Here is a 72,089-nt window from a genome sequence, read left to right as displayed (position 1 = left end):
CCAACATGGACGTTGAAAACAATATCGTTGTATTGAACAAGCATGACTTATTTTTATAGTATAAATTACGTAGGTAATTCTTTTCTTCAATATTCTCAAGTTCCTAGGATGAAAATCGTACTAGTAAATAAAGAGCATAACTCGTAATTATTTAAAATTATTAAATTATAATTGTAAATCATATGGTATTGAGATGAAGCATAAGCTAATTTGTTACTTAATCCAAAAATATCATTTACTTTATATTATAAATTTATATTAGGCATCATTCTTTTATAATTTCTACTTACGTTACATTCTGAACACATGTTTAATTTTTTTGTGCATAACATGTTTAATTTTTAATGTTTTTAACTTTTTGTACTATATTAATTTTTTTCTATGTATGAATTTATTTTTATCTTTGTGTTTTTAAAGAAAAAATAAGTAAATATCATGTTTTGTGTTTTACATGTTTTTTTAATCATTAAAATAGGATTATATTAAAAAGAAAAGAGAAAAAACAGTAGAACCTAAACCCTTGAAAGCACAGAAAGCAGACTAAGGGCCGAGCCTCGTTAAAACCTCCGCAAGAGGAAAAAGAGTACTCGTCTAAAAAGAAAAAGTGTTAGAAACTGAGTTGGGAGAATCTCAGAAACTTCGGCCGTACCATCGCTCCTAGATAATCCCGGCTTCCCAACACAAGAGAGAACAAGAAGAATTGAAGAAAGCGCAAGGGAAAAAACAAAACCCAAACAAGCATCACCGATGTCTGTCATAGAAGGATCCTCGGCCGGTAATACGCCGTCACCGAGGCCCTCCTCCAGCCATCGATCAACAAAGAAAGAGAGGCCAATCAGCCGGTGATACGCCGTCGCTGAAGACCCGTCCTCCCCAAAACAATAATCTCGTACTGTTGCGCCACAAAAAGCAACCTGGAAGATGCTGTTTTCAAGGTCCAAGCTCTGCAGCAGCCACAAAAACCAGGTGACGCGAGGTGTGAGAGTCTCAGCCGGTAAGACGCCGTCGCTGAGCTCCCTCACCCCATCATCGGAACCAGACACACACCAAACGTACCAAAGGTCGGGAAAGGCAGTCAAATCGGCCGGTGAGATGCCGTCGCCGAAGACTCGTCCTTCCCAAAACCTTCCATCAAAGAGGCCCAACGTCCCGGCGCCTAACTCCATCCAGCAGTCCACGAGCAGCCACCCCAAATACGCCCCCCAACTGTTTGAAGAAAGTTCGCAGTAAGAACCAATCATCTCAACAAACTCATGAACGCACTAAGAAAGAGGAAGCAACCCACGAACATCACTTCCCACATTCCTTATCATTACCCTGATGAGTAAGCTCCTGGCAGAAACCCGCCCACCAACTGCTCGAAGAAACCCCGCAGCAAAACTAATTCGATATAAGCCACCCGGACAAAACAAAAGCTTCCCCCAATCCTCTCTTGAAACCATCCAACAGAGAAAACAGTAAAGACGACGTCTTTCCAGAAATTTCTTGAGAGCCGCATCTGGAACAAAGTAATCCTTCCGCAGAGTAAGAAAGCTAACTCTCGGGGCAACCATCAGAGAATTCTGTGAAATCCAATTTCCAGCACACCGAAAAATTGTAAAAAATTCCAAAGAACACTCCAAGAACCACCATAAAAGAAACCAAACAAACATTAATTCTTTATACGTAAATGACTATGCGTATGCATGTCGAGACGAACCGCTTTTTGAATTTCAGCATTTTCATGTGGCCACCATCCCTCCTCTCTTTGATGGTTTGCCATAATGTCCGCCGCTGCGTTACCTTCACGGTAAATATGAGAGATTTGTAAGCGGAAAGTAGTGAGGATTGACTCAACTAGAAACACCTCTAAGTTGACTTGCAATAGAACAAGGACATCCTAGCAGTGATAAGTTGACCCAGTGTCATCTCTCAAGGAAGATCTTAAAGGGCAATTAGTTATGTCACGCGAAAACAGTAAACTAAGGATGATTAAACTAAAACATGGAAAGTAAATTAACGCGAATTAAACTTAACTAGGCAAAAAGGAATTATTAACTAATGCTTGTAATTTAAACTTAACTAAAAACTTAATCTTAAAATTATCTAGGCATGAAACTATTAAACCCTAGGCAAGAATTAAACGCATAAAAGTAAAAGAACTTGGAAATTAAATACTAACTATGAATTTAAATACTTGTAATTTAAAAGCTTCTAATCTAATGAGCATAAAACTAAATTGCATAATTTAAAGTGCATAATTTAAATTGCAGAATTTAAAGAAAGCAACTAAAAATAAATAAATAAACTTAATTAAAGAAATACCGTAAATCGTCTCGAGAAGTAATCTGTCACGTAATTACAACTCTAAACGGGAACTAATCTAAAACATGAATTTAAAGAACTATAAACTAAACTAACTAGAACAGAAATCGAAACTAGAACTATGAAAGCAATAAACCTAAACTTTGGCTGCCTAGCGGAAACTAAAGATTAGGGCAAGGGGAATGTATATTTTACAATGAAAAGTATGGCCCTATTTATAGACTTCAAATCCCTATGGATCACCATGGAAGTTGCCATGCAAAGCCGGACTCTAAAAGGAATAGAATCGTGCAAAGGAAGGTAAGTCCAGCTGTGACGCGCGCTACAAGTCATCTCCATTCTGGCCGAATTCGGGGCTCTCGCCAGCGGAATGGCTTCCGCTCTGGCTTTGATTCCTCTGGCGCTTCGACTCCTCTGGCGCTTCGAATCCTCTGGCTTTCTCTCCTCTGCTCTGACTTTTGACTTCTCTGGCCTGACTTCTCTGGCCTGAGTGGATTTCGCTGGCGACTTCTGGAGCGCACTCCTCTGCTTTGAAGCGGGCTTCTCTACTCCCAAAATCTCCAAAATCGCACTCTTCCTTCTATAAGACCTAAATCTTCTGAAAAGCATAAAACAAACCATAAAACGCACCAATTTCCAGAAGATTTAACTTAAAATATGCGCATGTAAACCCCCAAAATTAGAACAATTAGGCATAAATCAACCCCCCCATACTTAGCCTTTTGCTTGTCCTCAAGCAAAATCCGTATGAATCATAGGAAGAGATTGATTTCAACGATGCTAATTTCCATCCAACATTCTCAAAGTCAATTCAAAATTTTACAATCAATACACATCTCTCGATCATGCAAGTAATTCAAAGTTTAGGAGGCAACAAAACAGTAATGTAAGTAATTCGATCAGACCCAATTCTCCTCTAGAAGTGAATTCCCTAATGTGATCGCCTTTATAATCAATATCACCATTTTTCACACTTTGTGTGCTTGAGATTTTCGACAGTTGAGCCATAATTCGTGAAATAAAAACCATTTGGATGTACTCCAAAGTTTTTTCACGTGGTTTCCCATGCTCATAGTTAGACTAGAGGAGCAGAGACTCAGAGCTATCACATTTCAGAACATGCCAGATGTTTCAGAGCTGGCAATTTTGAAGTTGGCAATTCGTCCAACATTTTTCACATTTCACAGATAAGATACGATCGTAGGCAATCACAATGACAACACTCCTTCTAGCATCTACCGGACAAATCACGTTTTACTTACTTACAAAAGTGTTGCAACAAAACTCTTAATTCTTTGCACAATCAAGAAACACATATCAACAGTAAAACCAAGAATAACCACCATTCATCCACAAACCCGAAATTCGCATCGAAAACCATCTACTCTTCCACAAATTCATAAAAATTAGCAAGATTCGAGACTAAAAACTAAGCATAGAAAGACTAATCTCGCCCAATTGAAAGCATAAGCACAATAAAACACCCCCCCCCACACTTAAAGCATGCCATGTCCTCAGGGCACAAAAGAAATAAGAATAGAGGAGAAAACGTCCCTGATTATCGGCATTGAGAAATTGAAGCATCGTGCGAGGTGGTGAAGAGGGGAATTCGCTGTCTGTGGCAAAGTGAAGAGTGGCCACGCTGAATCCGGTCAGCGCTGGCGGAGCAGCGCAGAGGAGTGCAGCGCGGAGAAGTATAGCGCTGGCAGAGTAGCAGCGGTGGTGGCAGCAGCACTGGCGGCATATTGAGAATTGCAGCGCTGAAAACAAGACATGCACACCAAGCATCATATATAGTATCCGCAAAGCAGCCAAAAGCTTAGGAAAACACAAAAACAAAAACGGAAAACAAAGAACAAGAAAAACGAAAACAAAAACCAAACCACGGTGGGTTGCCTCCCATCAAGCGCTAGTTTTAAAGTCGTCAGCCCGACGTAGAGGATCCCTTAACCAAAATCGCTATGAAACGTCAGCTGAATTAGTCCTCGTGAAAGCACATCATCCTTCAGTTCAGCTGTGGGTCCTCTTAATGAGCAAGCAGAGCTCATTGCATTCATCATTCTCTCGAACCAAGAGCTATGTCGAGATCTCTCCTCTTTCTTCTCCTCCAATAGTGGTGCACTCTGCACTCGTAGCACGTTATCATCCTTGCACGGCAGCACATCAGCCCGTTCTTCCTCAACGGTTGCATCCTCTTTCACGGTAGTTGGTACCTTATGAACGGCATTGACGTCGAGTGGAAGCTTGGCCAAAAATTGATCTTCAATGGCCTCCTCATCCTGCAAATTATCAAGAAAATTTTGTATAATTTTGTCTTCTTCCGGGCTGGTGCACATCAGTTTCTCCTTAGCAACATTCTGGCAAGTACTCTGCAGAGCTGGCGGAATAGTCATAGCTGGAGTAGTCAGCGCTGGCGGAGGAATTTCTACTCTGGCGTCCAACTTCAGAGCTGGCGGAAGAATTTCTACTCTGGCGTCCAACTTCAAAGCTGGCAGAAGAGTCAGGGCTGGAGCGCTTGGCAGAGCTGGCGAAAGACAGTTAGCTCTGAAAATTTCTACTTCTTCCTCCTGGTCAGCAATCTCCACAAGAGAACAGATATGCATTGAAGAGTTAGAAATAATAGGCTTTTTATTAAAAACGGAGAATGTTACCGATCTACCAGACCCGGCCATGCTCAAAGTTCCAGAACCCACATCAATGCGCGTCTGGGTAGTAGCCATAAAAGGCCGACCAAGTAGAACAAGTTGCCCATTCTTTCCTATAATGCCATGCCCTGCCTCGAGCACCACGAAATCGGCTAGCACCGTGATTCCTCTCACCATGACTTCAACATCTTTTAAAATACCACGAGTGCTACAATATGCCCCATCAGCTAGTTGAAGTCTTATTTTCGTGCTTTTAAGCTCCTCATCCTTCCTGCCCAATTTCTGAAAAATAGCATACGGCATCAAATTGACTGCCGCCCCCAAGTCTAACATGCCTGTGAATTCTCCAGCTCGACCCAAACCAATACCAATAATGAAACTCCCTGGATCTTCTTTCTTTGGCAATAGTTGGGTTGGATCAACAATTGATGGTGGCAGAGGCGGGCTGGGCTTCGGTGGTTGATATGGCGTACTTGATTTGTGAAGTTTCTGCTCTGGCCTTACCAACTCCGGCACTCTCCTCTGCTCTGTCATCCTTCTCCTCTGCTCTGGCTGTCGAGCCAGAGCTGGCAGCCTAGTCTGTTCTGGCATCCTTGCCAGAGCTAGCGCTTGATGAGTTTGGCTCTGCTGCTGCTGTAGCTGGTCCAGCGCACCCGACAGTTGCCCTACGGTTGTCTCGAGGCGTTTGATAGTGGCAGCTTGAGACTCCATACTTTGCTTGGTCATCTCAAAGTTTTGCTTACTAACCTCCATAAAAGCCTGCATAGTCTCCTCCAGGGACTGTTTTTGCGGAGGTATTGGCGGTTGTGGAGCATTCTGGAATTGTTGAGCAGGCTGGAAATTCCTTTGGTGTTGACCTCTCCATCCACCATTGCTTTGATTACAATTTATGCTCTGCGCAGGGACAGGTGCAGCTTCCATATGGCTCATCTTGAGCTGCTGTACTTCGCGCATGATTGACGCTAATTGCTTTTGCAGCTCGTACTGGTTCGTCACAGCGCTGGCCTCAACTCTCTTTCCACGGACTGATTTCTGCTGGGAGCTCTCGGCTAAGGTTTTGAATATCTCCTTTAGCTCTGCTGCAGTTTTCCGAGCTATGTTACCTCCTGCAGTGCTGTCCACCATAAATTGGGCAGTTTGCACTAACCCATCGTAGAAAAATTGCATCAACATCACGTTGGGAAATTGATGTTGTGGGCACTGGCGGAGGAGTTCTTGGAATCTATCCCATGCTTCATGTAGGGGCTCGTCCACTCCTTGGGTGAATTCCATGATTTGCGTCCTTAGCTCCTGAGTCTTGTGGCTGGGATAGTATTTTAGCATGAATTTCTCACAAGCTTCTCCCCAAGTGGTGATAGAGTTGGGCGGCAGAGTTAGCATCCATGTTCTCGCCCGATCTTTAAGTGCATAGGGGAAGCACTTGAGCTTAAGTTGGTCCTCCGTGAGCTTCAGCAATGGAATGGTTTGAACTTGTGTGCAAAACTCACGGATGAATTGTAGGGCATCTTCACTCGGCATCCCATGGAACAGAGGTAGAAGACTTGAATCATTCGGCTTTAGATTGTAATCTCTGACGGCGGGTGGAAGCACAATAGCCGAAGTGTTGGTGTCTCCGATGACGGGCCGGGTGAAATCTCCCATGTACTCCATGTTCTGAGCCATACACAATACTTAACACACGGATTAAACGCACCGGAGGGAGACAGTAACCAAAAACAAGAAAAAGAAAAATAAAGCAAGTAAAAACGGAAAGAAAAGTGACACAACTAAAAAGCCTAAAACCTTCCCCGGCAACGGCGCCAAAATTTGACTCAACTAGAAACACCTCTAAGTTGACTTGCAATAGAACAAGGACATCCTAGCAGTGATAAGTTGACCCAGTGTCATCTCTCGAGGAAGATCTTAAAGGGCAATTAGTTATGTCACGCGAAAACAGTAAACTAAGGATGATTAAACTAAAACATGGAAAGTAAATTAACGCGAATTAAACTTAACTAGGCAAAAAGGAATTATTAACTAATGCTTGTAATTTAAACTTAACTAAAAACTTAATCTTAAAATTATCTAGGCATGAAACTATTAAACCCTAGGCAAGAGATAAACGCATAAAAGTAAAAGAACTTGGAAATTAAATACTAACTATGAATTTAAATACTTGTAATTTAAAAGCTTCTAATCTAATGAGCATAAAACTAAATTGCATAATTTAAAGTGCATAATTTAAATTGCAGAATTTAAAGAAAGCAACTAAAAACAAATAAATAAACTTAATTAAAGAAATATCGTAAATCGTCTCGAGAAGTAATCTGTCACGTAATTACAACTCTAAACGGGAACTAATCTAAAACATGAATTTCAAGAACTATAAACTAAACTAACTAGAACAGAAATCGAAACTAGAACTATGAAAGCAATAAACCTAAACTTTGGCTGCCTAGCGGAAACTAAAGATTAGGGCAAGGGGAATGTATATTTTACAATGAAAAGTATGGCCCTATTTATAGACTTCAAATCCCTATGGATCACCATGGAAGTTGCCATGCAAAGCCGGACTCTAAAAGGAATAGAATCGTGCAAAGGAAGGTAAGTCCAGCTGTGACGCGCGCTACAAGTCATCTCCATTCTGGCCAAATTCGGGGCTCTCGCCAGCGGAATGGCTTCCGCTCTGGCTTTGATTCCTCTGGCGCTTCGAATCCTCTGGCTTTCTCTTCTCTGCTCTGACTTTTGACTTCTCTGGCCTGACTTCTCTGGCCTGAGTGGATTTCGCTGGCGACTTCTGGAGCGCACTCCTCTGCTTTGAAGCGGGCTTCTCTACTCCCAAAATCTCCAAAATCGCACTCTTCCTTCTATAAGACCTAAATCTTCTGAAAAGCATAAAACAAACCATAAAACGCACCAATTTCCAGAAGATTTAACTTAAAATATGCGCATGTAAACTCCCAAAATTAGAACAATTAGGCATAAATCAAGGATGTTAAGGATAGAGTGCCAAGAAGCTGCAAATCTCCAAGGAACATCTTTCGAACGCGTGTTAAAAAGATGAACAACATAGGTCGAGTCCGATTCTATCCAAAGATGGTGCCATCCGCGCAAATTGGCAATTTGAATGGCGGTAATGACAGCCAGGAGTTCCGCCTCATAAGCATAACCAATGTCTCCTTTCACGTGGAAACAGCCTCTAACCCAACTCCAATTGTCTCTAAAAACTCCGCCAGCAGCAATGCGACCCGGAGCCCCTATTGTCGAGCTGTCGGTATTAACTTTCATCCAAGGAGCCGCAGGAGGCCACCAATGCACGAAAATAAATTCCGGGGGGGGCAGTTCTAGGAGAGACGCCAATCTTCCTTAACATGATATAATCAGACCACGAATTACTCATGTGACCAATATTATGGCAGTTCATGTCCATCTCCTTGAAACAAACTTTAACCATCTGGAGAACTCGCCTATAACCAAAAGTTTTGTCATAAAAAACACAACTGTTACATTGTCCCCAAATTTCCCAAAGAACTGTAATGACACCAGCTTTCTAGAGACAATTAAGTTGCGAGCTAAGTTTAAGATTCCAAGCTGCCACCAAAAAGTTATGTATATCAATCTCATGGATAGCTTGTTCAAAGTTGAACCAACTGAGCAACTCTTGCCAGACCAAATTAACTGCCGAGCAAGACCAAAACATATGAGAAATATTTTTGGCCGCTTTAAAGCACAACGGGCAGTGGTTCGGCATTTGAAAACCTTGTCGAATCAAGCGGTCGTGAGTAGGCAATCTGTTATGAATTATTCTCCAGGAAAGAAGAGACCTCCATATCGGAATATAAGATTCCCACAACCATTTTCCCCAGTAGACACGCGGAAATTTATGACATTCTTTGGCAAAAGCAATCGCCGAGGAAACATTACCAGTCATAGAATGCTTCCATAATCTCAAATCAGTTTCCTCTCCAATAGGAATAAGAAGAATGTCACAAACGACGTGTGGGTACAAATTGATGAAGTCTTGAGTGAAATGCCAAACTTCATCGTAAAAGTAGTCTGAAACCGGATAATGCAGGTAATTCCACATGAAATGAGGGACATGACACTTATCAATCAGACGATATCCAAGCCAGTCGTCGGTCCAAAAATTCGTGGAGCTTCCATCACCAATGAAAGAGTAAGAATTCTCAACAAGCTCTCCAACTTCCTTTCTAATACCCATCCATAACGTGGAAGGAGTCGTAAGACTTTTCGCACGGCAGAAACGATTAAGGTATCGGCCTTTGATCAAATCAAAACCAAAATCTTTCCCGCGAATAATTTTCCAAGCAATTTTCATGAGAAAACATTTATTCATGATTGAGAAAGAGCGAACTCCCAGCCCGCCCTCCTCTTTAATCGAGCAAACACGAGACCAAGCAACCGGGCAGGAGGGATTTTTGCGAGTGTCACCAGTCCAGATGAAGTTACGACACTTCGAATCCAACTCATGAAGAAGCTGTCGCGGCCAACGGTAAACCATCATAGAATGCGTTAAAGAGCTTTGAATCACCGATTTAACCAAACAAAGACGTCCAGCCATAGAGAGTTGGAGCCCTTTCCATCTAGAAAACTTATTCAAAATCTTATCATGGATAGAACGAAGATGAGCAGCGCGAGCTTTTCCCTTAAAAATCGGCACTCCAAGATAAGTAAAAGGAAAAGTTCCCATCGAGAATGGAAGAATTCTAGTGATCGAACGACGCAAGGAAGTCGGGACCTTATTGGAGAAGAAAATCTGAGATTTTTCAGGGTTGAAACTTTGACCCAAAATCCTCCCATAATAATCCAAGATATTAAGAAGGGTCTGAGCATTTCTGTCATTGGCCGGGCAGAAAACCAAGATGTCATCGGCATACAACAGATGAGTGGGGAAGGAGGAGTCCCGGCTCAAATTCATCGTAGAAAGATGACCCGAATTGACACAATTAAGAAAAAGAGTGCTCAGAACATCCTCTGCAATCCCGAATAAAATCGGGGAAAGCGGATCTCCTTGTCGAACACCACGAGAACAACTAAAGTAGCCACACAGCTTACCATTATAGAGAATGGAGACTCTTGCAGAGTTAAGGATGACTTCAATCCATTTAATGAACCGATGGTCGTAGCCAGCCACTCTAAGAACATTCAGGAGAAAAGTCCAGCTAATAGTATCAAAGGCTTTTCTAATGTCGATTTTACAAGCCATATTAATGCCACTACCAGTTCTGTGCATGCAGTTCACGCCCTCCGATCCCAACATTATACAATCATGGATTGATCGCCCGCTAATAAAACCAAATTGGTTAGGCGTTACATAGAGATGGGCGACTGAGCTGAGTCGGGTGGCCAACACCTTCGAAACAATTTTAAACAAAAAATTCGACAGTACAATCGGACGAAGGTCCGTCACAGAAACCACCGCTTCCTTTTTAGGAATAAGAACCATAGTACTAGAGTTGCATCCCGTCGGTAAGTAAGAACAAATGAAGAAAGTACGAACTGCTCGACAAATATCAGTTCTAATAATATTCCAACAGCTCTGATGGAAACGACCAGAAAACCCGTCCGGCCCTGGCGAACTTTGAGCGTCCATATTAAAAACCGCAGCCGCGATCTCTTCATCTTCCGGAATTTTCGAAAGCAAAGCATTATGTTGCTCCGACACCATCCTATCAATCACCGCCTCAATCGCAGTGATGTCATCAGTATTATCACCGCTATCAGCGAAAAGGTTGGTAAAATAATCAACAATGTGGCTGCCAATCATCCTGATCATAAACTAAATCACCATTAATCAACAAATGTGAAATAACCTTCGGCTTCCGCTTATACTTAAGCATAGTATGGAAAAACGCAGTATTCCTATCACCATCCTTTAGCCAAGTAGCTCTACTCTTTTGCTGCATGAAAGAATTTTTCGCTGAGAGGGCGGTATTGATGGTCGCTTTCACCTTAACTTCTTTCTCAAATAACTCCTCAGTATAACCATCAATAGCAATTTGAGCCTGAATATCCATAAGATCATGTTGGGTCTCCATAATTTTTTTATCAACATCCCCAAAAGTAGTCTTATTCTAAATCTTAAGCGCGTTTCTGAGGCGTTTAATTTTAGCCATAACCGTATAAATAGGGCAACGACAATCAACCGTATCAATCCACGAATTTTCCACAACATTCAAAAAATCTGGATGTAAAGTCCACATATCAAAGAAACGGAAGAAACGCCGACCACTATAAGAAGAAGTACAATGAAACACCAAGGGCGAATGATCCGAAGTTAAACGCGGCAAGGCCTGCGTATAGACGTGCTGCCACAAATCAGAGAAATCCATAGAGAATAAAGCTCTATCCAACGTCGATTCCACATGAGAAGGCATGAAACGACGGCCGGACCAAGTATATTTGAGCCCCATCGTAGGAGATTCAATGAGCTCAGAAGCATCAATGAAATCACAAAAATTCTGGCAAGCAGCATAATTAGGTCTGCACCGACTAGAACGTTCGTGGGAGCCTTTAACAGCATTAAAATCGCCAATAATGATCATATGTCTAGAAATATATCTCAACAAATCAGTCCAAAGATGACGTCTAAGCAAATAGTCATTAGAGCCATGAACCACTGCAATTCTGAACTGCTGATTAGCCTAGCAACAGTCCACAATAACAACCTGCTCAGAAGAATAAACTACCGAAGCACTAAGATCAGGATGTGAGAAGATCCAAATATTAGAGCTCATATTCACTCTAGAATTTTGAAATCGAGGCACCATATTAATAGATTTCCAAAAACCGACATTGGTCCTAGAGAAATCGGACTTAAATAAGACCCAAAAATAAAGGAGAAAAAGAGCTACAATGCTCTCATAATAGTCTAGAATGTAACAATGACGAAGGAAAATATATTGGTTCATTATATAACTCTCTTTTTAAAATATATTTTTTTGTATTAATTTTTATATAATTTTAGATGAATCGTTAGTTATATATATTAAAAATATAATTTTAAATAGTATGACTTTATTTATTTTTGTGTATGGATAGATGTATTTATTTATTATGATGTGCATTACTCTATAATAATAATAAGTAATGCTAATTTTATCAAATAAATTTTACTCCCTTCGTCCATGAAAGAACTTCCTAGGAGGGAGTGACACGAGTTTTAAGAAAAAATATTGTTGAGTGTATTGAGAGTGGATAAAAGGTAGTTGAGTGTATTGGGAGTAGGGATGGCAATCTACCCGCAGGTAGTGGATATCCGCGAAAACCCGAACCCATTAGGGTGGGTTTGGATACCATTTGATATTCACGGATAGTTTCGTGGGTGCAATTCACTATCCATTTAGTTCGTGGGTATGAGTTTGGATACTTACTATCCATACCCACGAAACCCGTTTACCCGCGAAAAATACCCGCCAATTACCCGTCAAATATCCACAAAAAATTCTATAAAATATGGGCTTTAAATACATATTTTGAGATTATGGGCTAGTATTTTATATTTTAAAATAGGCCCAAACAATAAGGCCCAAAGTCTAATATTGAGCACCGCAGTCGTCTCAAACCAAAGCTATTAGAAGCATTAATGTGTACTCAAAATTGGCTACGAAATCAACTTGAAGGTATGTAAATTTATAAGTATAATTAATCTTTTATTTCATATATCTAATGTAAATAATTGCTTATTTCATAGGTCAAGGAAAGAATGGAAGCTTTTGGACTTGTCTTGAAGATGAAGAAGAAGAGTTCAATGAAGAGGGTTCTATTTTTACTGTCGAGCAATTATAGACATTGTTCTTTGTTGGATTTTATATTTTAGTTGATGAATTTAAACATTGTTATTTGTGAATTTGAATTTAAACATTGTTCTTTGTGGATTTGAACTATGCTATTTGTGTTGATTTTTTTTTTCTATTAAATTTGTTGTAAATTTATATTTAAATTTTATTTCGTGGGTATCCGGCGGATAGTGGGTATCCGGCGGATAGCGGGTATCCGTCGGATAGTGGGTGACGGATACCCGTCGGATAGTGGGTTTCGCGGATACCCGACGGGTAGCGGGTATCCACGGATAGCGGGTTTGGATACCATTTGATATCCATGGATAGTTTCATGGGTAGCAACCACTATCCATTTAGTTCGTGGGTATGTGTATGAATAGTCACTATCCGTACCCGTCGTACCCGATTGCCATCCCTAATTGGGAGTGGTGAAAATGTGTTATAATTAATATTGAGAGTTGTGAAAAGTAAAAAGTAAGAGGATTATAAGTGGTGGGGTATAATCCAAAAATAGGTAGGAAGTTCTTTTGTGGACGTCCCAAAAAGGAAATATGGGAAGCACTTTCGTGGACAGATGGTGGACGGAGGGAGTAATTATTTAATAATTATAATTAAAGTATTTAAAATTGAAACAATATACTCACATGACCATTTTGAAGATGCAAACACAATATTTGACCACTAATTGGAAAAACACAAATCATGGCCATTTTTTACGTTTTCGGGCTGTTTTGCCCTTAAATAGGGTGGACCGAATTCGGGTCGAATTTGGGTTTGCGCGCAGGTTAGACACATATGGCACTATTAGTGCCATTAGTGCCATATACTCAGTGTTGCACATATGGTACTTATGGCCATATTAGTGGCATTAGTGCCATACGAATGGCACTTATGGCCATATTAGTGTCATTAGTGTCATTTTAAACACTTTTCCGTAGGCTTTAAATTATCATTTAGGATTTAAATTATACATTTAGGGTTCAGACTCTCCATTTAATGTGTTGCACGAATGGTACTTATGGTCAGAATAGTGTCATTAGTGTCGTATACTCTCTTATGTAGTGTTGCACGAATGGTACTTATGACCATATTGTGGCCAAATATTGTGTTTTCTTTTTCAAAATGGCTATATCACAAGCACTCTATTAAAAATTTATGTTTTCAAATTTGAGTTTTTATTGAATAATTGATGTTGATATTTTATATTGAAAATACATTTAACATTTACTTATATTTTGATTCTCTTTAATGCTTATATTTATTTATTTAAACATGTAGTTTGGTTTTGATGCTCGCCGTGCATCGCACATACGGGCATACTATTTCTCATAAAAGAACAGTGTCGTGAAACAGCAGTATACTTCGACAGTTACGTCAACTTTGTTGAACTCCAAATACAGTTACAGCCATAAAACTAAGATACATAATCCATTTCTGAAACATATAATCTGAGAACAAATATACAAATAAATGATTTAATAGAATGCAATATCATCAGTGTCTGAGAATACAAAAGAGATAATCTTAAGATTATCCAGAGTACAAAAGATGAATAACGCCCAAACTGGACTGACTTCCAATATTACAGCCCAGATAATAAATGGAAACTCATGTTACATTAATCAAATAAATATTAAAGTTCAGTACATAATTGGGGAAAATTTTCAAATTCATTGGTAACCATAAAACTTCTGAACTCCAGCATTTCTGCAACCCATTTGACTCACTACCACCAGCCAAAAAAAGAGCCCAAAAATTTATGTACTTCCTAAGTCTTTGCCTGTATAACTGAAAATGAATTCATGTTTTGTTTACTAAGCTACGAGCTGATCGAGTTGCATCTGCTCGAGCCATGTCCCTATAACAGAATGATCAGAAGAGTCAACTTGAGGATTTGTTTTCAAACACTCACCGGATGGCGCAGCACCAGAAGTGGAAGCTGCAGGTTTCACCATCATCTCGGGTGGTGATTCTTTCACAAGAGATTGCACCCATGTCACGTCGGGTTCTTCTCCATCATTCTTAGGTTCAGCCAAAGATCTTCTAAGAAAACCTTGATCATCTGCGCCAACAGACCAATCAACTTTCTCAACAGGGGAACCCCACTTTGCCCAAGAACCAACAGGCGACCCAACAGGGGGTGCACGGCTGGGAACAAGTTCTCTGGAGCCAAGGTTGTGCAGCATCTGTTGCTGCTGCTGCTTCTTACGCTGAGCGAATGCTGAGAGACGATTGCTCAACGGGGATGCAGTCTCCAAGCTTCTTGGTGACATCCTTGGGGATGAGACACCGAAAGAAGCCTGCAAGAAATGGTGTTCAACATTTCTAGGCGAAAACATGTTAGTATTAATTGGTGATAAAAGGCTTTGCGGCTGTTGAAACTGATTAAGAACAGCTGATTTGTGCGTCGGAGAAAAAACGCCAGAAGCCACTGCCTGATCTGCAAATCTAGGTGATGACGAAAACTCAGCTGAAAATAGCTCTTCTAGATTGGAAGGAGTCAGTGATGACTTGGATCTACCAGAACGATTCAACATGGAAGAATTGGGGTGTGACTGAGAGAATGATGCCATGTCATTCAAAGCCTGTTGCTGGGCATCAAAGTCGCGAAGCATATTTAGATCAGGTGGAATATCACGAGCGCTGAGTGACGATCGGAGGCGACTTGACTGGAAGTTGCTGCCAGGAAGATGGAGAGTTGGAACATTTGGTTGAGGCCAAGCTGCAGAGTTATGAGGCATGCCGTTTGCCGTAGGCGACAGCGCATGGTTAAATGCAGGAGGAGACATGACAGAGTGTGAAGTGGGTGAACCAGGCAAAATGCTTAGAGCTGTAGCCATGTCCATGAAACTAGCTGCAGAAGCAGCTGATCTTGGAGAAGGGACACCAGATCCAGTGGAGACATACAATGGTCGAAGTTCCTCTTGGGTGTGCGCAAAAAAGCAAACTTGCCTAGCACAGCTCGTGCCATCTTTACACAGCCTTGTTCGATATTGAGCAGGGTGCAGCCAGCACTCAAACACTCCATGTGCATACTCGCACATGTCCCCTCGCCTACAAGCTCCCTTTCTAAAATCAGGACACGGAACACAGCTGTAATGGTACTTCCGAGGGTCTCTTCTGCGGGCATTTTCTCCAGGGTGAACAAAAGGACATTCAGTCCAATCATGAGAGTAGGCCCTTGAACAAGGCCTGACCTTGAATGAATACATACGGAACTCATCAGTTGAGTAGATACTATTCCTGATGTCTGGAAGAGATGGATCCACTGGATATTGTTTCTTCTCAGACACCGAATTAGAAGGGATGTCACTGAGCTTTAGCGCTGTTGGAGACGATGCAGAATCAGATGGAGAACAGGGAGAATCTGGAGAGGATGATAAAACAGGTGAAGATGCATTTGAAGCAGTTACTGAGACTTGTACACTGTTGTCACCAACAAAACCATCCGAGTAACTGTTCATAAACAAGTCTTCAAGAGCAGCTTTGGCACTAGGATTCCCCCGAGGAACTACAATCAGATCAACTGGGCGCTGACCACAAGCATCTTCAATATTCGGATCAGCACCAGCAGATAACAGCAATTTCACAACATCAACCGCATTAACAGATCCTCCAGAGGCAGCACAATGGAGAGCAGTCCACTTATCTGGGCCACACAGTCTATTCAAATCAACCTCCGGCAGAGCAACTATCAACTTCAACACATCAACACTACCATATGTAGCGGCTACCATCAAAGGTGTTCTTTCCTCCTGTGCAATCTGCTTTCCACCTTTCTTACGAACATACCAGGGGCCAGCCTCATCCACAGCAGACAAATCAAGTTCAATTGTTCTCCTGAAAGCTTCAACATCATTGTTAGCCGCATACTCAAGCAAACTGGAAAAGGAGTCCTCAGTCTCTACAGATAATTGGCCCATTCCCTTCATATTTTGAGATTTTATCACACTGGATGATGGAGTAGCAGAAGAATTGGATGTTGAATGTCCAGCCCACTGCACATAGCCCAGTTTAACCCAGTCAGCTGCACGTCAAACAACATATGTGTTCAATCATGAGGTCAAGAAAAGCAGAACCTCCAGAAATATTTAAGAAACAGACAAACAAGTAAATCAACAAGGTATTGAGAAGAAAAGCCTCTGCGTTGTTACTATGTATTAGCCCTGAATGATTAACAAGTATAGGAACTAACAAAATCCATATTTTGCAGTTTCAGGATAAAGCCCTAATAAGAGAACACAAGATTAATGCGTACATCAATAGCAGCTATCACTCTTATAAATAGGAGTGCTTATGCGCAACGGTTCAGAGCAGAGATCTGGAGTCTTCCAGTAGTCTCCCTCTCTAACAGAAATGGAAAAAAGAACATATCATCAATTGCATTTTGATAGATTACCAATACCAATATCACAGGAGAGGTATATATAGCCATAAATAGGTTGTAATTTGCTCGTAGTTCAAAAACCGAATTATTTCCATATGATTTTACCAGTCTTTTCTAGAATAACGAATCTTTTAATGGAAAAGGAATATGTGCACAAAACCTATATACCCACTCATATAAGAAAAAGCCGGCTCAACAGAGATCGTTTGATATTCTCATCAAACGACTAAAAACGCCAAATCGACGTAACATTCAACCAATCATTACGTCAATTTCAAAATCCTTACGAACAAATCGGATTCGCCCAAAAAGGAAACAGAAGTCACAGATGAAATTAGCAAAACCTAAAAGCAACACTCCAAAATGGATCAGTTCAAAGTGGAGTCAACGCAACTCAAAAATAGATAAAAGCAAGGAAACAAATGAAAACTCACCAAGGAATCCAAAAATCGAAGCCTTTGCGAAAGATCTGCGGGCGGTTCATAGTCTGCCACTCATTTACCGATCTACTGCCTTGAGCGAGAAAAAATCAGTAACATAATTAAGGCTATTCATTGTGAAGCCTTTTCACTGTATAAATACAGAGAGGGGAGTGTATAGGCGGGAGGATGAGAGATGAAAAATCGAGAGAAAGCTAAAGGGGGAAGCTTGCTTTTGTTCTAGAGTGAGGAGATGTTTTAGGTACAGTGCGCATGTATGTCTGTATTCGAGAGAGAGAGAGAGGGCGAGAGAGAGGGGGGAGGAGCGGTTTTGCAAATGAAATTGGAATTGAAATTGAAATGAAGATGAAATTAGTGGTAAATGAAATGATGTTGAAATTGACGCGGAATGAAATGCAAAATGACGATTTCATCTCTCACAACGAGGGGCGGCGGTACGGACTAGACCACGTTTGGGCCGCGGCGTGTGTTTTCTCTTTCCTACAAACACACCAACTATTAAAGTCAAGCTCGAGGACTGCACTTACACGTATGAGTGCGTTAGATTTTCTTTTTAATTTTAAATTTTAACTAGTATTTTATCCGTGTCCAATCATTCATACGTAGTTTTTTTTCGAGGAAACTTATAAAAAAAATACCACATTTAAAAGTGATAGATGTTTTTAGCTCATCTTTAAAAACAACTATGTTGTACATCAAAATGAATTAAAAAACTAAAATATCATTTATGATTCTCACCACTTTAATTTTCGCGCAACATTACACATGCTCACGATCATGATCACGACGGTGGACAAGATCGTGCCCATGATCATGATCACGATCGTGCTAAGATCACGATGGTGGACACGGTCGTGCCATGATCATGATCACGATCGTGCCCACGATCATGATCACGATGGTGAACACGATCGTGCCCACGATGGTGAACACGATCGTGCCCATGATCGTGTCTACGATGGGCACGATCGTGTCCACAATCGTGGGCACGATGATGTTCATCGTGTCCACAATTGTGGACACGATGGTGGACACGATCATGCCCATCGTACCCATAATGGTGGACACGATCGTGGGACGTGTCATGTTGTGCGGAAATTAAAGTGGTGGGAACCGTAAAGGATATTTTAGTCTTTTAATTCATTTTGGTATACAAAAGAGTTGTTTTTAAAGATGGGCTAAAAAATGTATCATTTTTAAAAGATGGTATTTAATATCTTGAACCCCCTTTTTTTAATCAAAATTTACTATATCAAAATTTAAATAGCATAATCAATAATAATAAAATTATTACAAACTCTACTTTAAAAAAATCAAATTAGAACAATCTACCATAATTTAGAATAATATAACACGATTTTTAAAAAATAAATAAATTAGAGCACTTTTTTTTTCCAAAAATAACTATATAAAATTTTAAATAGTAATATCAATAATAATTAATTAGTGGTGTTGTAGATAAATGATATAAATGTTAAAAAAAATAAAATAAAAAAGAGATTAAAATAAATTTTTGATGAACACTATCATACATGACACTTTTCATAAAGCGCCATTTATTATAATACACAAACACGCACATAGATGACGCTTGTCATCTATATTAATTAAAAAGCATGCACATAGATGACGCTCTTCATAAAGCGTCATCTATGTTATATATACATGACACTTATACACGACGCTTCTTGTACAAGCGTCATTTATTGCAATCTTGACACTTCATACATGACGTTTTTTTAACAAAGCGTCATCTAAATAAAAAATGCGCTCATAGATGACGCTTTTTAGAAAAAAGCGTCATCTATCTAGTGTCATCTATGTGCATTTTTCTAGTAGTGGAAAATATAATCAAGGATAAGATCTAGATTTACAATTGAATCATGTGTAGAGATAATCACACAACAGTTAGAAGAACTTACTTGTTATGTGGTAAATGAGCGTAATGATTTCTCCAGTTGAATCCACCACTAGAGGTATTCACGTGTATGTAGACTCGATGCAGGAACAACTCTAAGTGCACGCCTCAATCACAGAAAGCTAGGAAATCTGATTGAATACTATAGTGCAATTTAGTCCATAAAATATATTTCAATCTCTCATTTGGACTAGTATCTTTATATATATAAAAAAGCAAAATAAATGTAATTTTATTCAATTGCAAGGATATAATTGGAAATTTTGAAATTATAAATAGAAGAAAACCGCTGCCATGTAATCTACAAAACCGCAACAATGGGGTTTTTAATTAAGGACACATATTATTCAATGTACAATTGTATTCCAAACATTTTCATTTTTCATTTTTTATTTTTTCTTTTTTGTCTCTATTTTAATATTTTATTTTTAATTATTTATTTTATATATTGAAAATTATTAATAGGGCATTATGTAATTATGCTAAAACACGAATTGGTCAAGAACAATTCACACAAAAATAGTAAAATATATGTTTTGTATAAAGAATAAAAAAATACAATTAAAATGTCACACGCATAATAAAAACATGCTATCAATTATTACTATATTCGTAATTTTGATTTTAATTTTCAGTATTTATTTCATCATCAAATGGGTGAAAATTGAATTCATGATTAAATATCTAACTTTTATTGAATCAAAAGTTATAAGAGATAAATAAAATCATGCATGTTTGAATTTGTTCAAAATTATTGTTGCTTTTTAAATATGATAACTTTTTTTATTTTCTACTAATGTATGTATTTTTTTTGTATTCGTACAATTATCTTTTATAAGTATTAAATTAAGTTTGGATATCTTTACGTGTCTATTAATATTTCAAAAATAATGTGTATATGGTCTGTCAAGGACCAATATGCTTAATAACAACTATGTTTATCCGTTAAATGGTGAAGATCTTTGATGGAATTATAGCTTCACTGATTAATTTTTTGTCCAGAGTTTGAATATCATAGGTTGAATTTAATTAATTAAGCTTCATAATTCATAATTGTAGCTAATTCATATACAACTTATTTTATATGATAAATCTTATTTAATTTGTATAATTATATAAACTCCTTATATAAGTGATATTACCTATATATAGACACATGTTATATTTTTTATATGAATTACTTAGGTTATATTACAACATTAGATCACTTTGCAAATAGGAAATTTGGTATAAAATTTTAATTTTATTAGTTTATATTAATATTATAAAGCATATATATGCACAACTTACGTGATGAGGAAGAAATTGGGCACTTAAATATATTCAAATCTAACTTCAACAAAAATACGAAACATGAAGATAAAGCTGCAGATCTGAGGCTAAAGGGGAATCAGAATAAAAGTGGGGAAGCGAAAGATTTATATTCTGACTACAGAAATGCAAATTTTAAACACGTGACAACCAACGATTTGTATTTTTCAAATATTATTATTTGGGTCTGGAAACCAGACTAAAATGGGCCATAGTATTGTATATCAATAATAGACTATAAATAGATCACATAAGTTTAAATGTAAACAAGTCCTTCCATAAGAGGAAATTAAATAAACAAATGATATATTGTTTTCCAAATTTTTTGCACACTCAATTTTTTTGTTCTTAGCTCTTAGCTCGATTTTCTTCACTTTTTCATAAATTTGCCGTTGAATCTAATACCCAACTCAATATTACAGAAGTCTAAAATTATACTCACCGCGCATAGCGCGGGAGGTACACTAGTTAGATTAAACACCAAGCACTATATTTGCACCCTTGAGCGAATCAACAACACACATAAAGGGTGACCCTATAGGCCTTCATTATCGTTGATAATCAAATTAAAGTCTACACAAAACTCTTAGACTATATGAAGAACGTTTACGTGAATTCTGTAAACAAACATTTATATGAAGTTTATGTAATATCCATTCATTCATGAACCACTCGATTGAGCCTATGATCTGCCATGTGTCTATAAAAATAGTTCAATCACTTTATCTCATCTTTATTATATGACCCATTTGATCATACTCAATTACTCTAATTGAATATATGTTTGCATTGGACAATGACTTATGGTCAAATAATATAGAGAATTTAAATGTTCTCTCGAAATTCAAATCGAGGAATGAAACCTATTCTTGGCTCAATTACCATTTCCATTTGCCTCATGATGTACCCAACACAAGCCGTATCTACCCTTTAGATAGAGTGCAAGCATTGTCCTTGATCAAAGCACACCACTCAACAAACAAAATGAGTATTGACCTCAAGTCAAAGGACTATTACATACTCCACATACCATTAAATCATAGACACTAGAATAAATGATTTAATAGCAGGGTATACCAATGCTCTCCAAAGTATCCATGTGTCCATCACGAGAATCAAATATCTCGTAGTCATGAGATCAACTACATTCTCTAAGAATGTGATGCAAATCACATGCCAACCTATTACATGTCATTATTATCTCATTCTTGATGACCATTAGTTAGGGCATTTTTAGAATTACACTTTTACCATTAATGTCTCACATCATTAATAACAGTGATAATTTGAGGGAACAGATAAAAGAATAAGGTCAAACAATAAAACAAATTACTCTAATAAATGCACAAGCCCATGAAATCAAATAACATATATAAATGTGATCAAGCAAGGATGTCTCATTACAAATTGTTTCTAAGATATTCAAACTAACACTCCCACTAAATCATAGCCAACTTCCAACATGTCTAACACCCAAGCTCTCAAAGTGTTTGTTGTGTTTTGCTATACACAACGGCTTGGTGAAAGGATCAGCTAAGTTATCATCAGTTGGCACTCTTTCTAATTTCACATCGCATCTCTCTATTATTTCTCCGATCAGATGATATCTCTGGGAAATGTGCTTGTTTCTATTCGTGGGTCTTGGTTCCTTTACTTGCGCAACCGCACCAGTGTTATCACAATACAATAATACTGCACTATTAGTATTTCGAACGACACCCAGTTCTTTCACGAACTCTAATAGAGCAACAGCCTCCTTGGCAGCTTCAGATGCAGCAATATACTCGGCTTCGGTGGTGTAGTCGGTAGTAGTGCTTTGTGTGGAACTATTCCAACTAACTGATCCACCATTGAGGATGAAGAGCCAAACTATGACTTACAAAGTGATTCACGTAAAAGCTATTTAATAAAATCGGTTCCGCTCCAAGTGTTATCAGTCTAACTAACAAATCTTCAGATAGTTAGTAAGATTACTAATGTTGGGGTTCCCGGAGGGTTGATTGACAGGTGTATGGGAGGGAAGGGAATATACCTGTGGGCTATTTTTTGCAAACAAAACAAACTTAACCAAATTTCAGTTCGAAATAGGTTGTAGACTGATACTAAAGATACTTTAGTAAAGTGACATTAGTCGAGCACTGGGCTTAACTGATATCCAAGTAAGGCTTCAGTCGAGTTCATAAAATAGAGTAGAGTTATTAATCTCTCTGACTAACAGTCGTTAGCAGGATTAATAACTCAACAGCGGAATTTAAACTTAGTGCGAATAGCCTTTAGAAGAGGTTTGTCACTTGTAAAATCCTTAGTTACACTTTTTAGTTAATCCAGTTCAGTTGGAAACAGTTTGGCACAAGTAATCAAAAACTGAAGCAGATAAAGAACAATAGGATTTTTAACGTGCTTCGGAGACATCTCGCCTACATCCACAACCAGATTATTTGTCTGACAAACACTCTGGGCTTATGCTTAGAGGTGCACAGTAAACCTACCAATCCACTCTGAATTAGATTTAACACTTAGCACGCCCTGACAATGTCGTGTCCAATCAGCTAATGCTAAGGTAATTGGAGACAAAACCTTTAATATGCTCCCTCTTGGTTTAAACGGGTACCAAGGTAACCATTTAGTTTAGTTTTCTGGTACTAAACAACAACCACTTGGCTTACCAGGTGCCAAGGGACCGAACAGTTTAGTTTTCTAGTACTAAACAACAACCACTTGGCTTACCAGGTGCCAAGGGACCGAACTGTTTAGTTTACTGGTACTAAACAACAACCACTTGGCTTATCAGGTGCCAAGGAACTGATCTGTTTAGTTTAACGGTACTAAACAACCGCTGAGTTCGGTCTTAGTCTTGAACTCTATTACAAACACTCTTCTCTCTGAAATAAAAAGGTTATGTAATAACCAACTAGGATTACTGAGAACATGCTACCAAGTAATCATCAACTAGGCTAAAGATATATCTATTGATTGCCTAGTGATTCTAAGAGAGTTCTTGTAATCAGCCATTCTGATTGTATGATCTATGTTTGCTCTCTTCTTCGATTCAATGCTTGTGAAGGTTGAGCTCAAATTGATCTTTCGATTTAGTTTTTATATTGATGATTGAATCGAATTTTCTCTCTCTTCCTCCCCACCTCATTGGGGTGTCCTCCTGAGCTTTTTATAGACAACTCTAAAGAATAGATCCGTTGGTGGAGATCTCTTATTCGAATCCTGCCGTTATGAGATAGCGTCTTAATCTGCTCAAGTTCTCTGTCTCCATTCTTCTTTGATGGATGGAGAAATTATCTTCTTGTCCTTCGGTACAGATGTTGCAGTCTTTTACACAAGAGAGGAAATTTCGTCTTTTAAAGTCAATGCCTCTGACTTCTTCAGAGATTGCAGCATGTCTTGGAGGTTAACCACGTAGCATTCAATTCTTCAGTTGAAGCGAATGCCATGACTCGTAGGATACTCTATTGCTTCTGATGCAGCTTCCTTCAATTGGGAGCTTTCATTTGAGCCTGCATCTCTTAATGTGTTCTGGACTTGTGCACAGCCTTCAGTCGAGCAACTCTTCAGTTGAGCTGACATCTTCAGTCATCATTGCATTCACTATCCAGTGTAGTGACGAAGCCGTCGTTTGAGCTTCGTGCAAATAAAATATCCTGTGCCCACAACTAGACTAGCTAGTGGTAAGTCCAGAGTCGAATCCACAGGGAACTGAGCAGTAACTTCTCCTGCAAGGGTGTCACTAAAAAGGGTTTGTATTCTGCAGTGTTCTGACCACAACGTGCTTATAGGCAGAACGGGTATCCAACCTAAATTGAAATAACAATGTAGATAAATCAAATAACAAAACAATTCTGACTTGGGTTTGAATCACTAAATATGAACTAGACACTCGATCATTGGTGCAAAGATTAATCACTATATTCGCATACCAGTGGTATAGGCATAAGAATTGTTGTGCCCCTATTGTCACTTGTCACGCACACTAAAACCCCTTGCCCAATCTATCCTTTCAGTTTATGATCCCTTAGAAGGGTCAGCTAATGGAAATCAACTACCCCGAGCAACATCCACGCTCTCTGCGATGGCCTATCGCTAGTTGTGCTTTGCCCAGAATGCTTTAAGATCTAGATAGACCTACTTGACTCTTACGCCGATATTTCACAGCAGTCACGGCTCCAACACTCATTGTACTATTTTGGAGGTCGATGGCAACTCGCCTTTTGCCCAAAGTATTACTTGTGGCCAGAACTCCCTAGTTAACTAGTGATCAATTAATTAACCAAGTTGTTTCAACCTTTTTGGAATCAAACCTAGTGTATCGGGAATATGCTCATATAGTTATTATGCCCAAATTAGACCTCTCGAGTTAAGTGTTCATGCTTAGATCATCTTGCCCAAATCAGAATATAAAACTTAGCCGAGCATAAAGTAAATAACACAAGCAAAAAAAATAAAGGAAAACATAACTGAAATTGAAATTGCTTAAAGGAAAATAGATGTACCTACGGCCAAAAGTGCCGTGCAAAACATGAAACGAAAAAGTACTAGATTATGCCCACAGCCCGGGCTAGCTTCCACTTCACAAAATACTGCACAACAGGTCGGTTTTTCAGCACCCTTGGCTTTAGAAGCTCTTCGGGTATTTATAGGAGTGATTAGGGCAACCTAAGGCCCAGCCCATGATGTTGCGGCCGGATCCATGCAAGCATGGAGATGCTTATCCCTTTTCAAACCTAATCTTCATGAAGATATGTTTCCTTTTGGATAAGGCGGTGGTTTGGCCTCATCGGTCTCTTTTAGATAGCTGCCGCCTTCGGCCCATATCGGACTCCCACTTGCAGTCCTCCCTCGTCCGCTTGTTGTGCCTCCGTCTTCTTCCCCTGCCTTCATTCTCTTGCCTGCCAGCTCTCGTGCGGTACTTATGGGCATAAGGGACGGTTTTGCCTCCATTCTCCTTGCTTCCGGTGCATACCTCTTTCACGAGAGGTGACAACACTTTCGACCCCTGGAGCACCTCTTGCCTACAAGCTGATCCTGCCACAGAACTACGCCCTCCCAGGCGACCAAACAACACAAACAAAAGGAAAAAGACTCGATCTAGACCTAAAACAGACACAAAAATAGAGCACAAACTTGGGCTCATCACACGCACACACTTTAAACACGATTGTCCTCAAGCGTGCATGCATGATTTTGCCCAAGTACAGACACGGACGAAACAGACACACAAAAACATAAGAAAAACGAAAACACACAGCATGCTATACTTTCTCAGTTCATCAGCAAAATGAAGATTAAAAGAAGCAATTAGCAGTATGATCAAACAAAAAAAAATGCCATCAGTTGAGTCTAGATCGGGTTCTGGGCATAAGGATGTTCCTCCCCTTTCACTCTTTCTCTCAAGTGTTTGGGCTCGTGTTTACACTCCGGACATCTTGATTGGGTTCTGACCATAAGCTTGCCTATCTTCTATTGTCTTCCCCTTTAGTCAAGGCCCTAGGTGTATCTCATTAGGTCTTTCATTGGTTGTAATGTGGCTTAAGGCACAAGGTGGAAATTTTTGGTACGAGGCTAAGGTCATTCTGAACTTCGTTCTGGGCACATGACTTCCCAGATTTTTAAAACCCTTGCCTATTCTTGCGGGCCTAAGCACATTCTTCTCCTTATTCTTCCTCTTTTTTTTTTCTTTTCTTTCTTTTTATGTATGGACTTTTTCTAAGGTGGGGTGAAATTTCCCATTTTTGCATTTTTTTGTATCAGTCCTGCCATTAAGGTCCACTACACTATCTTCCCTTCTTTTGTCCTTAAGTTCAGTCTGACCGGGACGGTTCGATTCTGGGCAAATTTATGAGTGAATTCAAACGAATTATTAAGCTAAAAAAGGGTTCACAAGTGATAGATGTAGGGTAGGTCGATTTGGCTCTGTGGGCTAAAGAAAGAATTTGCCTAAATCATCTAACACACTTAGACTATGTACTCAGGGTTCGACTAAGAATCAAGGCAAGTTCTAGCATTACCCTAAATCAAGATGTCAATATTCACACAATGAAAGAAAGAATTGTTATGGGCATAAAACCGCAATTTTTTTTTAAAGCTCAAATCCTCACATGGTATGCCCAAATCCTCATCCATCGTCCTCAACTACATACGACACAAAGCTTGTAGACTTCCACTTACAAAATTGAACTCTTAAATCATCAAAACTGAGTAACCTTGATTGTACAGCATGCTTGACACAAAACTTTTAAAACATTAAAAAGATATCGGGTCTTCCCTCCCACTCACACACTTTGCCTTTAGGCAAAGGGTGCGAGAACAAAGATTACCCAGTGCAACCACAACAGACGCCTCGCCCCCCCCCCCCCCCACACTTTGCTTTGGGCAAAGTGGGTGTGTGGAGGGGGTCAAGGTAAACAACAAACACGAACAAAACACACGAGACAAGCTAACAAAAGAAAACACAGAAAATGGCCATTGCTTTGGGCGCCTGCACCAAATGTGTTGCCTTTTGGGCAAAACACCGGTGCAGACAGAAGGTTACCCTTCCCGCAGCTTTGGCCAGACAGACTCAGCAGACAAACAGAACAAACACACAAAGACACAACAAAACAAAACAAAACAAAAACTAACAACCTAGGGAGGGTGAAATTCAAAGGGCAGGTGCAGGCGGATACCTGAACCCTTGGTGCTTGAAGAAGGCCAGAAGGGCCTTTTGGGTTGCTGCCAGTGCAACCTGGGTCTCCACGATCATGGACTCAATCCTGTCCAGCTGACTTCCCTCTTCCTCTGACTCTGACTCCTCCATCTTCTCTTTTCCTTTGCCCACAGCAGGGCTTTGGCCTTCGGCCGCCGAAACTTCCCTCTCGTCTGGGTTGGTAAATTTGGGCACACCACGGTCCATCCTGACGTCCTTCATGCGGATCAGGGCTTCGATGTTCAGCTTCTCCGCCTCAATCTTGGTATTTCCCTCCTCGATCTCAATCTCGTTCACCTGGGCAAATGCGGTGGTGAACTGGATGCAGGAGAGCCTCTGATTAGGCTTGCTGATGATGGAGTCGATGTGCTCGATCAGAAAAGCTCCGAAGTTGAGCTTCACCCCGCTATGCATTGCCCAAAGGATGTAGAGATCCTTCTTGGACATAGCATTCCCGCTATCAATTTTGCCAAAGAGGGAGTACGAGAGGATGCGGTGGCAAACCCTCAGGGTTGAGTCGCGAATTCTATGCCCTTTGACCTTTTGGGTCCTGAACTGTCCTCCATCGCCGATCTCTGCCCACATGACATCCCACTCCTGTGCAGTGAAGGTGGGAATTCCTCTCTTTGCGTCCCTGTACTCCTTCTTCTGCAGGTCCTTCAGCTTCACCATTCCTAGATTGAGGTTGAGCTCATTCACGGACATATCCCTGGTTTCTCCCTTCATGGAGAAGCTCATGCCCAGAGGCCCGCAGGTTGGGTTGATGTCCACCTGTATCGAGTCGAACACTTCTCTGACCACCTACTCATATGCGTGCCTTGGCCACTTCAGAAATGCCTTCCAGCCAATGTTTTCGAAATACTCCTTCACCTTATCCACTATGCCCAAAGGCTCCAGCGCGTCCATATCCGGGATCTTGGGCACAGCGATCCCTTTCGCTGTCTTCTTCCTGCTCCTCAGTGCTGATGTCGGCTCTCCCTTGATCATTCGGATCGGGGTCGGGGCCATCACTTTTCTTTTTTTTTCACCAGAGTTTCCTCTTGCTCTTCGCCGGACTCCCCCTGCTCCTCCTGCATCGCTGAACCCGAGGGTTCATTTCTCTCGTTGGATGATCCTTCGGCCGGCGTGGCCGATTTCTCGGCCGCCGACTTCTTCCTCTTCAGAGCGGTGGGGGTCTGCTTCTTCTTGGATGGCTCGTCCTCGCCTTTCTTCGCCATTTCTGGTGTGGCCTTGCCTTCTCCTTCGGCTGCATATTGGTCGCCAGTCCCGAGCGTAGGGACGTCTATCTCCGCCGTGAGTTGCTCGATGACATTTTCATCCACCGGCAAGGGGCTCTCGGCTTGCGGCAGGGTTTTGGATGAAGGGGTTGGTGTGGTTTCCATCGGGAGTGGTTTCCGATGTGGGGTTTTCTTCGAAGTTTTGGATTTTGACGGTGTGGGGCTTTCTCCGGTGAGATCGATCTCTGTGCCTTGGGGTATGCCTCGGAGTTTGTTTTTGGGTCTGGTGGAGACCATGGTGGTTAGGTGGTGGTTTTGTATGCTAAGGGCCGAGAAATGGGGTGGTGATTATGGAAAGTTGGAAGGTTAGGGTAGTGACGTCGTGGGTAGAGGTTTTAGGGTTTTGGGGGTGTAGGGCTGACAACTGTCACTTGATGTGATGTGCGTCAGGCGGTTTCAGCCGTATTTTGCCCGAGAGCCCCTGTTTGCCTTGGAATCGACACTCCTCCATTCGACTGCTTATGCCCATAACTTCTTCCCCTAGATCTGCAAAACAAATTCAAATTCCCGCGAAGGCGGGAAACTCAAACTCGCCCACTGTTGTGGGCATAACCAAGTTCCTAGGCACACAAAAAGAAAACGAAACAAACTAAAAGAAATAAGCGAAATGAAAATACCAGGTTACCTCCTGGCCAGTGCCCTATTTATCGTCCCGAGCATGACGTGATACCTTTCGATCAACCCAGGGTGTTTGTGGCTGGGTCGAGATCCAGTTCTTCCCTAGCGTTGGGTTTATGCCCATACTAGGCCTTCAACCTTTGTCCATTCACCTTGAACACTCTTCCAGACTTTGGATTCTTGATCTCGACGGCCCCATTTGGGAATTGGGTTTGCACTTCAAATGGGCCGGTCCATTTGGTACTCAGTTTGCCTTGTGCAAATTTGAACCTTGTTTGGTACAGGAAAACCTTTTGCCCAAAACTGAATTGCTTGTTTATGATCAAGGCATCGTGGCTTTTCTTCATTCTTTCCTTGTAGAGGACAACATTGTCGTATGCCTCTCTTCTGATTTCTTCGAGCTCTTGGATTTCTAGCTTTCTTGCTTGCCCTGCCTTATCCCAGTCATAATTCACTTTGTTCACTGCCCAGAAGGCCTTGTGCTCCAATTCCACCGGTAGATGGCACCTCTTGCCATACACCATCCGATATGGTGACATCCCGAATGGAGTCTTGTATGCAGTGCGATATGCCCATAAGGCATCTTCCAACTTAAGACTCCAGTCCTTCCCTGTAGGGCCAACAGTCTTTCGCAAAATCGTCTTGATAATGCGATTTGAGAGTTCGGCCTGTCCATTGGCTTGTGGGTGGTAAGCTGTCGAGACCCGATGTTGGACACCATATTTTTTGAACAGGTTTTCGACCGAAAAATTGCAGAAGTGAGATCTTTGGTTGCTGATGATTGCTCTGGGCACACCAAACCTGCAAAAAATGTTAGTCTTCAAAAAATTCACCACTACCTTTGAGTCATTCGTCGGGGATGCTTTTGCCTCCACCCACTTGGAGACATAATCCACCAAAAGTAGGATGTATAAGTTTCCTCTCGAACTGGGAAGGGGTCCCATGAAGTCCATCCCCCAAATGTCAAATATTTCCACGGGCATAATGGGCATCATGGGCATTTCATTCCTCCTGGTTATGTTCCCTTCTCGTTGGCATTGTGGGCAATTCTTGCAGATGGTGTAGCTATCCTTAAAGATTGTCGGCCAATAAAACCCACATTCCAAAACCTTGGCTGCAGTCCTCTTATGCCCAAAATGTCCCCCACACTCCTTTGAATGACAGAATTCCAGGATGCTTATTTGCTCTTTTTGTGGAATACATCTTCGTAATACCTGGTCCCCGCATTGTTTCCACATATACAGTTCGTCCCAAATGTATTCCCTGCTGTCTTTGGCCAATTTCTTCTTCTGGGCATAAGTGTATCCAGGGGGTACATATCCATAACATAAGTAATTGCACAAGTCTGCGTACCATGGGTCTTCCCTTCTTCCTTGGGCATAGAACAACTGTTCATCCGGGAACATCTTCTTGATTGGTTCCCCCTTCTTCCTTCCTTACGATCCTGCTTAGATGATCGGCCACTTGGTTCTGTGCTCCAGCTTTGTCCTTTATTTCCACGTCGAATTCTTGTAGTAGTAGGACCCATCGGATCAATCGGGGCTTAGACTCCTTTTTGGCCAAAAGGTATTTCAGGGCCGCATGATCGGTGTAGACCGTGGTCTTTCCTCCAAGCAGGTAAGACCTGAATTTTTCAAAGGCGAACACCACTGCCAACATCTCCTTCTCAGTCGTGGAATAGTTGATTTGGGCTCCATTCAGTGTCTTTGAGGCATAGTAGATGACGTGACTTTCTTTTCCCCGCTTTTGCCCAAGAACTGCCCCTATGGCATATCCACTGGCGTCGCACATCACCTCAAAGGGCATACCCCAGTCAGGGGGTTGTATTATGGGTGCGGAGATCAGATTGTTCTTCAAAATCTGGAAAGCCTCCTTGCAATCCTCATCAAAATTCCACTCCACTTCATTCTGTAGCAACCTTGTCATGGGTTGAGCAATTTTTGCAAAGTCCTTAACAAACCTCCTGTAAAATCCAGCATGCCCAAGAAATCCTCGTAACTGCTTGATGTTCGTTGGGTAAGGTAGCTTGGCTATGATTTCAATCTTTTCTTTGTCCACTTCTATTCCCCTGCTTGAGATCACATGTCCGAGCACAATCCCTTCTTTGACCATAAAGTGGCACTTCTCATAATTCAACACCAAGCTCTTGTCAACGCACCTTTTGAGTACCTTCTCCAGATTGGCTAGGCATGAGTCGAAGGTTTGCCCATAGACCGTGAAGTCATCCATGAATACTTCGATGCAGTTCTCAAGAAGATCCGAAAATATGTTCATCATGCATCTTTGGAATGTGCCCGGGGCATTGCATAGCCCAAATGGCATCATTCGATAGGCGAACGTTCCAAAAGGGCAAGTGAACGTCGTTTTGCCCTGGTCCTCCTCTGCAACCCAAATCTGCATATATCCCGAGTATCCATCCAGAAAGCAAAAGTATTGATTCCCCGCAAGTCTTTCAAACATCTCATCGATGAAAGGCAAAGGGAAGTGATCCTTCCTTGTCTTCTGATTGAGCTTGTGGTAGTCAATACACACCCTCCAGCCAGTTTGCAACCTTGTAGCAATCAGTTCCCGGAATTCATTCTCCACCACTTGTATGCCAGACTTCTTAGGCACAACGTACACTGGGCTTACCCACCTGCTATCGGAAATGGGGTATATTATGCCCAAATCCAATAGTTTGAGTATCTCTTTCATCACAACTTCCTTCATGGCTGGATTTAGCTTCCTCTGGGGGTCCCAGACTGGAACTGCATCTTCCTCTAGTAATATGCGGTGCATGCATACTGTAGGGCTTGTGCCCTTAATATCGGCCAGGGTCCATCCAATTGCTTCCTTGTACCTCCCCAAAGTCTCCTTGACTTTGTTTTCGTCCTCGAGTGTTAACTCTGAATTGATGATTACGGGCAAAGTGTCATTATCGCCTAGAAAGATATACTTGAGATGTTTGGGCATAGACTTCAGCTCGAGCTTGGGTGCCCTTTGAGTCGAGGACACAAGTTGGTCTTCCTCCTTCAGGGTGGGGATTTTCAAAGCCTCAGTGTGGTTGACCCCTTTGCTCCATGCATTTAGTACCTTCACCGCCTCTTGCAATGACTCTTCTTGCAAGTCCTCCTCGGTTATGCCATTCTGAATTATTGCATCATATGGCTCCTTGAGTGCTGTTCTGGGCAAAAACTCCTCAACAACCTTCTCGATCATGTCAACACTCTTCACCATTTCTGTATCAGCTGGATGTTTCATGGCATTGTATATGTCGAAGGTCACTGTTTCCCCTTCGAACTGACATGTTAGCTTGCCCGTATCACAATCGATGAGAGTCCTGGCAGTCTTTAGAAATGGTCTGCCCAAAAGCATAACCGGATCCCTTGCTTTTGACTTCCCCATGTCGAGAATGTAAAAGTCCACTGGAAAGATGAGTTCCTCCACTTTGACCAAAACATCTTCTAATATCCCCTCTGGGTAGACATTTGATCGATCTCCCAATTGGATTACCACTCGGGTGGGCTTCAGTGGTCCTATCTCCAGGTCCTGGTACATGGATAAGGGCATAACGTTGATGGATGCTCCTAAGTCGAGCATTGCCTTCTCCACCTTCATGGTTCCTATTACACATGGGATGTAAAATATGCCGGGATCCCCACATTTTATGGGCATATCTCATTGTAAGACCGCGGATACGGACTCGCCCACTTGAAATTTCGCATCATCAGTGTATTTGACCTTCCGAGTGCAGAGTTCCTTGAGAAATTTCGCGCATCTGGGCATAGAGCGGAGCGCGACCAAAAGAGGCATATTGACCTCCTCCTTTTTGAAGATTTTCACCAGTTCAGTTAGTTCTTCCTTCTCTTGTTCCTTGGCCATTCTGCCTGGGAAAGGGATTATGGGCTCAGTCTGGCTTGATTTCTCTTTCCCCTTTCCTATCGCCTTTCGCTTGGCCTCTCTCTCTTGGGCAAGTTCTTCCTCATTTGCCGATCCCATTCCGACTTCCTCATTGATCTCTGGCTCTTCTTGGCTTTTCTTTTTGACAACCTCGGGTAACTCCTTTCCTCCTCTAAGTGTCATAGCATTTACCTTCTTCACCTCTACTTGGGAAGGAAGTTCTCCTTGTTTGCTCTCAAGTCTGGCAACTGCTTGGGCAAGATGTGATAGTTGGGAATTCACATTCTGCATTCCTCCTCTTGTCTCCATTATGAACTTTTCGGTCGCTTGCTGGAACTTCACTTGTTGTTGGGCCATTTGATGCACAAGCTCCGACAGGGAGGATTCTCTTGCCTGTTGAGGTTGTTGCGAGTATTGTGGTGGATTACTCGTCTGCCCTTGGTTTGGCCCCAAAAAGTTATTGTTGCCATACCTAAGGTTCTCGTGTTGTCTCCATCCCTGATTGTTATACTGCTGCCTGTAAGGCTCAAAGGGTTTCTGATGTTGCCCACCGTTATTTCCTCCTGGCTGTTGCCCAACAGCATTAAGCTCTTCCTCTTCGAAAAGTTGTGGACATTCTTAGGTTGCATGTGAGTTTGCCATGCAAAGTTGGCATGCCTTCAAAGGCTTCCGAATGTTGGGAATCCCTTGATTAGGTGTTCCCTGATTCGTCATGAATTTCTCGAACATGTTGCACAGCTTGTCCAACTTGTCATCTTGGGCAGAAGGAGCCTGCACCGGAGTAGTTCTGACTATAGTCCCTTCCTCATCTCTCGATTCCTCGGCCATGTCGGCTATGAGCTTGAAAGCCTCTGCTGCGGATTTATTTAGGATCGATCCTCCACATGCAGCATGTAACCATTGTCTATCTTGCCTTCGGAGTCCTCCCACGAAATACCGAATAAGGTCATGATCCGGTATTTGGTGTTGTGGGCATTTAGCCAACATCTGTTTGAATCTTCCCCAGTACTCATAGAGAATTTCTCCCGATCCCATCTTTATGTTGCTTATTCGAGTCCTCAAATTCTGGATTCGGGCAGCTAGGAAGTATTTTTCCAAAAACTTTCTCTGCAACTCCTGCCAGGTCCGAATGCTTCCTTCGGGCAAATCATACAACCACTCCCTCGCTCATTCTAATAGTGAGAACGGAAAAGTGAGGAGTCGGATGTACTCGCCAAGGGCTTGACTAGCAGTGCGCACTGTTCCACATGCCATCTCAAAGTCTTGGAGGTGCCTTTGAGGGTCCTCTCCGGGCATATCACTGTACTTGGGCAAAATTTGGATGAGGGTATGCTTCAATTCCCAATTTCCAGTGATCTCCGGTAGTACTATGGTTGATGGCCGGAGGTTCAAGTTGTTCGGGAACATCATGTCCCGAAGAGTCCTATTGGTGTTGTCATTTTGTGCCTCCGGATTTTCTGCCATCTCTCTCTCCGCTTCTAACTGCCTTTCTCTTGCCTGTACTTCTTGTTCTGCCCTGCGTTGTTCAGTCGGACAAGTCGCTCGATCTCAGCGTTGAACAAAAGATCTTCGTTTCCTACACTCCTGGTACGACGCATACACAAACGTTAAGGGAAAACTCACACTTAAAATCACAAAAGAAATTACTAGCGCTCTCAGTTCCCCGGCAACGGCGCCAATTTGACAAAGCCGTCGTTTGAGCTTCGTGCAAATAAAATATCATGTGCCCACAACTAGACTAGCTAGTGGTAAGTCCAGAGTCGAATCCACAGGGAACTGAGCAGTAACTTCTCCTGCAAGGGTGTCACTAAAAAGGGTTTGTATTCTGCAGTGTTCTGACCACAACGTGCTTATGGGCAGAACGGGTATCCAACTTAAACTGAAATAACAATGTAGATAAATCAAATAACAAAACAATTCTGACTTGGGTTTGAATCACTAAACATGAACTAGACACTCGATCATTGGTGCAAAGATTAATCACTATATTCGCATACCAGTGGTTATAGGCATAAGAATTGTTGTGCCCCTATTGTCACTTGTCACGCACACAAAAACCCCTTGCCCAATCTATCCTTTCAGTTTATGATCCCTTAGAAGGGTCAGCTAATGGAAATCAACTACCCCGAGCAACATCCACGCTCTCTGCGATGGCCTATCGCTAGTTGTGCTTTGCCCATAATGCTTTAAGATCTAGATAGACCTACTTGACTCTTACGCCGATATTTCACAGCAGTCACGGCTCCAACACTCATTGTACTATTTTGGAGGTCGATGGCAACTTGCCTTTTGCCCAAAGTATTACTTGTGGCCAGAACTCCCTAGTTAACTAGTGATCAATTAATTAACCAAGTTGTTTCAACCTTTTTGGAATCAAACGTAGTGTATCGGGAATATGCTCATATAGTTATTATGCCCAAATTAGACCTCTCGAGTTAAGTGTTCATGCTTAGATCATCTTGCCCAAATCAGAGTATAAAACTTAGCCGAGCATAAAGTAAATAACACAAGCAAAAGAAATAATGGAAAACATAACTGAAATTGAAATTGCTTAAAGGAAAATAGATGTACCTACGGCCAAAAGTGCCGTGCAAAACATGAAACGAAAAAGTACTAGATTATGCCCACAGCCCGGGCTAGCTTCCACTTCACAAAATACTGCACAACAGGTCGGTTTTTCAGCACCCTTGGCTTTAGAAGCTCTTCGGGTATTTATAGGAGTGATTAGGGCAACCTAAGGCCCAGCCCATGATGTTGCGGCCGGATCCATGCAAGCATGGAGATGCTTATCCCTTTTCAGACCTAATCTTCATGAAGATATGTTTCCTTTTGGATAAGGCGGTGGTTTGGCCTCATCGGTCTCTTTTGGATAGCTGCCGCCTTCGGCCCATATCGGACTCCCACTTGCAATCCTCCCTCGCCAGCCTGTTGTGCCTCCGTCTTCTTCCCCTGCCTTCCTTCTCTTGCCTGCCAGCTCTCGTGCGGTACTTATGGGCATAAGGGACGGTTTTGCCTCCATTCCCCTTGCTTGCGGATCATACCTCTTTCACGAGAGGTGACAGCACTTTCGACCCCTGGAGCACCTCTTGCCCACAAGCTGATCCTGCCATAGAACTACGCCCTCCCAGGCGACCAAACAACACAAACAAAAGGAAAAAGACTCGATCTAGACCTAAAACAGACACAAAAACAGAGCACAAACTTGGGCTCATCATGCAGCTATTCAAGAGACTTAAACGGTTAATAGTATTAATACCATATCTAGCTAGAGTGTGCCTATCAGTGGTTTTGGTATCATCAAAACATAAGGGTTGGATCTATCTTTTCATTTCCCAACATCTAACACTTCTCTGATTTCATAAAACTGATTGGACTGAAACCCTACTTGAACTATAAGTGTGTCGACAAGTTCTTCGCACTAAAGATATTCTACTAAACTAATATCAGTATCGGTCTACACCCTTCTTAGCTGATCTTCTACTCACTGTTCTCTTCAGTCAACTCACATCAGTATCAATTTCGATACTAACTTTAGTTTAGAAAAGAAGTTTCAAATTTCAAGAAAAATAGCCTACTGGTGTATTACTCCCCCTCCTATACACCAGTTCAGTAAACCTAAAGTACCCAACAATTAGTATCAGAGCAGGTTGTTCGCAAGAACAGTCTGCTTTGACCCGGTTCTGCTGAACTATATCTTTTTTCAATTTTCTCTATCTTCTTTACGTGCTATGTGAGTTACTCTTTTTCTCCTCTATCCTTATGGAAACTAATTAACTCCAGCAGGGCTGCATCTCTACCAACGTTCTCCATAGAGAACTACGAGATATGAAAGTTCAGAGTAAAAAACTATCTCACAGCTCAACACTCCAGAATGTGGGAAGTTATTACAGATGGTCCAATTATCATCAAAGAGACAATTTAGAGAATTTCTACAGAAGCAGGGAAAGATCCTTACAATGAATCCAGGATCAAAGAAAAACACGAGTATACCACTGAAGAAAGAAAGCAGGACGAACTGGACAACCTTGCAAAGAACATCATTTCAAGCACTGTTCCAGACAAGCATGTGATGAAAATAATCAAATGCACAACTTCCAGAGAAATATGGAACACCCTGGAAAGCATGTGTGCTGGATCTGATGAAATCAAAGAGAACAAGCTATCTATAACTTGTCAAAAGTTTGACAACTTTCAGATGTTAAAGAATGAATCCATCGAAGAAATGGAGTACAGATTTCACAAAATACTTAACAAAGTCCAAGCACTCTCCAGAAACAAGTACACTCAGCGCGAGATCAACCCAAAGATCGTTAGTGAAGGGTTGTATACTGAAAGCAAGACTTTATGCTTGTATACATTGATTCCTTTGTTCACTGTGATTCTTCTATCTGAAATATTGTTATTGCATAATCCTATTATAGTCCAATTTATCTCATACTATAGATTATATGGTGTGTTGTAGATCACAGAAGATCATATAATTGGAAAAAGCTGAGATATAAATTGAGTTCACAATCGAGGCAACTATGGACGAGTTGTTGGTTTAGATTGTAGCATAAATGGATAAATAGTTTGTCTTGGCTATTTATTTATGCTAGTACCTTCGTGTATTGAACAGGATCACAGTGAGATGAATTCTTATATTCTGACTAATTAAGAATCAAGATCTCGGCGACTTAAATAGTCTTAACCTTAGTTAGATTAATCGGTGTAAATAATATATTGACTATTGCTTTGATTTATCATGGGTGAAAGTTCTCTTGAAGCTCAATAAACTCGATACTTTGGGTGATAGCAATTATTATTTGACATGCGATTATATTGCAATAAGGAACCGTGTCCTGCTAATAACAGGATGATAATATCCTCTCGAGGAACTTAATAAGTTTATCGTATTAAACCCTGCAGGTGGAATTAGTTCCGATACGATAATAAGTTTAAGTGGTAGCACTCGAGATGTCGTTTATTATTAAACGACTAATTAATTAATTAATTGATCGTCAGAGAAATTAATTAATTAATGGATATTGGATATCTTAAATACGGGGATTAATTAAGTCTAATACTAGCCCCGACTCACCTAAAGAATAAAGAGGTAATTCAGTATTAATTTTCTAGTGGAATAAATTAATACTTGTGTCTCAATTTTATTCTGGGCTGAATAAAAAAATCGAGCACTGGGAGGCCAAACTTTATTCAAGCTAGTAGATCCCCACTTGGCCGAATAAAGGTTCAACTCCTTAAGTGGGCGTCCCCTCATCTCTTAAGCCTTTGGGCTTGGTTTGATTTAATTATGTTTTGGGCTTATTATTTAGCTAGGTATGTCTAATACCTAGTATAAGTAATAAGACAACCCTAAACCTAATTAATTAATCACACACGTGAGAGCAAGATTGTGAGAGTGAGGAGACGCCAACTTTGAGGGAGAGGGCTTGAAGCACGTTGCCACCCAACGTCGAGCTCTACCGTGGGAACAAGTTGGAAGATCAACACTGGAGTCTTTGATCGTCGAATTTGCAAGTAAGTTTCGAACCCTTGCAATAGGCACTTGTGATTTTTGTATGTACTTGTTTGGCATCCGGAATGGGTCACGGGCAAATGGATCATACGTCAAACTATGGTTCCTTCAATTGGTATCAGAGCCGTGGTTCTAGGATTTCGGCTCTGCCGGATAAATGAGTAGTAAAATCACTAGGGTTTTACGTTAATGTTATCTTGTTCTGTCGTCTTGTCGTGGCTGCTCTTCTGTTTTATGTTCTGCCGTTTTGGCTATTTTTACCATGAGAAAATTCGTGGTTAGTGTAGCTTTTTTCCGCTGTATTCGTACTTTGCTGTATTCTATTTTGTACGGGTCGTGGTTTGGCGGAGAAGGAATGGTGTTGATGTGTGGATGGCGGTAGTTAATTTGCGCCTTCTCCATCTGCTAAGGTTTGATCATGGTGAGGATATGTGATGAACGGAATCTGATTGACTGGAGTTTTAACTCCAGCGTCTATGGTGTTCAGATCTAACTCATCACTGATCGGATCAATGGGTGGATGAGGCACGATGACTATGGTGGCCAAAGCAGCGTCCGCTTCGGCGTTGATGCTGCTGTGCAGCCCTGTTTTGGCGGAACCCTAAGGTGTACTAGGGTTCTGGTATGTTGATAGGGTGCTCTGGCGATGAGCTCTGCTCTGGCGCTTGATCTCTCTGGCGATGAGCTCCGCTCAGGCGCTTGATCTCTCTGGCGATGAGCTCTGCTCTGGCGCTTGATCTCTCTGGCGCTTGATCTTGCTAGCACTTGATCTCTCTGGCGCTTGATCTCTCTAGCGATGAGCTCTGCTCTGGCGCTTGATCTCTCTGGCGCTTGATCTCTCTGACGCTGAGCTCTGCTCTGGCGCTTGAGCTCTGCTCTGGCCTTGAGGTCTGCTCTGGCTAGGCAGCTCTGCTCTGGCCTCGAGCTCTGCTCTGGCGTGGAGCTCTGCTCTGGCGCTTAAGCTCTGCTCTGGCTGGGCAGCTCTGCTCTGGCCTCGAGCTCTGCTCTGGCTGGGAAGCTCTGCTCTGCATTGAGCTGCTCTGCTCTGCCTTGGGCTGTGCAGATCTACCGTGTACCTGATTCTTAGCTGGAAGCTTTGTGGAAGACGATGAGGATTGCCTAAAGACGAAGACTTTTGTAATAGATTAGTTTTCCCTTTGTAATAAAGTAGGCATGGACGAACAGGTTCCAATTTCTACGACAAGACGACACCTTTTACGTTTTTATTGTCGTATGCATGTCGTGGATTTAATCACCGTTAAGGTGTTTTTAGCATGATTTTATTTGCTTTATGTGAATGTAAATGCGCATAGAATATCATGCTAGGTTCTATCACGTTTTCACTAAGCACGTTTTAATTTCAAGCGAGCATGTTTTATTACATGTGTTCTAGAAATGCATGCTTAGGTTTTCCGTGTCAACGTGATTTAACCTGTAAACCTTTTGAAGTAAAAGACTAAGCGGATAATTCAATTTTTTTAAATAAAATTGATATAGACCTCCACAGTTGGTTTAAGACAAAGTAAATTGATAATTGGTGTAAACGTCCACACGAACGTGGCTTGCACTCGTTATTAATTTGCAGCTTTTGTCGGTTAAACTTCTAAATTAAAAATATTTTAATCTTGTGAATAAGTGGGAGTTTTGCATGTAAACGTTCACACTATCGTGACTTGCATGTATTAATTTCTGCGAGTTATTCTGGAAAGGATTAAAATTAATTATTTTAACCTTGAAAATAGTGGGAGCTTCTCGTGTAAACGTCCACATGAACGTGGCTTGCACGGGTTAGTTTTCATGGATTATTCTAGGAGGGGTTAAAATAAAAGATAGTCATAAAGTTGACTAAATTGTGGTCATTGCTTAGACGTTAATTTCAAGTACAACTCCCCAACGGAGTCCCTTCTTGAAATTGCGTGGTCTAGTCAAGGTCCGTTTATTGGTCCTATTTTGTCATAAGGATAAGTTGACAATGGAATGAGACCAAAGACTGGGTGTCTGGTCAAACGAAGAGCGCGTAAACGTCCACACGAACGCGGCTTACGTGTAATTCGATTGGGCTAACGGAGGTTTCAATAATATTATTTTATCAAAATGTTACAATATTATTGCTACGAATCTTTATGCAATAACGTTTTTTTTTTCTAATGTGCGCTTGTTTGTTTATATTTCAGATATGACTGTTACCCCGCTTTTGAATGTTTTATCTGCTAAGCCGCTTACTGGTCCGAATTTTTCGGAATGGAAGCGCAATCTGGGATTTGTCCTAGACGCGGAGGAGTATAAGTTTGTGCTTACTACTCCCGCTCCCGCGAATCTTCATACTCGGTCTTCCGAAGAGCAAAGGGAGGCCCATAAGCGGTCGCATAGGGCGAATAATATGGCGAAAGCTTATATTATGACCACTATGTCGTCTGCGCTGCAGCTGCAACATCAGTTGTTGGAGACCGCGGCTGCAATTATGAGGAACCTCGAGGAGCACTTTGGGGAATCGGACCGATCAGTCCATTTTGAACTCATGAGGAAACTCATGTATTCAAAGATGACGGAAGGTTCGTCTGTGCGCGAGCACGTGCTTGGAATGATTAATTATTTCAATGAGCTGGACGTGCTTGGTGGAGGAATCGAGGATGCTACTAAGGTAGACATGGTTCTCCACACTCTGCCCAAATTCTACGAAAACTTCCGACTCAATGCCGTAATGGGCAAGAAAAAGTTCACTCTAAATGAACTGCTTAATGAGTTGGTAGCGGCCGAGGGGGTCATGGGAAAGAGTCCACAGGCTTTGGCCACTGCCACAGGACCCAGTTTTCCACCGAAAGGTAGGAAGAAGAAAGGGGCCCATGGCAAGAAAAGCCAAGTAAAAGGTGGGAGCAAGAAGAAGCTAGGCCCGACCGGAGGCGTTGGCAAGCCAAAGGGGAAAGGGAAATGCTTTAAGTGTCAACAAGTAGGACATTGGAAGTCTGACTGTCCCATGATGAAGAAAGCTCAAGGTATTTCTACTGCTCTTGTAACGGAAACATATTCAGTTTCGAGATCTTCCCATCAATGGGTTGTTGACTCGGGTGCAACTGACCATGTTTGTTACACCTTGCAGGGGTTCCTGCGGACAAGGGAGCTTAGTGGAGGCGAGCTGGCACTCTCTATGGGAAATGAAGCAAGCTTACCTGTTGTTTCAATTGGAGATGTGAACCAGGGGGCTTAGCCCACTGGCCACCGGGTCCTCCCTTAAGTGAAGTGACCCGGGTTCGATCCCTCTTGGGAGCGAATTGGAGATTGGAGATATAAGGTGGATTTTGGTGAATGGAGAGATAAGGTGGTTCTTGGAGTGGATGGAGAACTAATTACTAACATCTAACATGACTTTGCCCGATCAAAAAAAAAAAAAATTGGAGATGTAAATTTATTGATTGATGGACATGTTTTAGTTTTGAGATATGTACTCTATGTTCCGGGTTTTCGGAAAAACTTGATTTCTACCATTCAATTATGAAAATATGGATATTCTGTTCTTTTAGAAGACAGTGCAGTATTCATTGAAGATGGTCAAGTTTTATTTAGAAGTGCAGCTGATTCTCTTTATACTTTTTCATGTCCATTCGATTATTCTTCATCTGCTTATACTTTGACTACAAACCAAAAGAAGAGAAAGGCTTCTTCTCTGGAGAACCAAACTCTTCTTTGGCACCTAAGATTGGGTCACATCAATCTAAGGAGGATCCTAAGACTGGTTTCCGATGGTATCTTGGAGTCTCTCCAAGTAGAACCAATCCCAGTCTGCGAATCCTGCATAGAGGATAAGATGACGACTCGGCCTTTCAAGGCCAAGGGGTATAGGGCCAAAGAAGTGTTGGAACTGGTTCATTCTGACTTGTGCGGACCTATGTCCACTCAAGCTCGTGGAGGGTACGAGTATTTTGTCACTTTCATTGACGATTACTCAAGGTACGGATACTTTTACTTGTTGCGCTACAAATCTGAATGTTATGACAAGTTTCAAACATTCAAGGCGGAAGTAGAGAAGCGACATGGTAAAAGTATCAAGTCACTACGATCTAACCGCGGTGGCGAATACCTCAGTAACGAGTTTAGAGCATACTTGTTAGAATCTGGGATTACATCTCAGTTGACTACACCGGGTACACCCCAACAGAATGGTGTAGCAGAGAGAAGAAATAGGACTCTTCTAGAAATGGTTCGTTCGATGATGAGTTTCGCTATTTTACTTGTTTCGTTCTAGGGATATGCCTTAGAAACAGCTGGTTACATTCTTAACTTAGTGCCTTCTAAGTCGGTTGCAAAGACCCCATCCGAGCTGTGGTCAGGGCACAAGCCTTCTCTTAACCACATCCGGGTTTGGGGCAGTGCAGCACACGTGCTGAACAAGGATGTCGATAAGTTGAGCCCTAGAACTGAAGTAAAGCTGTTTATAGGATATCCTAGAGGAACGAAAGGTGGTTATTTTTATTGTCCTATGGATCAGAAAGTCATTATTAGTACTAACGCAAGATTCTTGGAAGAGGACTATGTAAATAATCACAAAAGTAGGAGTGAAATCGTCCTCGGTGAGGTCAAAGACATTGGCTCGACAAGTCCACCAACTCAGCCAATTGTGCAAGATGTAGTAGCACAAGTCTCATCAAAAAACGCACAAGCTGTCGATACGGAATCTGTAATTGTGCCACGTCGTAGTGAGAGGGCGTCAAAGGGCAAACCGCCCAATCGATATGCGTTTGTCAATGAATCTACGGATTCAGTTGATGATGAGCTTGTCGAGGAAGATCCCTGGACTTACTCAGAAGCACTAGCAGATCCAGATGCTCTTGAATGGGAAGCATGTATGGTTTCTGAATATGAATCCATAACTGTCATGGATGTATACGAGAAATGTTTGCTACCTGTTGGTCGTGAGGCCATTGGTTGCAAATGGGTATACAAGCGCAAGAGAGGACCAGACGGGAAGGTTACGGCCTTCAAAGCGAGACTAGTGGCGAAGGGTTATACTCAACGACCTGGTATCGATTATCAGGAAACTTTTTCGCCAGTAGCCATGCTTAAGTCTATTCGAGCTCTCTTGGCCATGGCTGCCCATATGAACCTAGAGGTGTGGCAAATGGATGTCAAGACCGCATTTTTGAATGGGTATCTTGAGGAAGATAGAGACATCTATATGCTACAACCAGAGGGGTTCATCAAGGAAGGTGAGGAGCATCTAGTGTGGAAGCTCAAGAAGTCCATTTATGGACTTAAGCAAGCTTCACGATCCTGGAACAAACGTTTCGATGACGTGGTCAAAACTTATGGTTTTCAGCAGTGTGTCAACGATAGTTGCGTTTATAGGGTCTGTATCGATGGGAGTCTGGTATTCCTTATACTCTATGTGGACGACATACTTCTCATTAGCGATAATGTGAATGTATTGTCTTGCATTAAGGAGTGGTTATCCCAACAGTTTCGAATGAAGGATCTGGGAGAGGCAACATATATTCTCGGGATAAAGATTGGTCGTGACCGATCTAAGAGAATGTTGAGTTTGTCTCAAACATCCTACATTGACACTGTTTTGGCGCGGTTCAGCATGCAGAATGCCAAGAAAGGTTTTCTACCTTTCAGACATGGTGTTCCGCTATCTAAGGCAATGTGTCCCACAACGCCTGAGGAGATAGCAAGCATGAAGATAATTCCATATGCCTCGGCTGTGGGAAGTCTCATGTATGCAATGCAGTGTACCAGGCCTGATATTTGTTTTGCCGTTGGCATTGCAGCAAGATATCAGGCGAATCCAGGTCAAGCTCATTGGACTGCTGTAAAGCACATACTCAAGTACCTTAAACGGACTAAGGAGTATGCGCTAGTTTACCAGTCTGATGATCTGACACCGGTAGGGTATGTGGACGCCGATTATCAAGGTGATAAGGACAAGAGGCGGTCTACTACTGGCTATGTGTTTAAGTTTGGGGGTGGAGCCATTGTGTGGAGAAGTGTAAAGCAGAAATTCAATTCACTATCCACCATGGAAGCCGAGTATGTAGCTGCTTGTGAAGCTGCTAAAGAGGCTGTGTGGCTCAGGAACTTCCTAACTGAGATTGATGTGATTCCTAGTTTGCCGAAGTGCATCACAATTTATTGTGATAACGAGGCTGCTATTGCGAATAGCAAGTATCATTACATTCGGTCTGTGGTCAAGCATGGTGATGTAGCTTTGATGCATATTGCGGGAGTTGATAATCTGGTTGATCCCTTCACGAAGAGTCTTCCTGGTGCGGTGTTCAACAAGCATGTTGAAGGCCTTGGAGTTCGTAGCCTCCCTATACTAAATTAAACTTTAGTATAAGTGGGAGATTTTGTAATAGCTAGAGGATATTATCAGTTTTTCAGTCACTTTGTATACTAAAAGTTTGCTTTAGTATAAGTGGGAAAATTGAAGGGTTGTATACTGAAAGCAAGACTTTATGCATGTATACATTGATTCCTTTGTTCACTGTGATTTTTCTATCTGAAATATTGTTATTGCATAATCCTATTATAGTCCAATTTATCTCATACTATAGATTATATGGTGTGTTGTAGATAACAGAAGATCATATAATTGGAAAAAGTCGAGATATAAATTGAGTTCACAATCGAGGCAACTATGGACGAGTTGCTGGTTTAGATTGTAGCATAAATGGATAAATAGTTTGTCTTGGCTATTTATTTATGCTAGTACCTTCGTGTATTGAACAGGATCACAGTGAGATGAATTCTTATATTCTGACTAATTAAGAATCAAGATCTCGGCGACTTAAATAGTCTTAACCTTAGTTGGATTAATCGGTGTAAATAATATATTGACTATTGCTTTGATATATCATGGGTGAGAGTTCTCTTGAAGCTCAATATACTCGATACTTTGGGTGATAGCAATTATTATTTGACATGCGATTATATTGCAATAAGGAACCGTGTCCTGCTAATAACAGGATGATAATATCCTCTCGAGGAACTTAATAAGTTTATCGTATTAAACCCTGCAGGTGGAATTAGTTCCGATACGATAATAAGTTTAAGTGGTAGCCCTCGAGATGTCGTTTATTATTAAACGACTAATTAATTAATTAATTGATCGTCAGAGAAATTAATTAATTAATGGATATTGGATATCTTAAATACGGGGATTAATTAAGTCTAATACTAGCCCCGACTCACCCAAAGAATAAAAAGGTAATTCAGTATTAATTTTCTAGCGGAATAAATTAATACTTGTGTCTCGATTTTATTCTGGGCTGAATAAGAAAATCGAGCACTGGGAGGCCAAACTTTATTCAAGCTAGTAGATCCCCGCTTGGCCCAATAAAGGTTCAACTCCTTAAGTGGGCGTCCCCTCCTCTCTTAAGCCTTTGGGCTTGGTTTGATTTAATTATGTTTTGGGCTTATTATTTAGGTATGTCTAATACCTAGTATAAGTAATAAGACAACCCTAAACCTAATTAATTAATCACACACGTGAGAGCAAGATTGTGAGAGTGAGGAGACGCCAACTTTGAGGGAGAGGGCTTGAAGCACGTTGCCACCCAACATCGAGCTCTACCGTGGGAACAAGTTGGAAGATCAACACTGGAGTCTTTGATCGTCGAATTTGCAAGTAAGTTTCGAACCCTTGTAATAGGCACTTGTGATTTTTGTATGTACTTGTTTGGCATCCGGAATGGGTCACGGGCAAATGGATCATACGTCAGCCTAACTTCAACTGATTGGCAAATGTATACCATGCTGAGCATCAAGCAATTGATCTCCGACCTTAAAGCCAATGAATTCGATATTCAACGGAGCAAGGAGAACAAAAAGGCTGGAACATCAAATGAGGATGCCCCATCAGCCTCCAAAGGAGCAACACTGAAGGTTGCATCCAAAGATTCCAAGAAACAGTTGGAGGAATCGACTGATGTCAAGAATGAAGACTTTTTTAGTCAATATGCTCTAATGACTGAAAGGTTCAACAAAATATAATCAAGGTTCAGAAAGTACAAGAAGTTCCACAAGAAGAACTTCAAAGGCAAGGAGAAGGAGTATAAGCCAAGATACTCCAACAACAAATCCGAAGAGAAGAAGCCATCAACTCCAGACTTAAAAGATGTGGAGTGTTTTGGTTGTGTCAAGAAGGGACACTACAAGACTGATTGTCCTGAGATCTCACATGCAGAGAGAAAATCCCTTCGAGCCAGAAGAGATAGGAGAATGGAGAAGAAGAAGGCAATGGTTTTCAGAGATGCCGAGGACTTCAACTCATCGACTAAATAATATTCAAGTAACTCAACGAGTTTAGATGATGAGTGCCAGGCCATAATGGCTAAAGATGCTGAAAACATGGCTGAAAACAACTTCAACAGCTACGACAACGGACTTGATGGGCCTGAGGTAAACTCTCAATCTAAAACTTTTAATACTGATGTCTTCTTAATGATATAAGGAGAAAATTCAGTTTCTGGAGCCACAACACTGAATGCTGATGAATATGAACAAGTGATGTGTGACTACCAAAGTTTGAGGACACTCTTAGAGAATCTCTTGGAAGATAATCAAATACTGAAGAAGAAGATCAGTCTAGCTCAGACTGAAAAAGAGAAGATCAATGTTTATCTTCCGGATGAAACTGGTCTTGATAAACTGATTGCAGATAACAATGGACTAAAGAAGGAGATCAAAACTCTACAATTAGAGAAGAGCAAACTTCAGTCAAAACTAGATGAGACTGAAACTAATCTAGAGCAAACTGTAAGGAAACTTGAAGAAGCCACTTTCGAAGCAGCTCGACTGAATGACAAGATGGAATAGTGGGTTAAGAATTGCATAGAAAACTCTCCACTGATGAAGCATTTTCCATCTTCAACACTAATGGAAAGTATTGGTGGAAAACTAACTGCAGCTGATAAAGGCAAATGAATGATGATTGTTGAAAGAACTGGAAAATCAGATGACGTAGCATCAGTCGAATTCAATGGTTATGCAGAAGAAAAAGCTAAGAAAAAGAAGATGATGTCACATAGGAATATCCCTCATCCTAAGAACTATGGATGTCCTAAGGGAAGATACTGGAAAGCACAGAAGGTGGTGACCAATGATCAAACTCATCAGCAGAAACTGAATAATCCACTTCAGTACAGAAAAGATTAAGGCCCCTCCAGACTGAACCATTATCAGTCTAGACAACTGAAGAATCAGAAGCCACGTCACCAATCGAGGGGGAATCAGAAAAACAAGAAACTGAATTATGTTCAGTTTACTCGTAAGCAACAACCATGGAGAAAAAATCAGGAGTTCGGACAAGCTCAACAATATCCAAATCAACGTCAGTCCGGACCACATCAGTCCCCACATCAGTATAGACAACATCAGTCTATGCATCAACAGTATCAGCCAATACACCATTAGTATGCAACTACTTCAGTATCTCAGAGGAGATACAATACTGAAAGAAGAAGACCTCCAACCTATCCAAGGCAGGATAACAAAAAGAAGTAGATGCACAAAAAATAAGAAGTTGATCCAAGAAAAAGAACATCAGTGCAGACTGAAGAAGCATAAACTTCAGTCAAAAGGCCAAGCTACAAGAAGACAACATCTCCTCCGCATGTTATGAAGTAGATTTGGATTCCAAAGGGAACTAGAACTAACATGCCAGGACCCAAACATTAATTGAGTACCTAAAATACTTCTTTCTTGCAATGTAAAACCAGGAAACAAAACAAGAAGAAAGAAGAAGCTAAAGCCCCAAAGAACACCTGGTACATGGATAGTGGATGTTCAAAGCACATGACTGGATACAAAGAATATCTAACCCAGTATGTGGAGAAAGCTGGATCCAAAGTCGCATTTGGAGATAACTCACTTGGAGAAACAAAAGGCTACGGTTTATTAAACATGGGTAACGCATGTATCTCAAATGTTAGCTATGTTTCTAGACTAAAACACAATCTTTTGTTTGTGAGTCAATTTTGCGATAGCGGATTCTCTGTGAAGATCAAGAGAGATGAATTCACAGTGAGAAACAACAAGAAGAAGGTGGTGCTAAAAGGGGCCAAACAAGGAAACCTCTATGTGGTTTCTTGGAAGATAGCTCACCGGAGACCTGCCTAATCAGCAAGAGTCATGCCGAGCTAAACACCATGTGGCATCAGAGAATCAACCATCTCAACTTCAAAACAATCAACAAGCTTGCTAAGCACTAATTGTTGGAGGGACTACCCCAAACAGTCTTTCAGAAAAAGTAAGAATGTGGAGCATGTCAACGAGGAAAGCAAACCAAAGTATCATTCAAATCAAAGACTGGTCACTCCTCCGAGCGCATACTACAACTGCTTCACATAGATCTTTTCGGTCCAGTGTCTCCCAGAAGCTTTAATAATAGAAGATATGGCCTAGTAGTTGTGGATGACTACTCACGATTTGGGTCATATTCTTGTATAAAAAAAAGTGAGACACTGAAGGAACTACCGAAGCTGATGAAGAGACTAAGCGTTGAAAAGCAATTTGACATCATCAGTATAAGATCAGACAGAGGGACTGAATTCCTCAATTCAGTTATCATAGACTTTTGCGAAGAAAAAAAAATCAGTCATCAAACCTCTACAGTAAGGACTCCTCAACAAAACGGAGTGGTGGAGCGCCGCAACAGAACTCTCAAGGAAACAGCCCGGACCATGCTTGCAGAATCTGGGTTGCCACTGAAGTTCTGAGTAGAAGCCATTAACACTCATGCTACACTCAAAATCGTTCTTTCCTGACACAAAGACATGGAAAAACTCCATATGAATTATGGAATAATAGGAAGCCAACTATCTCTTACTTTCATACATTTGGTTCAGGTGCTACATACACAACAATGACAAAGAGAAGCAAAGTACTTTCGATAGCAAGGCTGACCAAGGAACCTTTCTTGGTTACTCAGGAATTGAGGAATCTAGCAAAGCCTATCGCGTACTTAATTCTCGGACATTAGGTGCGGAAGTAACACCTCATGTTGTTTTTTATGAGTCTATTGATGATCACAAACAACAGGGAATCGGTGAAGGTTCCAAAACTGATGGGACAATCATCGCCGAAATGAAAGAAGTGCAGGTGTGGAGTCTGAAGATAATACTGAAGAATACCAGTTTCAGAAGATCACAAATACTGATGGTCAATCTATTGTTCCAATTGATGGCAATAGTCAAAGGAGAACTCAACCAACTGAAGTTCCAAAAGAAGTTGAACCTACAATCCAAACAGAGCTCAAAACGCCAACAGTTCAGCGTTCCCCTGCTCCAACTGAAACTGAAGTTCCCACCGAACCTCAGTCCACGACTGTTAGACCACCATCACCACCTGTTCCTGATGATCTAAGGCTATCACAAGTAGATACCAGAAGAAACAAACGATGGTTCGAAGATCACTCATTAGAAGACATCATTGGCAAACCAACTGATCGTGTGAAGACTCGAAGTTCCAAGTGCAATCTTGTCTAGAGATCATCAATGAATCTGAATATTTCAGTTGCTTCCTGGCTCAAACTGAACCAATAGACATTGAAGAAGCACTGAACAATCCTGAGTGGATAAACGCAATGCAAGAAGAACTGAATGAATTCAACAGGAATTCAGTATGGGAACTAGTTGATCGACCAAACGATGCAAAAGTCATTGGACTGAAATGGATATTCAAGAACAAGAAGGATGAGAAGGGAAATATAGTCAGAAACAAAATAAGGCTCGTTGCTAAAGGATACAACCAAGAAGAAGAAATCGACTACGATGAAACCTTTGCTCCAATTGCAAGACTTGAAGCTGTCAGATTATTTCTAGCCTATGCTGCACACATGAAATTCAAAGTACACCAAATGGACATGAAGTGTGCATTTCTCGATGGAGTGCTGACTGATGAAGTTTATGTGGAACAGCCTCCAAGATTTGAAGTTGCAGGACCTGACAAAGTATACAAACTGAATAAAGCTCTTTATGGACTGAAGTGGGCTCCTAAAGCGTGGTATGACACTTTGTCAGAATATCTGCTTGAACAAGGATTCAAGAAGGGATCAATGGATAGAACTCTATTCACACTGAAGGAATGAGAAGAGCTTCTACTTGTTCAAATATAAGTGAATGATATAATCTTTGGATCAAAATCCGAAAGACTATGCAAAAAGTTTGCTGAAATCATGACAAATAAATTTCAAATGTCCATGATGGGAGAGATGAACTTCTTCTTAGAACTTCAAGTCAAGTAAACTGAAGAGGGGATACTGATCAATCAGTCAAAATACACGAAGGAACTGATCAACAAATTTAGAGCTTTGTCGAAGCCCGTTGTTGAGACTTCGAGCAAATGATATTTATATTTCCTATGCCCTGCAATTAAGATTAGTTAATGGCATGTAATAGGGTCGAACCCACAGGGAATCGGTGTATCCTCATACTCGTGTCACAAGTTTATATGGTTGCCCTCTATGGGCAAAGGTGTCACTCGCTAGTCTCTGGCCAAAACAAAATTTAAAACTACTCTAGGCAATATATAGAGCTGAAATTAAACACAAGAAAAAATATTAGTAATAAACGAAACCCGGTCTGGGCATAGACTCAATTGATATGGGGTAATTCATTCGGTCATCGATGCAATATTGTCATTGTGCCTTCATGTCTTTGGTTATAGGCAGTCGTCAATAGGCTATGCCCTCTTTTTTAATCTTCACGTGCACATGCCTACCCCGCCCTCTTCCGCAGACCCAAATGGTCACAGGCATGTCCGAAGACATACTACCACCTCCTGCATTTGCCACACTTCGTGGAGCCGGATTTCTCCTAACTTGTACCCACATCTTGTTTGTAACTTGGCAGTACCAGCCCAGAATAGTATCGGCCGCGTAAAGCACCGAGTTTGCCCAAGTTGTATTTGAATCAGGTCAAATGCTTCGAAAACATGATTGCACAATTCTTAACTCATTTAGACCTCACGAATTATGATTACCCCATAACACATCAACTTAGCCCATACCGGGTATAAAAACTTAGCTACTCAGAACGAAAGTAAAGGCACAACAAATGTAAAAAAGAAAACATACTTGAATAAATACGTTGGGCAGAATTTAAATAGCATACTTGCCGGCACCAACTCCGGGCATAACAAAACAGATATAAACTATTAAGTAAAATGGCCTGTGGCCGTGTATCTGCCTCACAGTCACTCAAAACATGAAAAGAAAACTACGAATGCTATTAAAAGAAAGTGGCCGCGTAGGGGGTGGAACTGGATAGTGCACTCGCCGGACTTCAACTCTCGGTGTTGTCGAAGACTCCTCTGGGCGTGTAGTGCATCCATATTTATAGAGAAGGCATGGGCTAGGGCTTAGCCCAGAACAGGCGGCGGCTGGGCTAGGGTTTGCATGGTTGGTTCTTTCCTTCCATGACGTGCCCTAGAATCTGTAGAGCCTCCGGTATGGCAATGAATCTCGGCTGCGGAAGGTAAGTGGATTTCCTTCCTTTTTTGGACCCGAGGGGTAGATATACCCGACTGTGCCTGCTCACTCCAACTGTGCCCAACTGCAACTTCTCTCTTGGCCTCCTCTCCTTTGCCTTCATTCCCTTGTCTTCTCATCATGCTCCTTCCATCTGGGCCTTCCGCCCGAACACGACCCGATCCCGCGCGGTACTCGATGTGGGCACAACATGGGTTATGCCTCTATCTCAACTCGAGTACTTGCCTCTTTCGCGGAATGGAGCCTGTTCCATCCATTTTGTGCCCTGCACGCTCTTGTGCCCAAAACATGCCCTCCCAGACACAAACACACAAACATACAAAAAGACTCGATCTAAACCTAAAAACACACTAAAAAAGAGCACGAAAAACGGGCTCGTCAAGCTTAACACTTGAAGACTGTAAAGATTCTCATGAATACAAACTGGAAGGTGGATCCAGGTAATGAAGGGAAATCAGTGTCATCTACAAAATATAGAGAAATCATTGGATCTCTATTATATCTAACTACAAGTCGATCAGATATTGCATTTGCCATTGGAGTATGTGCCAGATATCAGTCAGATCCAAAGAAAGCTCACATGGATACAATAAAGAGGATATTAAGATATCTCAAAGGTACATCGAACATTGGATTGTGGTATCCAACTGATAACAATTTTAAGCTTTCAGGATACTTAGAATCAGACTTTGCAGGATGCAAAATTGATAGAAACTCAACTTTCGGCACATGTCAGTTCTTGGGAAATAAACTGATATCATGGTTATCAAATAAGCAGACTTCAGTCGCCACTTCGATAACTAAAGCTGAATATGTTGCTGCTGGAAGCTGTTGTTTACAACTGTTATGGCTCATGCAACAACTGAAGGATTATGGGATTGAGAATATGAAGTACCCATCTACTGTGATAGCTTCAGTGCCATTGCAATTGCTCAAAATCCTGTTCATCACACAAGATGCAAGCATGTTGCAGTACGATATCACTCTATCCGAGATCACATTGAAAAGAAGGACGTTATAATCGAAAAGATTCATACAACCATTCAACGAGCGAATATCTTGACAAAGGACTGATCTATGCTTAATTGTGCTAAATTTTGGGGTTTATATAAGCTTTATTTTAAGAGAATCTTCTGGAAATTGGTGCGTTTTATGGCTTGTCTGATGCTTCGTAGGAGATTTAGGTTTTTAGATGGAAGAATATAATTTTGGAGATTTCGGGGCTAAAGAGGGGGTTTTTAGCATAACTCTGTAGCCAGACCAGAGAAGTCAGCCGAAGCCCCGCGTCAGAGAAACCAATCTCCAGAGCAGCGAAATCACCAGCCAGAGCAGTGGAACCAATCGCCAGAGCAGCAGAGAAGTCAGAGCAGCAAAATGGGAAGCCAGAGAAATCAAAAGCCCGAACTGCAGAGAAAACAAATCCAGAGAAATCCGCGAAAGCGCCAGAGGAATCAAACTGCAGAGAAATCAAATCCAGAGAAATCCGCGAAGACGCCAGAGAAATCAAGATGCCAGAGGAATCATAAGTGCCAGAGAGATCAAAAGCCAGAGCAGAGAAATCACCATTTCTCTGGAGCGACCCATTCCCCTGGCGATAGCCATTTCTCTGGCGAGGTCCGTTTCTCTCACGACAGTCGTTCCTCTGGCGAGAGCCGCGAATTCGGCCAGAATGGAGATGACTTGCAGTTCGCGTCACAGCTGGACTTACCTTCCTTTACACGATTCTATTCCTTTTAGAGTCCGGCTTTGCATGGCAACTTCCATGGTGATCTAGGGAAATTTGAGATCTATAAATAGGGCTTAGTTTTCGTCTTTCAGATACACAATCTTTTGCCCTAATTTTCGTCCTTCCTGGAGATCAACTTTCCCTTGGCAGCCGCAACCTTAGACTTAGATTTATTAGTTTACTTTGATTACGTTCATACTTTTGCTTTAGCTTTCAGTACTGACGATTTCTCTTTTCATTCCAGAGTAGTTATTTTATTGCGTTTTAATTTATTCTCTTGTTTTATGTTTACTTCTATTTCTTTGCTTGTTCTTAATTTAAGCATGAGTAGCTAACTTTTTAATTCGGCGAGAATAATGAAACTCTGATTTAGTTATCTGTGAAACCTAATTGGTTATAAAATTGATTCCTATTGATTTCGATTAATTCCTAGGATTTAAAGATAATTCTGATTTTATTTAATTCTGATCAACTTAGGTTTAATTGGATTATAGTCAATTAGCACCTCCAATCCGTAATTGTTGGAATAGGGCTGATTAGTGATAAAACTACCATGTTTGTAGTAGGAATAAATTGGTGGATTAATTATTACTAGCGTATCTAGGATAATTGGTCTAAATTGGGTTCCTTCCTCTTAATGCTGTTAGATATTTAAATCTAAGACTGGCGTATCCAGCTAGGTTATATTTTAATAAGGGAAATAGACAAGACTAGCGTATCTAGCTGTTTATCGACATAGTAAGTAGGAATTGGGGTATGTCAGTGCGTATCACGGTATCCTATAACTGGTTGGTTGATAGGGATTGATTAATTATTGCGTCGAGGATCAGAGTTGAATTAGAGTGGATTTATTTGAGCCGAATTACCTTTTTATTGATTTACTTCAAGCGTATTTTATTTGATTTAATTCTGCATTCTTAGTTAATTAACTCCTCTTAAATTTAAGGCGTGGTGGCATCACCAATTTTATAGATTTTAGGGATTTGAATGAGTTTTAACTGCTCTCTGTGGGATCGACCCTGCTTACCAATATACTAATTTATTTTGGTAATTCCGCAGGAATTATTTGGTGGTATACGACGTCCACCAAATTGGCGCCGTTACCGGGGAGCGGTGTTAATTAATTCTTTTCCCTTTGTCTATTTTTCTTTTTTTTATTTTCTTTGTTTATGAGCAGATCGTCCAAGCCGAACCTCCTCTACGATAGTGAAATTGAGAAGACCGAGAAGAAGCTGAGAAAGGAGGCTAAGGCGAGGAAGTTTCTGGAACTGCTGGATTCGCAACTTGACCTGTCCGCCAACACGGAACAGTTCATTGAGGCGGAACCCAGTGCTGTAACTGCTGACGAGGTTCTGTTTGCCCAAACAGACCACGACTCCGAGACAGAAGCAGACTGTGAAAAGGAAACCGACTCGATTTCGGTCGCAAGTACTGAGAGTGACATGACTGACGATCCTAGACTGTGCGATCTCTCCAGCCACGAAGCTGATGACCCCCCAACCCCGATCCGAATGCCGGCGGCTGCTACTGCTATAGAAATTAAGCTTGGATTGCTTAATGTTTTTCCTAAGTACTACGGGAAGAAAGGAGAAGATCCATATAATTTCCTGAGCGAATTCATCATGATCTGCAAGGTACAGAAGCGCCCCACTGACGTAACGGAGGAACACTTCAGATTAGCAGCTTTTCCCTTCACCATGACCGCAGAGGCGAACTCTTGGTTCGCGAGTCTCCCACCTTATTCTATCACCAGATGGGCGGAGATGAAAAGGCTATTCTTGGAGCACTTTTTCCCTCCCACCAAGACGAATGCGCTAAAGAAGGAGATCAGTGGTGCAAAGCAGGAGTATGATGAGTCTTTGAGCGCTTATTGGACTAGGTTCAGGAGATTGGTGGACAGCTGTTCGAACCATAAATTTTTCGAGGGAGATCTTCTGCAGTACTTCTACCAAGGAATGACAAAAGATAGCAAGAATTTGGTGAATTCGGCAAGTGGAGGGGGATTTTCCCAAAACACGGTGAGTGAAGCCAAAAAGTTGATCCAACACTTGGTAGAAGCAACAAGAGAGTATGAGGAGCCGCGCACACAATTGCTTAAGAAAGCTGCTCATGCTAGTTCGTCGGATTTTGAGGATAAGTTCGAAGCAAGGTTGGGGAAAATTGAGAAGATGCTCAGTACTGTGGTGGAGAAGGTTGCAATTGCTGGACAACCGACAGAGAAGCCATGTGGCGCATGTGGTAATCCAAGCCACACGAGCTTGCAATGCACAGGAGATGAGGAAGAGTATCAAGCCCATGCGAACTCTTCCCACAATTTTTACAGCTGCGACGCGCCACTGCCCTCTTTGCCCAAACGGGACCCGTACACGAACAATCACAATGCACCATGGAGAAACCATCCCAATTTTCGTTGGAGGGATCCGGAGCAGAGGCAACAACAGCAGCCACCAGCGATACAACCGCCGCAGCAGCAAAACTACCGTCCTCCACATCAAAGGATGAGGTATCAAGCTCCCCATGCTCAGCAACATCCTCCCGAAAAGCAAGGCAAATCACTTGAGGAGATGATGGCGGATTTGATAGGCAACCAACAATTTTTGCAAGGTAATGTTCAACAGCTTCAACAATCTCAAGCCGAGCAGAAGGTGCAAATCGAGGGACTATCTCGTCAGATGTCTCAACTCGCCACATCCATGAATCAACTTAAAGGACATAATGGAGCCTTACCATCTCAAGTTCATGTGAATCCTAAGGAGAATGTCAACAAGATCACATTGAGGAGCGGTACAGAGTTGAACGGACCAATACCCAAGAACTCTCAAGATGGACCGCAGGCAGATTCTGGAGTCGAATTTCGTGTGGAGGAATTCGAGAGTTCTGTTGGCACAAAGGATCCAGTCATTCAGCAGGTCGAACAGCCCGATTTGGCCAAACAGAACAAGTGCACCAGAGCAGAGACGCGCTGCAGAGGAATGGATTCCCGCCAGAGGAATCCACAGTCAGAGGAATCGCCAGAGAAATCGCCAGAGGAGTCAACAGTCAGAGCGGAGACGCGCTGTAGAGAAATGGATTCCCGCTCTGGCGACCTTCTCTTCTCTGCAGCGAACAGAGGTTCGACAGTTGAGCAGAAGGGCAAGGGAGCAGCACTTGAGTCCACCGAGGAGAAGCAAACCAAGGTCTCTAAACCTTCGAGCCTACCTGATCCAAAGGTTGCCATATCAGTTCCCTTCCCAGGACGATTGGCGAAGAAGAAGCCGGAGGAGGAGGAGCTCATCGATTTTGTGAAGATCTTCGGCAAACTTGAAGTTAATCTTCCCTTCCTTCAAGCATTGAAAATTCCTCCATTTGGGAAATTTGTGAAGGACTTCATAGCTGGAAAGTCCAAGACAACTGGAAAGATTGTGATGGGAGAGAATGTTTCAGCAGCAATCAAGAAGGAATTACCGGCTAAGTGCAAGGATCCAGGTATGTTTTCTCTTCCTATTCACATTGGTGATACTAGGATTGAGCATGCTATGTGTGACTTAGGAGCGCCTATCAATGTTATGCCTCTTACTGTTTATAATAGTTTGTCGGGAGTAGAGTTGGTGGACACTAGAGTGGTCATTCAGTTAGCCGATAGGTCATGTGTGCACCCCGAGGGTTTACTCGAGAATGTTCTTGTAAGTGTAAATAACTTTGTTTATCCTGCTGATTTCTATGTGGTGAGGATGAGTGGAGTGCAATCTAAGGGTTCAACGGGAGTCCTTTTAGGTCGTTCGTTCCTAAGAACTGCAAAATCAATCATAGATGTTAGTAATGGCACGATTTGTCTGGATTATCATGGGGAGAAATACACTTTTAGTATGGATGATGCCATGAAAACTCCTAATGATGCTGAAAATGCTTATTCTATTGATGTGATTGACCCTCTCGTCCAAGAATTTCTTGAGACCGAATTCATGCAGGATAAGTTGGAGCTCACTATGATTAATAGTTGGACAGATTTTGATGCTCAAGGGATGAACGATGCAGAGGTCAAGGAGGCCATCATGTCTCTTTATGCACAACCGGAGGTGGTCAGTCCAAGAAGCCAGTTCTGTTTGCCCAAACAGACACCATACGACAGACCGCTGAGATCCGATGAAAAGCCGCCTGAACTGGAGCTCAAGCCTCTTCCTGTGAATCTGAAGTATGTCTACTTGGGGGATGCCGATACTCTTCCAGTCATCATTAGCAGCGATCTGACCGCAAGCTAGGAGCAGCAGTTGATCACCGTGCTTAAGAGGCACAAGAAGGCTATTGGGTGGACATTGGCGGACATCACTGGTATAAGTCCTGACGTGTGCCAACACTACATCTTGATGGAGCCAGACGCTAAGCCTGTTAGAGATCCGCAGAGGAAGTTAAATCCGAACATGAGGGAGATCGTGCTTAAGGAGATTCTAAAGCTTCTCGCTTTGGGAATCATCTATCCTATCTCTGACAGCAAGTGGGTGAGCCCGATTCACATGGTTCCAAAGAAGTCGGGATTGCAAGTGGTTGAGAACGAGAAGAATGAGTTGGTGCCGATGCGTCTTGTGACTGGATGGCGGATGTGCATCGATTACCGGAAGTTAAATGCAGCCACTCGCAAGGACCATTTTCCTCTACCATTCATTGATCAGATGTTGGAGCGCCTGGCTGGACAATCATTCTTTTGCTTCTTGGATGGGTATAGTGGCTGTTTTCAAATTCATGTCAACCAAGAAGATCAAGAGAAGACTACCTTCACCTGCCCGTTTGGAACATATGCTTGCAAAAGGATGCCGTTTGGATTGTGCAATGCACCCGGCACTTTCCAAAGATGTATGATGAGTATTTTTTCTGATTTGATCGAGAAGAGCATAGAAATCTTTATGGACGATTTTACAGTTTATGGAGCATCGTTTGAGGGCTGCCTTGACAACTTGGAGAAGGTTTTGACACGTTGTGTAGAGAAGAATCTGATCTTGAATTTTGAAAAGTGTCATTTTATGGTCAAGGAGGGCATCGTTTTAAGCCATGTTGTTTCAGAAAGGGGGATTCAAGTGGACAAGGCAAAGGTGGATTTGATAGCAAAGCTGCCATACCCTACAAATGTGAAGGAGATTCGAGGTTTTCTTGGTCACGCTGGATTTTACAGACGATTCATCAAGGATTTCGCAAAGATCGCGCAACCATTGACACATCTGCTGCAGAATGATGTTCCGTTTGCCCTAACAGATTACTGCAAGCAGGCGTTTGACTTGTTGAAAACCAAGTTAACCACGGCTCCGATTATGCAACCACCTGACTGGAGCCTTCCTTTTGAGCTCATGTGCGACGCTAGTGACCATGCTGTGGGTGCGGTGCTTGGACAAAAGATGGGGAAGGAGAGCCACGTAATTTATTATGCTTCAAAGACGTTGAATCCCGCCCAATGCAACTATGCAACAACAGAAAAGGAGATGTTGGCGATTATTTTTCCCTTTGAAAAATTTCGTTCATATCTTTTGGGGGCGAAAATAATTGTCTACACGGACCATGCCGCATTGAAGTTTCTACTATCAAAGAAGGAGTCAAAGCCCGCTTGATTAGATGGATTCTTTTGTTGCAGGAGTTTGATTGGGAGATTCGGGATAAGAAGGGAGCGGAGAATCATGTGGCTGACCATTTAAGTCGTTTAGTCCAGCAAGGGGAAGATGAGAGCCCTATCAACGAAGCTTTCCTAGAAGAGCATCTTTATGCCATCCAGACATGTTCAGCCGTTTGTTTGCCCAGACAGGACCTTTCCTCCGAGTCAGAGCAGCGGAAGCAAGCCGTCAGAGAAATAGATTCCCGCCAGAGAAATGGCTATCTCCAGAGAAATGGTGATTTCTCTGCTCTGGATTCCCGCCAGAGAAATGGCCATCCGCTCTGGCGCACGTGTTCTGCTCTGGAAATGTCAGCAGCATATTCAGTCGAGGAAAAAGGTGGGTTCGAGCCATGGTTCGCCGACATCGTCAATTATTTGACTTCTGGAATATTCCCACCTTTGTTAAAAAAGACACAACGGATGAAACTTCGAAGTGAGTGCAAGTATTATCTTTGGGATGAACCTTATTTGTGGAAGGTTGGAGCTGATCAGATTATCCGACGTTGCATTCCTGAAGCAGAGCAACGAGCCATTCTTGTACACTGCCATTCTCTAGCTTGTGGCGGTCATTTTGGTCCGAAACGTACAGCGAGGATGGTACTTGATTCCGGTTTCTTTTGGACCACATTGCATAGAGATGCTTATCTATTTTGCAAAAGCTGTGATCGTTGTCAACTGACCGGAAATATCTCCAAGCGAGATGAGATGCCCCAAGTCCCGATGATTTTTTGTGAGATATTTGATGTGTGGGGGATGGATTTCATGGGACCATTCCCAAGCTCATACGGCAATCTCTACATCTTGCTCGCCGTTGACTACGTGTCGAAATGGGTAGAAGCAAAGGCCACGAAAACGAATGATGCCAAGGTGGTTGCCGCATTTTTGAAGTCCCACATCTTTACTGGGTATGGAGTACCTCGAGCAGTGATTAGCGATCAGAGGACGCACTTCTGCAACCGCACCATCGAAGCATTGATGAAGAAATATGGTGTGCATCATCGATTGGCTACTCCTTACCATCCTCAAACCAACGGCCAAGCCGAAGTTTCCAACCGAGAAGTGAAGCAAATTCTAGAGAAAACGGTGAACCCGTCTCGAAAGGATTGGAGCTAGAGGCTAGATGACGCACTCTGGGCGTACAAAACTGCCTACAAAACCCCAATAGGTATGTCACCTTATCGTCTAATCTTTGGGAAGATGTGCCACCTGCCGGTTGAGTTAGAGCATCGCGCATATTGGGTCGTGAAAGAAGTGAATAAGCAGTTGCCTAAGTGTGAGGAGGAAAGAAAGTTTCAACTTCAAGAATTGGAGGAGAATCGTCTTGAAGCATATGATGCAGCCATGTGGTATAAAGAGCGCACTAAGATGTGGCATGACAAGAATCTGCGAGGGAAATCCTTGAAGGTCGGGCAAAAGGTACTCTTGTTCCAATCGAAGCTGCGTTTAATGCCCGAAAAGTTGAAGACAAAATGGGTTGGTCCGTTCGTGATTCAATCTGTCTACCCCAATGGGGCGTTTGAGATACGCAGCCTAGATACGGCGAAGACATTCACCGTGAATGGACAACGTTTGAAGCCATTCTATGATGCCTCCTCTTTAGTTCCAGCGGAGTCTGTTTCGTTGTTGGTTCCGGGCACTTTGTGAGCACTTGAGCAGTCGAGCTGGCGACTTTCAAATCTAGCGCTTGGTGGGAGGCAACCCACCGTTGGTTTGTTTTTAGTTTTTAGTTTTTGTTGTTCTTGTTTTGTTTTTAGTTGGTGTTTTGTTCTTTGTATTAAGTTTCGGTTGCTATGCAGATGTTATGATTCTGGAGGTGTTCATGTTTCTACAGCCCTGCCAGCGGAACCACTCTCTCCTCTGCCCTGCCAGCGGAACCACTCTCTCCTCTGCCCTGTCAGCGTTGCCACTCTCCACTCTTCACCGCCTCTCACGATGCTTCAGTTTTTCATTGCCAATACTCAGGGACGTTCTCTAAACTCTCCTTATTTCTTTTATGCCCTGAGGACATGGCATGCTCTAAGCGTGGGGGGCTGTTTTGATGTGTTTATGTTTTCAATTCGGCAAGATTAGTCTTTCTATGCTTAGTTTTTGGTCTCGAATCTTGCTAATTTTTATGAATTTGTGGAAGAGTAGATGATTTTCGATGCAACATTTTTGTAAGTTAGTAAAACGTGATTTGTCCGGTAGATGCTAGAAGGAGTGTTGTCATTGTGATTGCCTACGATCGTATCTTATTTGTGAAAATGTTGGACGAATTGCCAACTTTTGAATTGCCAGCTCTGAAACATCTGGCCTGCTCTGAAAATGTGACAGCTCTGAGTCTCTGCTCCTCTAGTTCAACTATGAGCATGGGAAACCATGTGAAAAAACTTTGGATTAAATCCAAATGGTTTTATTTCATGAATTATGGCTCAACTATCTAAAATCTTAAGCACAAAAAGTGTGAAAAAATGGTGATATTGATTATAAAGGCGATCACATTAGGGAATTCACTTCTAGCGGAGAATTGGGTCTGATCGAATTACTTGCATTACACTTTTGTTGCTTCTTAAACTTTGAGTTACTTGCATGATCGAGAAGATGTGTGTTGATTGTAAAATCTTGAATTGACTTGTGAATGTTTGGATTGGAAATTAGCATTGTTGAAATCAATCTCTTCCTATGATTCATATGGATTTTGCTTGAGGACAAGCAAAAGGCTAAGTGTGGGGGGGTTGATCTATGCTTAATTGTGCTAAATTTTGGGGTTTATATAAGCTTTATTTTAAGAGAATCTTCTGGAAATTGGTGCGTTTTATGGCTTGTTTGATGCTTCGCAGGAGATTTAGGTTTTTAGATGGAAGAATATAATTTTGGAGATTTCGGGGCTAAAGAGGGTGTTTTTAGCATAACTCTGTAGCCAGACCAGAGAAGTCAGCCGAAGCCCCGCGTCAGAGAAACCAATCTCCAGAGCAGCGAAATCACCAGCCAGAGCAGCGGAACCAATCGCCAGAGCAGCAGAGAAGTCAGAGCAGCGAAATGGGAAGCCAGAGAAATCAAAAGCCCGAACTGCAAAGAAATCAAATCCAGAGAAATCCGCGAAAGCGCCAGAGGAATCGAACTGCAGAGAAATCAAATCCAAAGAAATCCGCGAAGGCGCCAGAGAAATCAAGATGCCAGAGGAATCATAAGTGCCAGAGAGATCAAAAGCCAGAGCAGAGAAATCACCATTTCTCTGGAGCGACCCGTTCCCCTGGCGATAGCCATTTCTCTGGCGAGGTCCGTTTCTCTCATGATAGTCGTTCCTCTGGCGAGAGCCGCGAATTCGGCCAGAATGGAGATGACTTGCAGTTCGCGTCACAGCTGGACTTACCTTCCTTTACATGATTCTATTCCTTTTAGAGTCCGGCTTTGCATGGCAACTTCCATGGTGATCTAGGGAAATTTGAGATCTATAAATAGGGCTTAGTTATCGTCTTTCAGATACACAATCTTTTGCCCTAATTTTCGTCCTTCCTGGAGATCAACTTTCCCTTGGCAGCCGCAACCTTAGACTTAGATTTATTAGTTTACTTTGATTACGTTCATACTTTTGCTTTAGCTTTCAGTACCGACGATTTCTCTTTTCATTCCAGAGTAGTTATTTTATTGCGTTTTAATTTATTCTCTTGTTTTATGTTTACTTCTATTTCTTTGCTTGTTCTTAATTTAAGCATGAGTAGCTAACTTTTTAATTCGGCGAGAATAATGAAACTCTGATTTAGTTATCCGTGAGACCTAATTGGTTATAAAATTGATTCCTATTGATTCGATTAATTCCTAGGATTTAAAGATAATTCTGATTTTATTTAAGCCTGATCAACTTAGGTTTAATTGGATTATAGTCAATTAGCACCTCCAATCCGTAATTGTTGGAATAGGGCTGATTAGTGACAAAACTACCATGTTTGTAGTAGGAATAAATTGGTGGATTAATTATTACTAGCGTATCTAGGATAATTGGTCTAAATTGGGTTCCTTCCTCTTAATGTTGTTAGAATATTAAATCTAAGACTAGCGTATCCAGCTAGGTTATATTTTAATAAGGGAAATAGACAAGACTAGCGTATCTAGCTGTTTATCGACATAGTAAGTAGGAATTGGGGTATGTCAGTGCGTATCACGGTATCCTATAACTGGGATTGATTAATTATTGCGTCGAGGATCAGAGTTGAATTATAGTGGATTTTTTTTAGCCGAATTACCTTGTTATTGATTTACTTCAAGCGTATTTTATTTGATTTAATTCTGCATTCTTAGTTAATTAACTCCTCTTAAATTTAAGGTGTGGTGGCATCACCAATTTTATAGATTTTAGGGATTTGAATGAGTTTTAACTGCTCTCTGTGGGATCGACCCTGCTTACTAATATACTAATTTATTTTGGTAATTCCGCAGGAATTATTTGGTGGTATACGACGTCCACCAAGGCCCTTTGTGGAATATTGAGCCTCTTAAATCCAGATGAATGAAGTTGATAATGAATCATGAACTTTACTGAAGACTATAAACTGAAGTGTTCGTGGTTTCTCAACTGAAGTTCAAATACTGATCAAGAGGGAAACTGATCTCATCAGTTCAACTGGACATATGGTATCGACTGACTACAATGACCAGTCGACTAGTAAGTGGTTCATTCATTAAGAATTTTTCAGTATTTATCTTATCAATTTACCTTTGCTATTTTAATTATTGTGTGTTCAACTGATTTCAAAAATCGTGTTTCAATTTCATTAAAATTGGTCATACACACTTATGTTTTTTAAAAAATAGCCTACTGTTTGGTGTCAACTGATATTGTTGGGATTGACTGAAGAAATATCCGTTTTGAGGAAAACCCTCCTTTATTAAAAATAGCCTTTTCAAATTCAAAAGGGGATTTATTGCTCATGCCTTATTTAAGTGTGTTATTTCAGTCCGAAGCAATTTCAGTTTTCTTACTCTGTAAGCCTTAACCCTCTGACGTAGGCACATCATTGCTTTTCACTACTTTTTAGGGCCACATTAGACGGACATTAAATGCAAATGCCAAATTTTATCAAATTTACTTTAGGCGTTATTATCGAACTGTCACTGTTAAATCACAAACCCAAGATCACCTCTTCATTTTTCATTTGATCAACAGTTTTTCTCTCTTACTATATAAATCTTTCGTCTTCCACACATAGCCATTTTCGACCAAAATCCTTACCTTTCGGCTATTTATGTTCTCTGCAACTGACGATTCACAATACACAGTACTCTGTGAGAAAAACTTTCTCTCTTTTTTAGATCATCTTCACTAACCCTATTCAAAAATGAAGGATCTAACCCCATGCAGCGCAAAGACTGTCTGCTATGAATCCTCTGTGTCTTTAGAGGGTTTTCACAACCAACCAAACTACAGCACAACGGAAGAACTCCTTGTGAGGCATGAATGGATCAATTTCATGACATCATGTACACCACCATCGGCTTCACCTCTGTAGAGACAGTCACCATCAACGTCTCTGCTGCTGTACGAGAACTTTTTGGCCTCCCCGTCGAAGGTCCTTCCCCAAATCTTGTTGATGACTTCACCAACAAAACTATCTTGGAAGCCATCAAGGACAAGTCCGAGGTCAAGGGCCAGATGATTTTCAAGAACAATGGGACTCTCAAGCTGAGCACGTTCCATCCCGGCTACAAAACCCTAGCCAAAATCATTAAGGGTTGTTGGTTCAGGACAACTGGCTCACCGAATCAACTGTCGCAACCTCAAAAGACTGTCATGGCTGCTCTCATGCAAGATAGCCAGTTTAACTGGCATAATGCTTTTCTCCAAGTTCTTGCTGAGGAGAAGAGTTAGCCTCACTCTCAAAAGCTTCTGAAGCAGGGGAGTCGTGTGTCTTCCATCATCATTGAAGGCACAAAGTCTAGGTGTTGCTACTGGAAAGACACCATGGAGGTCACTGACAAAAACTGTCTCTTCAAGCAGGCCGAAAGCTCCTCTCGTGCAAGTAGTGCACCACCTCCAACATCAACGGCGACTGAAGTTCCATCACCATCCGCTGGTGCCACCCGTCGAGCACGCTCATCTAAATTCAGACATGGCTCCGACAAATCCACAGTGCCCATCCTCACGACGGCCACTACTTCTGTAGCTCTTTCTAATGCACGTCCCTCAATTCAAGCGTCTCCAGGCCTAGATCTGAGGTTCCCAACGACCAATCTGCTGAACCACCTCATCATTTGTTTTAATCTCCTGAGGCTCAGCAGATTGGAGCCCCTCACAACCATCATCTTTCACCAACGCCAGATATTCCCATCCATCGTCCTCCTCTTCATCCTCATTCTTCTCAAACTCCACAGCAATCTGCTCAAACTCCTCTCTCTTCTATGATTGCCGACATGCCCCCTCGTCAAAGGATATATCAACACTGCTCTGAAACACTTCTCTCAATTGTTTCAGCTTATGATCTTTCTATTCCATCCACTTCAGGGTCTAGTGACCCCACCCAGAGAAACTTAGGATCTCATTCCTAAGACGCCCCCAATTCTTCATCCACACATATATTCCTAACCTCAGTCCTGACCTACATCCTGAACAATACAATGATGTGGTGAACCTCCTCTTCTACACCTACATCAAAACTGCTCCTCGGGCCCAGATTGGTGACCTCAATGTCGTGCTGTCTGAGTCCGCTTTAGATTCTACGGAATCGAAGCTTTTCATTAAATTCAGCATCACCAACATGTGGGATGCCATACATGATGTGTATGCGGTAATCCGTGATTACCTGTCTGCTAATGGCTTTGATTGCAGGGACCCCACAGGCAACCCAGAACTGATGGCTGTAAAGCAAGAAACCTTTGATCAGGTTTACAGAATACAGCCCGTTGCTGCACCCTTCAATCCTAATCCCATTTTTGTGGATCTTAAAGCTCTTGCTCTGCCAACTGATGTTACTGTGATTGAAGAGCAAGTAACAGACGCAGCTGATATTGGAGTGTAGCCCACTGAAGCAGCTGCAACTGAAGATACACTCATAGTTGCTTCCACTAAATTCATTATGGATAACTCAGTACAATCTGATAATGATGTGTCTTCTAAATCACCAACAGAAGAGCCATCATCTCCTCCTCGCTCTCCTACTTTAGAAGGCCATGCGAAGACTATGGATCATGAATCCCCCAAGTCTTCTAAACAAAAGTCTCCCTCACCTTCAACAGAGCAAGTCAATTATGCTCTAGATGTCATCCCCAGCATCTCTGCAATAGCTGGTGATGCATTCACTCCGACAAAGCCAACTACATCTACTCCGGAATCCAACCAACCCCAAGATGCTCCAAAAGAGGCCGATCTGAATATTGATGTTTCCAGAATGGAGATTGATGCTCCAACTGATATCCCAACCGTTGAGGATGTTGAAATGGTTGTGGATATTCATGCACCTATTGATGTGGCTGAAGAGTCAGCCAAGGGAACAATTGAGGAAGTTCTTCAGTCATCAGCTGAAATTTTGGTTTCCACTCCCACTGAAACTTCATTCGTCGATCCAGGAATTGGAGTGGAACAACCACAAGCCGAGGCTATGGTCACTGATGACATCGTTGTTACCAAAGATCAGCTGAAATCTCTCAGCCAGATACTGACATACCAGCTTCTAAAAATACTAAAGCTCCCAAGACGGATGATGGAGCTAAAATGACTGATACTGAAGGAGCCAAGTCGACTAAATAGGAGCCAAGTCTACTAAAGAAGCTCAGTCCACTGAAGGAGTTCAATCTACTCCTACTGCAGATCAGCCAGAGACTGAAACGACTGAAGCAGATCAGTCCACTCCTGCTCCGGATCAGCCAGAAGCTAAAGAGACTGACGCAGCTCAGTCTAATCCTAATGTCAATCAGCCAGAAGACAAAGCTACAACTGGAGTAGAGAAGCCCAATACTGAAGCTTCCTCTTCTACCCAGCTAATAAGAGAGAATCTTCCAAAGCAACTGCATCTGACTCAACCTATTCCCTTGATGTGTCGACTTCTTCTGATGATGCTGAGAATGAGCAGCCTGAGAAACCAAAGAATGCCATTGAACATCTAGACATTCGAGGTACCAACACAGCACCTGTGCCACTAATGTCTTTTAGAAAGAAGAAGGAAAAGACAGAGTTAGAATTGCTGGTTGAGGAACAGCAAGAGGAGATAGTCAAGCTCAAGAAACAACTGGAGAAGAGTACCAAATTCGCAGCCAAGCAAGTGAAGAAGCTCAATGAAATGGATGCTTACATGAAGGATGTGCATAATGATCATATTTACTATAGATCACTTGCAGATCAGCAAATGAAGAAACTAAGTGAACTCTTCTCCACCATCAAAGATCAATTCTTGGAGCACCTTCGAAAAGCTATCCTAGTTACCCTTCACTTTCCACAACTTCAAGTTGATTTTCTCAAAGTGCAAGCCAAAGTGGACACTTTGGAATATTTCGTGAGCAGGCCAATGACAAAGCAACCAAGAAATTCGTTGAGCTCTCAACACTGATCAATGAGCTCAAATGGGAAATGGCTCTCAATGATCGAGAAATCAAGAAGCTGGTCAACGAGAAAGTTGACACGGAGATTCAACCTCTCCGAGAAAATGTGGACAAGCTACTAACTAAGATGCTAGCAGTCAAAAATATGGCCGACTTTTCTAGTATCCCCAGATTCTACAAGGAATTCCGCTCGTTGTAGGCTTCAGTTTCCTCCCTTTTAGATGATGCCAAAAATGAATTCAGCCCACAAGGCTCTGCCAATGATGCAAGACTTGATCAGATATTGGGAGATTTCACAAAGGCCACTCAAGCCGTCCTGAATAAATGAAAGTCTGCGGTTGCACCCTCTGATGCACCAGCTTACAAAGCTACCTCAAAAGACCTTAAAAGATCTAGAGAAGAAGACAAAAATCAAGAACCCTCTGCCAAGCGGAGATTGGATATGAACAGAACCAATGCTCTTCCTTCCAATGCTCCTCCTCTGAAAACCGTCAATCTCTCTCCTCCTCGTGATGATCGTCCTCCCGCCTTTATCCTGGAGCCCCATCAAAAATTTGGTCCTTACATCGAGGCCAAGATACTGAAGTCACATCTCTATGGATCAAAACTGATTAATCAAGACACGTGGGTACCAAAAGAGATAAGCGACTGGTGGGTGAGGATAAAGGAGATCTTCACAAAGTGGGTCTTAATCTGTGTCAACATAGACATGAAGGATGATCATAATATCAAAGAAGCATGGAGATACTTCATGAACAATTGGGAAGATCAAGGCAAATTCTCACGGCTCCTCGTAGCTCAAAGGGAAAAGAACATGCAGTGGATCAAACTTCCTGTACTAAACTTCATCACTCCACCCAAGAGAGGAGGACTGGTTCACACAGAACAGATTCATCGCGAAGTCAAGGCTATCAGTGAAATCTGGGGATACACTGAAGATATTGATCCGATATGGGTTGCTAACCTTAATATCACTTTAGGCCTCTAAGCCAATTGCAACAACAATTTTTGCAATTCTCGATTGATTAATCTAATTAATTTGCATCCTTAAATCACTTTGGTCGAGTTTCACGCCACAAATTATCAAGCAAGTCAACCCATCACACGGTGTCAACCTATGAATGAGCCTTTACCTTGTCGATTAGAGCAAACACTTGAATGTAAATACTCTTGAACGAAAAGGTTAGGTACTCAAACAATTATGATGGACGACGCGTTTTGTGCTTACACAAAGACTTATATTTAATGGGGATTTAACATGTAATACTAATTGCTCATATTTAATATCCAATATTAATAGCAAAATAATTACTGGGTGCCACCTACCCAGGCATATAAAATGTGGACCACGCATATTGGACGCCGCCTACCCATACATAGCAATGCAGACTACATATATTGAGCGCCGCCTAGTCAAAAATAAAAGCAGTCTCTTATTACTATAGTAAAATAATAAGCATAAAATCAAATGGCATGCTTATCACATAATAGCACAAAATCTCTACGAATAAAATCTTTAATCAAATTAATATTTAGTCTCTAATTAAATATGGGTTAATGAATTTATATTAATTCTAAATTGATATAAATTTATTTCTATTATTATTAATTCAAAAATTAATAATAATAAATTAAAGTGTTAATATATAGGAATACCCACTTTTATATAGTAAAAATAAATTTTACCCACTAATATAAAAACTTTAAAAAATACCCACATTTACCATTTTACCCTTACATATAATTTTTTTACAAATACCCATTGTTCACTGGTTGTGAATTCAAGCTTTAAAACTCGAATACACAACTGAATTCAAGTATTGGTTGTGAATAATAAGTGTTGGTTGTGAATTCGCGTGAATTCACAACTCACACTATTTCAAGTTGTGAATTCACAACCAATAAAACTTGAATTCACAACCAACACTATTTCAATTGTGAATTCACAACCAACGCTGATAATTCAGTTGTGAATTCAAGAACATTTGTACAAAATTACGCGATTTTCATCAATTTCTTTGTTACTTATATTTTTTTCGATTAAATTCAAATTGAATTCAACTTTCCTCAAATTTCTCTTCTAAATTGCATACTTTCTTAAAGTAATTGAATAAGAACAATCCCCAAGATCTAGAATTCCTAAATCATTCTCATTCTTATTCTCATCCCAATGATTCCAAGATGGAGAAATAATCTAGATGGAGCAAGGCGACGATGCAGATCCGGGGCGACGGCGTCGTGGTGAAGGACGGGGCGGCACGACCGAGGCCAGGCTCCGCTGGACGCAGTCGGAAGCAGAACAATGTAGTCATCGTATTTCCGCAAGCAAGGAAGAAGCCGACAACAGCGGCGATAGCGACACGATGGTGGAGGCGGATGATTTACAGAGAGAGAGAGAGAGAAAGATCGGCGCTTGAGATCGGAGAAGTAGAGACGGTGGATGCGCCGCCGCCGGGGTCGATGGCACTGCTGCTGGCCTCGTCGTGGGTGATGGAGTTGGCGGTGGCCATGGGAGCATGCGGCGCCGCCGCTTGGAAGAGAGATAGCCAGAGAAAGAGAAAGAGAGAGCGTGTAGAGAGAGAGAGAGAGAGAGAGAGAAGAGAGAAGAGAGAGAGAGAGAGAGAGAGAGAGAGAAATGAGAGAATGAGAGGAGGCTAGGGTTTGCCCATTTATATAGAAGGGTAATTTAGTCCTTTAACACAAAAAGTGGGTATTTTTTTAAGTTTTTATTTGAGTGGGTAAAATTTATTTTTGCTATATAAAAGTGGCTATTTTCAAAATCCACTCTAAATTAAATTTATTAATCTAATTAAAAATTGGATTTTTTTTCAAATGAATAAGGGAGTATGAATTTACGATATGAAAAGAAAACGAAGAGATGTTGAATATAGAGTGAGTGAGGTGCATGGAATTAAATGCAGAAGACTGACTTTCCTAAAAGTTGCAGTAATGGGACCCACGAGGAGAAAAACAACGAATTTCGTACAATAAATCTTATCTTGTGTGTCTTGACTCAACTAGAAACACCTCTAAGTTGACTTGCAATAGAACAAGGACATCCTAGTGATGGTAAGTTGACCCAGTGTCATCTCTCAAGGAAAGTCTTTAAGGGCTTTTAGTAGCGTCGTAGGAAAAAGCAATAAAAGAAAGCAGTAAAGATTTTGATTTAAAAACGTAACTTAAACTTAAACGTGCAAAGTAAACTTGAACTCGAAATTAAACTTAACTTGAATTTAAACTAGAAAATTAACTAGGCATGCAAAGAACAAGGCTGAAAACGTAAGCATAAAGAAACTATAAACCATAGGCATGATTTAAACGATTAAAGTAAAGCAACTTAATAATTTAAAGACTTGTAAATTAAAAACCAACTAATCTAGGCGTGAAACTAAAGTGCATAATTTAAATTGCATAATTAAAAAGTAAGCAAGAACATGAATGAAAAACATAAACATGATTAAACAAAATAAATTGAATTGAAATACGAAAATACCGTAAAATCCTTGAACGTGCAATTGTGTCACTCAATCACAATCCAAGAATAAAAACTAAATAAAACTAAATTGTAACCTAATAATTAAAATCGACAACTATGAAAGCAAGTAAATCCTAAGCTTCGGATGCCAACAGATCTCAAAGATGGCGTCTAAAACTAGGGCAAAGTATTCATTATACAATGAAAAGTATGGCCCTATTTATAGACTTCAAATCCCTCTAGATCACCATGGAAGTTGCCATGCAAAGTAGAATTCTAAAGGCAATAGAATCGTGCAAGATAAGGCAACTCTCCAGCTGTGACGTGCGCTCTGGAAACACTCCTACTCTGGCCGAATTCGCAGCTCTCGCCAGAGGAACGGATGTCGTCAGAGAAATGGCTTCCGTCAGAGAAACGGCTTTCGTTCTGTAGCATTTCTCTGCTCTGTCTGACTTCTCTGCTCTAGCATTTCTCTACTCTGTCTGACTTCTCTGCTCTGGCATTTCTG

The 72,089-nt window shown here is 41.6% G+C and overlaps 4 protein-coding genes across 7 annotated transcripts; 1 reads left to right on the top strand and 3 right to left on the bottom strand.

Annotated features, from left to right (window-relative positions):
- Window positions 1-14,191: 14,191 nt before the first annotated feature.
- LOC131007054 (zinc finger CCCH domain-containing protein 30-like) lies at window positions 14,192-18,018 on the bottom strand. 4 transcript variants are annotated; one of them, XM_057934199.1, is made up of 2 exons: window positions 17,552-18,018; window positions 14,192-16,757 (listed from the first exon to the last, which is right to left on the bottom strand). In XM_057934199.1, exon 2 carries the CDS (start codon window positions 16,660-16,662, stop codon window positions 14,545-14,547), a length of 2,118 nt encoding a protein of 705 aa, XP_057790182.1. In that variant the 5' UTR covers window positions 16,663-16,757; window positions 17,552-18,018; the 3' UTR covers window positions 14,192-14,544. The 4 variants fall into 4 exon arrangements, with proteins under 4 accessions (XP_057790182.1, XP_057790183.1, XP_057790184.1 ...); XM_057934200.1 differs by having other exon boundaries at window positions 14,192-16,728; window positions 17,552-17,882; XM_057934201.1 differs by lacking the exon at window positions 17,552-18,018 and adding an exon at window positions 16,989-17,500.
- Window positions 18,019-29,500: 11,482 nt separating this feature from the next.
- On the bottom strand, window positions 29,501-30,602 carry LOC131001606 (uncharacterized). The gene is made up of 2 exons (XM_057928168.1): window positions 30,590-30,602; window positions 29,501-30,069 (listed from the first exon to the last, which is right to left on the bottom strand). Exons 1-2 carry the CDS (start codon window positions 30,600-30,602, stop codon window positions 29,501-29,503), a joined length of 582 nt encoding a protein of 193 aa, XP_057784151.1.
- A 2,430-nt stretch (window positions 30,603-33,032) lies between these two features.
- On the bottom strand, window positions 33,033-34,289 carry LOC131001482 (uncharacterized). Its single transcript, XM_057927904.1, has 2 exons — window positions 33,912-34,289; window positions 33,033-33,821 (listed from the first exon to the last, which is right to left on the bottom strand). The coding sequence occupies exons 1-2, from the start codon at window positions 34,287-34,289 to the stop codon at window positions 33,033-33,035; spliced, it is 1,167 nt and encodes a 388-aa protein (XP_057783887.1).
- A 26,476-nt stretch (window positions 34,290-60,765) lies between these two features.
- On the top strand, window positions 60,766-61,242 carry LOC131001223 (uncharacterized). The gene has a single exon (XM_057927587.1). It carries the CDS (start codon window positions 60,766-60,768, stop codon window positions 61,240-61,242), a length of 477 nt encoding a protein of 158 aa, XP_057783570.1.
- Window positions 61,243-72,089: the final 10,847 nt, after the last annotated feature.

Source organism: Salvia miltiorrhiza, chromosome 1, assembly GCF_028751815.1.
Source record: "Salvia miltiorrhiza cultivar Shanhuang (shh) chromosome 1, IMPLAD_Smil_shh, whole genome shotgun sequence".
Lineage (NCBI taxonomy): Eukaryota > Viridiplantae > Streptophyta > Magnoliopsida > Lamiales > Lamiaceae > Salvia > Salvia miltiorrhiza.
This window is presented reverse-complemented; position numbering and strand designations above follow the sequence as displayed.

Bases quoted from the DNA above. Each gene is read 5' to 3' on its own strand.
- LOC131001223 (XM_057927587.1), top strand. From the start codon at position 60,766: ATGTCACCTTATCGTCTAATCTTTGGGAAGATGTGCCACCTGCCGGTT.
- LOC131007054 (XM_057934199.1), bottom strand. From the start codon at position 16,662: ATGAAGGGAATGGGCCAATTATCTGTAGAGACTGAGGACTCCTTTTCC.
- LOC131001482 (XM_057927904.1), bottom strand. From the start codon at position 34,289: ATGGGATCGGGAGAAATTCTCTATGAGTACTGGGGAAGATTCAAACAG. The intron at 33,822-33,911 runs GCATGCCAACTT...GTTGGGCAACAG, and splicing joins ACATTCGGAAGCCTTTGAAG to CCAGGAGGAAATAACGGTGG.